The sequence below is a fragment of the Corvus moneduloides genome, chromosome 9, assembly GCF_009650955.1.
Source record: "Corvus moneduloides isolate bCorMon1 chromosome 9, bCorMon1.pri, whole genome shotgun sequence".
In the NCBI taxonomy this organism is placed as follows: domain Eukaryota; kingdom Metazoa; phylum Chordata; class Aves; order Passeriformes; family Corvidae; genus Corvus; species Corvus moneduloides.
In genome coordinates, this window is record NC_045484.1 from 12,514,917 (window position 1) to 12,586,639 (window position 71,723).

At 39.6% G+C, this 71,723-nt stretch overlaps 3 protein-coding genes and 1 long non-coding RNA gene across 5 annotated transcripts; 1 reads left to right on the top strand and 3 right to left on the bottom strand.

Moving 5' to 3' along the window:
- Positions 1-20,017: 20,017 nt before the first annotated feature.
- On the bottom strand, positions 20,018-24,952 carry LOC116447880 (pancreatic alpha-amylase). Its single transcript, XM_032117599.1, has 9 exons — positions 24,779-24,952; positions 24,020-24,166; positions 23,621-23,818; positions 21,523-21,753; positions 21,003-21,136; positions 20,795-20,917; positions 20,585-20,684; positions 20,258-20,379; positions 20,018-20,148 (listed from the first exon to the last, which is right to left on the bottom strand). Exons 1-9 carry the CDS (start codon positions 24,950-24,952, stop codon positions 20,019-20,021), a joined length of 1,359 nt encoding a protein of 452 aa, XP_031973490.1. The 3' UTR covers position 20,018.
- Positions 24,953-27,927: 2,975 nt separating this feature from the next.
- Positions 27,928-34,080, bottom strand: LOC116447882 (pancreatic alpha-amylase-like). Its single transcript, XM_032117600.1, has 10 exons — positions 33,865-34,080; positions 32,231-32,377; positions 31,752-31,949; positions 30,990-31,220; positions 30,023-30,156; positions 29,821-29,937; positions 29,603-29,708; positions 29,276-29,397; positions 29,041-29,166; positions 27,928-28,436 (listed from the first exon to the last, which is right to left on the bottom strand). Exons 1-10 carry the CDS (start codon positions 34,030-34,032, stop codon positions 28,247-28,249), a joined length of 1,539 nt encoding a protein of 512 aa, XP_031973491.1. The 5' UTR covers positions 34,033-34,080; the 3' UTR covers positions 27,928-28,246.
- A 3,452-nt stretch (positions 34,081-37,532) lies between these two features.
- On the bottom strand, positions 37,533-51,749 carry RNPC3 (RNA binding region (RNP1, RRM) containing 3). Of its 2 annotated transcripts, none has more exons than XM_032117597.1 (15): positions 51,452-51,749; positions 50,400-50,447; positions 49,168-49,286; positions 48,457-48,537; positions 47,596-47,707; positions 47,051-47,119; positions 46,278-46,426; positions 45,220-45,345; positions 44,320-44,456; positions 43,385-43,546; positions 43,116-43,210; positions 42,978-43,036; positions 42,277-42,409; positions 41,325-41,397; positions 37,533-37,759 (listed from the first exon to the last, which is right to left on the bottom strand). In XM_032117597.1, the coding sequence occupies exons 1-14, from the start codon at positions 51,737-51,739 to the stop codon at positions 41,338-41,340; spliced, it is 1,638 nt and encodes a 545-aa protein (XP_031973488.1). In that variant the 5' UTR covers positions 51,740-51,749; the 3' UTR covers positions 37,533-37,759; positions 41,325-41,337. The 2 variants fall into 2 exon arrangements, with proteins under 2 accessions (XP_031973488.1, XP_031973487.1); XM_032117596.1 differs by having other exon boundaries at positions 37,533-38,687.
- Positions 51,750-51,826: 77 nt separating this feature from the next.
- Positions 51,827-59,976, top strand: LOC116447883. The gene is made up of 2 exons (XR_004241720.1): positions 51,827-52,548; positions 53,393-59,976. It is a non-coding gene; the product is annotated as an uncharacterized LOC116447883 (long non-coding RNA).
- Positions 59,977-71,723: the final 11,747 nt, after the last annotated feature.

Sequence of the window (71,723 nt, forward strand, 5' to 3'; positions counted from 1 at the left end):
GTCCATATAAATTCAATACTCTGCAAGGCAAAATTCATTGTCAGTCTCTTCTTACATATTATAAATAAAATTCACAGATGTGTACTTTTACCTAAAACTTTTCAAATTTCAGCTTTATCCCGTGAAGAAATATGGTCCCTGGTGCATTTCATTTTTGTTTCTAATCAAGAAATTTAGGAGTGAAAGCATTAAATTTAATAAATCTGCAGTTTCTTACCATTTGGCTCTCAGTGCTCACTGTCTCTTTCAAGTGGGCTGTATTTAAAAAGAAAGCATTTCTCCATTGTGGATATTTTTGATCAGCCTTTTCAAGCTGGTTTAAAACATTCAACTCCTTAACATAGGAAATTCTTTTTTAGCTGTATTTATCTATTAATTTGGGTTCTTTCATTCTTCCTCTCTTTCTTTCTTTCTTTTGAAGACTACATGTTTTTCAGTTTGGAGTGCTTCATAGCTGAAAAATTAGAAATACTGGATTAAGTGTTGATTATTTCATTTAATAATATCCCCAATGGCTCTTTATTATTTGTTTGTTTTAAGATGGTTCTTTTTCTATGAAAATGTAGATAGAGATATATAAAGTAGAGTCAAACACTTAATGAAATATTGATTTTTATCTTGTCTTGAAAGGAACTCAACACATACTTCCACAATGTCTCTGCTGCAAATGTTCTGCCCAAGAATATATATAAACAGAGCACTTTTGAACATAACCTCAGAGTGACCATTGCAAAATTATTATATTCGTTTGGTGTACAACTGTTACCAACAGTTTTTTTCAAGCAGAATTTAGTATAGCTTTCTAGCAGAAATATGCACATTAAGGGACATGTGAATTCTATAGCATTTCTACAGCCTAAAAGTGCAACCTGAATGATGATAAATGTATGAGACATAATTAGAAGCAAATTAGAGATGGATTAGTACGGTCATTCTAGCCACGATCGATTTCAAGATACTGAAATCTTACAGTCCTAATGTACTTCAGCCCATCAAAATTTCAGGCAAATATTCGTGTGCCCTGGTGTTGCTTTGGAGTCAAGAATCAACTCTCAGTAATCAGTTATAATATTCAAATTTCTTTTAATGAGAAATCATCTGAAATAAATATTGTGACATTCATATGTATCTGTTATATGGTATTATTGACTAAAATATGTAAATGATTTTTAATAAGTATGATACATATGGTGGACATATTTGTGACTGTGCTGAATGACCATGGCTAAGTAGACAAATTATGCCTTTCATTGATTAGAATGTATGCCTTCGATTTTTGTTGTCTGGAATTATCTAAAAGTACAAAACTGCAATTAAGCCTTTTCCAGTGCCTGACCAACTGCTCAGGAAAGAAATGCTTCCCAGAGTCCAGACTAAGCTTTGCTAGATTCACATCTAATTCATAGGCTCGGTCAATGACTCACAACCTTTTCCTTTGACCCATTAAGACTCCGGTGAGAGGGAATGTTTCCCCCACCCTGCACGTTGCAGCTGTTGGTGTGCACAGCTCCCTTTGCTAGGCAGAAAGGCAAATTCTAGATTCTATGGCTGTGAGAGGCAGGAAGACAATGATTACTCAGTGTGGTCAGTGTCTTCCAGAGCCTCTTGCTTCCTGCAGTGTGTGTGTGCCTGTGTGCACAGAGGGACTGCTGGGGCTTTCCCATCTTTATGTGTAAGTGATGTTTCTATTCAGGTATTTGAAGTCTAATCACTGTTTGGAATTTTTTTTTAATGCTCTGTCAATCTGAGAGGAAGTGGTAATACACTTGGGCTATGTTATTGCTCTGCTTTGCTTTTTATGGCACCTTGTGAAATAAAATGCTTGATTAAATTTTATAAAGGCTAAAAATCTGAGGCTCTAAGGTTCCTGAAAGGTGGGCTGAAAAAAATCCTTTATGAGATTTTCTCCAAAGTCTACTGGTATTGGCAGTTGCATAGTAACAATGAGGACGTGCAGTGTGTGTTGGCTCTGTCCCAGGAAGACCTCTGGCTGAACCAGTGACTCAGAGACTTTCCATGGACTACTGGGGTGATGGAAATATGTGTTAAAGTGTACGTCAGACATCAGAGCCCTAAAGACCTACACAGCTGAAAACAAAATATTGTTGTCCCTAAATTCAAGCCACCATGAGCTTTTAATAATGGTTTGCAGCTTGCTAGATAAATCTAGATGTAAAAACCCAGATTTGGAGGATCAGTTTTGGCACCCAAACTGATATCCTAGGTTTGCCTGAATCCATAGGAACTAAGATGCAAGAACAATTCTAAATGGGAAAGCAAAAGCTTGCTTTTCAAATTGCCCTTTTAACCTATGAAATAGCACATAGAGTAAAAAACTCATTCACAGAAGTTATTTTTTTTTAGTAAAAAGCTGCAGAACCTTTAAAACAAGTGACTCTTCCATCCTTATCTAATGTGGGGGGTTTTAATATAAACTGACTTTAGTGATTTGCACTTTGGCCTTGCCTATTAAAATAAAAGTATGCTAAAGAAGAAACTAGAAGAAACAGTTATAAATAATGGAAAATTTCATTATTATAATGTAGTTTCAATTGCATTTTTTGTCAGGAAAGTCCTTATAGGGGAATGAAAGGACATTTATGCAGATATGCTACATAACTTGCTTCACCTGCTCATTTTGAGTTCTAACAGAAAGTTTTGAGGACCTGAGCAGAGAAAGTCTTCCTACACAAATAAAGCTATAATAGTGATCTAACACATTCCTTCAACCATCTGTGCTTTGCTGGCTTATAAAATTTCTATGAGAGCTTGTTTTGATGATGTAAGCAGCATTTTCTCGTGCTTTCTATGCATGAGAAAACAAACAAGTGCAGGGATATTGCACTGCCATTCCATAAATGAAATATTGTCAGTATCCAGTTTTTTGTAGGAAGCAGTGGTATAATGGCACTCCATATCCTCTCCACTACTTATAAAACAATAGGCCCAAGCCTTATGGAAAAAAAAAAAAATTAAAAATAACCTTCTCTATAGATTGCCTTTTTCCACACATGTTTTCTGTTAAACAAATACTATTAATGAACATTTTCTAAGGCTGATGTTCATCTAGCAAAAGCTAGAAAAAATTTAGAGAGCTCATCTCTCATAGGACAGGAAGAAATCAATACTGTGATTAACATGAATTTCTAGAACTAAAACTTTCTCCTGGAAGGAGACAGCATGTTCCTTTTAAAGAAAAGTAAGAGGACTCTAATATTAAATCTTTTTGATGGTTTAAACATGCTAAGTCTGTTTAAAGCTATTTGTCTTAGGGTAAATAGAAGTGATGAAATTTTGGTTCTATTAAACTGAGTAGTAAAATTATCGTAACAGATTCCTCTAGTTCCATAAAGTTTCCAGCTAAATCACTGAGATTGAGCTTAAAACTGTCTATGCTCTTGAGAAACTTTCTGATAAATGTAAGCTTCCATTCTTCTGATTTAGTAATTCAGCTGAATACTTACAAACACAAAAGTAGCCCCCAGAGAGCTCTGTCTGAATTGTTCTCTGGACTATGCACTTTGAAAATGTGCATTAAACTTTTGAAGTTGGCATATCTTTTAAGGCTGTTCAGTGTAAGCACTGGGTGTTCAAAGAGCTGGGAAATCTGTTCACTTATCTGGCTTTTACTCTTCTGGTCGGTATTTCAGTAACATGTTGAGAAGCTAAATCTACAATGCCATACTCCCTTCTAGAAAATTCAAATTTCCTTACTGGATCACTTTACATACAAAAATGTTGAAAATATCATATAACTGTCTTTGGGCTTTTTAATAGATATGACTGAAATATAATAATTTTTGGCATCCTCAAGTGTGCTGATGTTAAATTTTCAGCTGAACCCTTGTTTTACTATTTTTAAGTCTCTGTGGGTTTTGAAAATTCATTTCTCCTGTTGCTGGTTTCTTAGCTTTATGTGCTATCCAGAGTTCGGTGAAAAATTTATCATGTCTTCCTGCTCATTATCAATTACTCTTCCTCTTTCTAGCAGTTCTATATTAGCCTGATTCTGTGGGGGAAAAAACCCAAAACACTACTGATACGAGTTTTTAAATACTCTGGAGTAGGAGATAAGCTGGGGAGATATTCCAAATATTTCAATGACAACAAATTTAAACCAAGAATAATTTTAACAGGACATTGGAAGGAGACTGTTGAATTTGGAGCAGAATGGTGACTCCATGCTCAGATTGAATGCAGCCAGAAAAGTCCATTTGACTTGTACACAGTGTTAACTTTTATTTTGCTAGGAAAACTTTAAAAAATTCAGTCACCTTTGAAAAGCAAAAAATAGATTCAGCTACCAGGGGAAAGAATATAAAGCCTTGCAGAGCTTTTGCAGTCTCATAGAAAAGATGTAAAAAGCATGTACAAAGAAATCTAGAGATGTAGATGATATTCAGCCAGGTTTTGCTAAAGTGACTGGGGTAAACAAGACCACAGAAACATGTCCAGAAGCCATGTTTTAGCAGACAATATTTCAGCTGTACACCACTCACTGTGAGCAGCTCAGGTTGGTGATGATTGTCTCCACAAACTTTCAGTGTCATAACAGTGTTGGTTTTCACCTGTTAGAGCTGCTCTACATAGGAAGTTACTGCAAGGTAAACGTAAAGATGTGATATTGCAGGGGGCTTTCCTCTATGGATTGCTTCACACCATACCTGCAGACAAAACACACAAGGTAAGCAATCCCACTTCCAGTGCCAGCCCACAAGGAGCAGCTGCTGCTTGCTAAATGCCCTATTCCATACCCTAATCTGTGTCACCTTCTGTAACTCTAGACCTCTCCTCTGGCCATACCATTATTCTAATGTTCTGCTGGTGTCTTTTGTTGACAAGTGCCTTCTGCCACCTCTCAAACACAAAAAGAAAACTTCTGCTCCTTGCTTCTGTGGCAGCATTATTGTTCTTTAATAGCAAATAAAAATGGTAACAAAATGTTTGTTGCTGTAGAAAGGATTCTTTAACCTGAAAACATTGTGAAAGAACGATCTGGTTATATTTAAGATAGAATAAAGAAATGTAAAGGCTAGAAAGCTTGGTGCTTTGTGCTTTATTTTATTTAACTGAGCAGTTCCTCACATCTAAAGACGCTATCCCATAATATTCCCTTACATTCTTTTCTTGCACTTGCTATAGAACCTGACCATTTTCAAGGACAGAATATTGGACAGGATATGTGGGGTTTGTGCTCTGGCACAGCAGATCCAACGCTCAAATTCAAGGTGACTTACAGCACAGCTGTTGTCCTTTGTCCTGGAGCCTGTTCCCTGTGTCATCCACTGATAAGGTGTGGCAAAGTGACAAGTTACCTGGATGTATTTAATGTGAAATGAAATATGTTGCCTTTTTTTTGCTTCTGTTTATTAATTTTTTATTTTAATGGCATGTCATCTTAAAATATATACTTGAAAACGCTCCTGAACTAGGGAGTGTATTAGTCTACAGGTCACTTTATTATTTATTTATGCTTCCTTCCAGACTGTCATGCTATCAAAAATGCAGCAAAGAGATTCTGAGTTTTAGGAGAGCTAGGTAATGTCACAGTGCAGAGTGAATAAAATAATCAACAATATCAATTATGATTACTTTTTTGTATGTGTCTTATGCTGCTTTTGAAGATACACACACACATATATATATACATGTGTGCATAGTCTGGCCCACAACATGTTTCCATGTTTGCACAGGAAAATACCAAAATTTCTGCTAAATCCTTTCCTGTTCTGACCTTCCAGATCTCCACTGCTTCAGTGGACCCTTTTGCAGTGGACCAGCATCCCATACACTTGACACTAAAAGCTGTATGTTCTCAGCCTGCTGCACACATATCCTTCGCCCCTATTCCGCTCCATACAAGTTGAGAATTTGAGTTGGAAGGTAGCTACGAGAGCTCTCTGCCTAATCACCTGTAAAGGCAGAGCCCTCCCATGGGACACTCAAACATGTAACTTACAAACATCTAAATGCTGGAGATATAGGAGAAAATTCAATTTCTAATACTTGTGTGGAGAGCGGTTACTTTTTCTCAGGAAAACTTGAATTATGACAGAGAAGTTTCACTGAGATCAATGTGAAATTTTTGCTTCCATAAAGAGTGGATATTAATAGCTACTGATGATAATTATGCAGCAAAATCTAGGTTGAAAATCATGCCTGAGTTGTATGTCCACAATGCCTGGATGTCCAGGCAAGCAATGAGTGGAAAATGTGTGTTCATCTGGCAGTTGATATCATCTCCTTGAAAAGAATTCTATCTGCAAGAGCGAGACTATGCAATTCAAGATATGGGACAGGTAAGACCTACAGAATAAAGTACAGTGAGATATTTGCTGTTGCTTATTTTGAAATTAGTTGTGTGCAATGCAATAAGCATCGCATTGTCTAATAAAGTTTTGGTTCTAATCGTTTGGTTTAAAACATATTCTTAGGAGTTGCTATTTTCTGGAAATTCTGTGAAACTTTTCCATGAGAATTGAGCTCAGTTCCATACCCAATAGAAAGGGGCATACCTAGGGCTAAGAACTGCACTCTTAAATGAATGTCAATAGCAGCTGTGCGTGAGCATCCAAGGACAGACTTTTTTTCTCAGGGTATGTTCTACTTTGATGTTCCTAGAGTCTATAACCTTTTAAAGTTAATGGGAGTTACATGCTACAGTATACATCAAGGAAAAAAGATACACCCTGCAGTTAAGTATAATAACATTCCTCTTCATAGAGCACTACTGGGTACTGCGTTCACATTGCTGAAAAACATGCCTTGAATGAGGCTCTGTACTAGTGATTTATGGAGTTATTTGCATCTGTCACTGCAAACAGAAATAGATATGTTGGCTTGTCGTGGCAATGGGCTAAGACTAACAAGCTCTTACTACACCATGACAAATCTTTAGTGTGGCAAGTCAGCAGCTCTATGGCTGCAACTGCCAGCTCCCAGCAGTGCTGCCTGACACAGGGACTAAAGCAGCAAGGGCTGACCTGCTGTGAGTGATTTCCCTCATGATTCTGGAGGCATGCATGTGTCTAGGACTCCTCTGGCCACTAGTGGGGAGACAAGACTAGATTTTCTGGGTTTATATCATGTATGTTCCTGGAATAGAATTTCTTTATAGTTCTCTATCATTCATTTCAGCATTGTAAAAGTTTGCATGTGTGTGTGTGTGCCCATGAGTTCCTCTACCTCGGAGGAACCCTTTCACCTGGCTGTGACACTGCCCAGTTTTCGCTCCCATGCTGGAAGCTCCCCACCTGTCTTCAAGCTGCTGCTGCAGAAACACGGCGCTGAGATTGTTTTAAGAGACAATAGCAATAACTATTTAATAACATAACCAGGCAGTGCCTCAGAAAAGGGAATATGATGTTTACCCCTGAGTATACAGTAACATTCTATCTGCTTGCTCTGAATGACACCTTTTGCATGCAGCACTTTTTATATTGATGAAGCAATGCCACGGTAGCTTCCTGCATCTGCTCTCACTGCTGCCTGAAAGTGGCTGTAATTATTAATGTGATAGCTAATCAACAAGAATAGCTGCCAGACATTATTTAATGGCCTCAAATTTCCCTTCTCCAGAAACTGAGGACATGAAAGGAAAAATGAGTTTGCAATATGTTCATCGATTGCAATATGTTCATTCTTATCTCTACATATTTTGTGTTGAAATCAAGTAACGTTGTTCCACTGGAGTCTGAGCCACAATATGGAAAAAGAACCTGTTCTACAGTACTTCTTAAATGAAAAATTAAAACAAACCCTGCAGATATCACTAACTTGTGATTATCTTCCTTAAAAATATCCATCTTACGCTGTGGTTGTAAACAAGCGGTGTGAGTACTATCTGCTATGGATGTTCATAACACTATTGTTTCAGTTGAGTAAGCTTGATATTTTAAACAGTATTGCCATCTTGTGGTATGACAAATTTTATCATTTTGTCTCTTTTTGCAACTTTTTGACCTTAATTTATTGGCAAGAATTCCTGAAATGCTGTAGCACATGCAACAGAATAAGTATTGCCCCAGTTATAAAAGATTCACGGAAAGAAAAAAAGCCTAACTCTGAATGTCGTAATATATCTGAATGTTCATCAGTCCCTTAACGACATAATTTTATCTTCTTCCACTGAAAGGAAGGGATTTGGGTCATTGTGAGACACCTGATTGTACAGGCTGCCTTATTAATTATTGCCTGCTTTTGAAATTACTTTGATCTGGACTCATACCCTCCAGCAAGTGTCTGAACTCCTCATGTGTGCTGAGTAACACCTGGTGTTACATGGTCCCACTGAAAGAAAGAGGCTAGGACTTCTGCTGCAGATGAGGAGACAGGCAAGACTACTTCTCTCTTTTCTAAGAAAAATGTCAAGCTACTTATTTTCTGCTCAAGTAGCAAGTCTTAGAACTTCTTCTTGGGTGACCCCAAGAGAGTATTATTACCTGACACACACCCAGAGCCAGGGCTTTCCATATCTGGAGTAAGGCCCTGTAAGCAAGCAATGGTTTCCCTGGATCTTTGCTCTTTCACACTCATCTTGGAAATGTTCTACCTGCTATAAAATCAGTAGTTTTCAATATTATGGATTTGAGATCCTGTAGAAAATCTCACCTGTGTGAAACATGATACAATGTACATAAACTCATAAACCAGACCTTTTTCTTTCAGGACATTAAGGTTGAGCCTATGAAGAAGAATTTCCTGGTTTGGAGGTAAAGTCCAGGGACACCACATTGTTAGGGAAGGAATTTTATTGGCAAATAACTTTTCTTGATAAACCAAGGATTCCTGACAAACACTCTCCATATTAGAGCCTTTCAAAGCTGTCCATGTAGGTGAAGTACTCTGTTTTAACTTTCCTGACCACTAATTGAAAAAGTTGAGTTTGTGATAGTACTGTCTTCAGCCTGGAAAGTCCACAAGTGAGTCGCCTACTAAGGTGAATATGTTAAACACAAAAAACAGGATCTGTATTTACATATGAGTTTCAGGACTAAGTTATAATACTTACTGACATCCAGGTTTTTTTCCTTGAGCACTGAGGACTGCTGGAAGATCTGTGCTACATTGTTCCTGTTTTTACTCCTAAGATGAATAACCTATCCCCAAAATACCATTTTGACTGGTAAGAAACTTTTCTTCTATAAGAAACCAGAAAGCAAACATATGAAAATAAATTAAGATTTTAACAATCTTTATGTCTTCTGATGGATAAAAGTAAAATACATCATTCTTTCACTGTAGCGATACTAGAAAATGTAGTGTTTTGATGGTTCAAGTTTCAGAACACACTACACATGTGTACTGCACATCCTTTACACCTAGAACCTGACTGAGATAAAAGATGAGGATTAAATTTATTTATGCATGAATGTAGTGAACAGCTGACAAAATATTTCTAGTTATTTTAATTCTCCCTTTCAACAAAGTTGATCATCTGCTCTGTCATTAGCAAAGATCTTGTTCTGAGAGCTAAATCAAAAGATACCCTGTCTTGTGTACCTTGTTCTCGCTTAACAGAAACAACATTTTAATGGTATCCATCTGTAGGTGTGATGGTGACCTGCAGCAGGTACACACTCATGGAGTCAAAACTAGCAGCTGGAGCTGTAGAAAGTAGAATGACAGTTAAAATATTTAGGCTCTATCAATGACTAAAAGGCATCAAATTAGGTGTACCAGTTAAAACAGTCATTCTGTGTAATTGTAATACAGAATTTTCAGGTACCTATAAAACCCAATGACCCAGAAATTAAAATATACACACAATTCTTGAGGTGATACTAAAGTCTACAATGAAACCATGGAACTTTTATCTTTATAATTCTGTGTACACAATAATGTAGAAAGGTTCTATCACTGCATAAATATAAAATGTAATACAATAATACACAAATTGACAATGTAGTGTTTAATATGAGAAACTGAGGGTTTTATGTTCTGATTTTAACACAATTGCTCAAACTGCAGAATAGTACATTCCATTTTATGAGGGAAAGTAAGAGGCAGATGTTAGAACCTTTACACTACTTCAGTGCTCAATAACAGAAAAGTGTTAGAGAACAGGATATTATTAGATCATTTGACTTAATGGGTTTCTGTATTGCTTTCACAGCCATCACTGGCCTTGCAGAATTGTATTGCCTTAATTTTAACAATAAGAATGTAGAAGCTTTGAGGATTGTAAAGACTTCAACAAAGTGTTAACTTCCCCAAGGAAGGAAATGTTCCAGGACCAGTGATGTTCACGGCCTGGCTCCCCTGGCTTGGGCTGCCTGAGGAGAGCTGCTCCAGCAAGAAACGCCGTGTGTGTGTTCCTGCAGCCTTAGCCAGCTGACCTGGGCTTCCAAACCACTGCCAACACTTCCAGTGTTTTGCTACAGTTGCCAAGACTCGAAGTTTTCTCTAATTGAGGCTTCTGGTAACAGTACATTGTGGATGCTTAGCACTTAGCAAAAGGCACCATTTATGCTTTGTGCTTATTTGCAGTTCAGTAGAAATCTTTCATCCAGCGTTGGAGTGAACTGGTTTCTGTGTGCTGCGTGTGTACTGTCAGCAAAAATTACATGACTTCATCATTTCCTATCAATACCAATTAGTGGTTATTTTCCAGAACAGTCCAATTTAGATGAAGCTAAGCTATTAACATTATTAGTATTTACATTACCCTGATGATCATGATCCAGCTTCTTTAATTAGGGACATCAGTATGTCTGGGCAAGAGTGCACTTCTGTAGACAGTCTTTTTAATTTTTTTTTGTTGTTGTTAGAGACTCATTACTGACACATCACTTTGTGTTCCCAGAAACATGCAGCAATTGGGCCTTATCTTTGAATTACACATGATCTTTTTGAAATATTTTTTAATTGGAAAATCATAGGATGGCATTCAAGGAGAAGAGATGATTTGAAATTTTTAAAAAAATCTAGTAATGCTTCCCTTGACTACACAGCTTCACAGCAACTGGGACTTCCCAGGCTCAGCCTGTCCCCCTCAGCCTCCTGTCACTGCGGTTCAACTGCTGGGCTGGGCAAACTGGGGGAAAAGAGCCTCTGGTATTTCGTATAGACTCGATGCATTTTTTCCTCCACAGAGAGTGGCCTGTTTCAATATGTCAGATGTTCAAATAGATGACATTAGCATACTATCTCTGCACAAAGCACTTTCCTCTGCACTAAAGTTGTCCAGGTAATGGTAAAAAGTAATTCTGAAGGTTGATATTAAGTATAATTGAATGCATTCAGGGCACAACTGCAAATCTCTTGAAAATGTCATAAACTGTGCAAAGCTACTTCCTTGGTGACAGTTTGTTGAGCATAAAAATGGAATCTGAAGAGCCTAAGCTATTTATTTCAATTCAGTGAGATACTCAGCAAAGCTTACAATTCTGCTACATTCCATCGAAATGCAGTGTCTCTTAAACACACACGATGTTATCTATATTACAAATATAGATCCAACACTGCCTTTTTATATATCTCTGTGTGTATATGCAACATAAACACACCAGTATCTAGAGTAAGAATATATTTGCTTTGCACAATTTAAATACTTTCAAAATTAGAGAGCAACAGAATTTTAGTTTTATACGTTCTTTATCTTTGGCTTAATGCATATTGTTTCTAAAGTAAATAGCAGCACAGTTTAAAATAGCAAAATTTTGTCCATGACTTCAATGGCAGCATGGACAGTTTCTCTAGAATCTTTAGATATTCGTTTCAGAAAATTTGTACATTCACACATATTAACAGTTTGGAAAGTCCTCAGTTTTGCTGATATAAGCATTTGTGGAGTTGTGTAGTATGGCTCCAAGCTAAAAACAGGTAAAGGATGTCATGAATGCAGAGAATATCTTAAAAAGTATTACAAAGCTGTGAAGAAAATAGTTTTCTAATGACATGACACAAGGAGTTGTGTTTTCTTGATGGTTTGTTTTTTTGAGAGCAGAATGCCTTTTATTTTTCAAGAATGATAGAAAAATGCATGGAGCCATGGACTGAAGAGGTGTTGCCAAGGTGCTCTACAGCACTACCTTCCTGAAAGTCCAAATTAATTTTAATTAGTAGCAGCACAAATGTATTTTGAACAGCTGAGCAAGTAATTATTTCATTCTGTATGTGACTGCCTTGTAATGAGACATCAAACAGACCTGCCAACTCTCCTGCTTTCTTTATGAGACTCTTCCACGTGAAAAGAGAGAAAAATTGTCTGTTCTCTTTTCCTTCTTCCAAATCTGAAGTCACCACCCACCATAGTAAATATTTCAAGAGGCCATGTAGAAACAGAATGTATTCCTGAAAAATAGTGAAGGGAGAAGGACAGACACCAGGTTTGCTTTAAAAAAAAACCCATGAAGACAAGTTTGAAAAAGAACTGCCATTTCTGAGGAATAGAAGGAGTAGGAAGCATTTAGACTGCAGATACTTTACTGTGTAAAGGGTGTGGGGATTCAGTAAAAAGTTCTCCACTATTCCCTCATTTGTTAGGATAAGGGTGAATTAAAATTCCATCTTACTGCAAAATCATACAAGCATCTTTAAAGATGTTCTAATCTCAGTTAGAACTCAATAAAAAATAAGACTCAATATTTCACACATTCTAAAAGAAATATGCATAAACAAAACAAGTTTACTGTATCTGATCAGTCTCAGTGCTAATTTTTTTCCCACAGTGATTTCTACTTGATCTCAATGAAAATGTTGGGTGCACAAGAAATGTGAGATTGCACCACTGATTATTCCAGAAATAAAAACTTATTTGCTAATTCAGATTCCTAAAAAGTTATTTGCAGAAATTGAGCATAAAGTGATCCATAAACATATCATTTAATTTCCAGCCAAGTGCCTAAGGCATATCCTGTAAGCATAAGGAATGAAAAAAAACCCCAACACATAGATGTAGATGTGTGCATATGTGTGTGTATGGATATACACACATAATATGTATATAGAAACATAATTACATGCTACTGGATTTTAACACTAGACCACTTGTTTCTTATTATATTCAGGACAGATAGATACATTGAAACAAGGTTATTTATACCTGCAATTATTATGGGTTAACTAACATATTTATGAGTGTGTAAGTATCAGATCATCTGAGGCCAAAATTCTACTGAAAAATCCTGTTACTAGATTTTTGTGTCTACCTAGATAAAAAACAAGAAGGGAAAAATGAAAGTGGGTTTCAGTTTGTGGCAGTTGATTTAATTCTTGTTAATCTACACTACACTGACATTCAGCACACACTTAGTTTCTTGGCTATTGATAGGAAATACTGTTGGGGAAAGAAAATGTGATTTTTTAAGGTGATTAAAGAGTGATGAACTATAATATGAGAATGTAAATTTTATCTTACTCATAAAAAGAAATCTACCCACAAAGTCCATTAGGCAGTAGAGTAGCACTTCAAAAGAAGTCACAGATGAATCAACAAAGTCATGTTCAAAGTAGACCAGATAAAACATTTAAGAGGTGTGTTGAGAGGATCATCTTGTAATTATAGTGCAACTGAAATGACCCCAATGGTCTTATCCAACCTTCTGATCTCTAAGTGAGGGATACACAGAACATGGCATTTGAGTGTGAAGATCAAATGAACAGAAAGCCACCTGTGTCTCTAGAAGATGAGTGTTTTTCCAAAGTTAGCAGACATGTAAGAGGGCAATTATATTTCATCCATAACAAATAAGAAGATAGTGAATCAGGGCTGAATTATGGGATGCTTCCTTCTTTTACAAAAAAACCCACAGCCCTCCACAGTGAAGTTACATTCTTTCTCTAGTTTCTCAGCTTTGTACATATGCTGTAGACTTGTTAAGACAAACCTTGTCCAGTCTCATCTGAGGTGAAAAAATAACTTGGCTGGTAGTACAATGAGGTTTTGATACCCACATGGTGCCACAAGGAATATCAGCAGAGATAATACGTGGCTTTCCTCCTGAAGAGTTATAGAAAGCGTTTTCCCACAATGTAAAAAAATCAGGAAAATGGGTTTTTATTGCAGCTATTTTGGCTGCTGTTTTGGCAGTTTTTATATGTGTAAGTGGTTTTTTTGCAGAACTGCCACATTCACTTTCCTTGGCAAGCAGTGGGGTATTTATGTGGAGACCACACCTTAATTTATGATATTAAGGCTGGCAATGAATGTGGTAGCTATTATATGTAAAAGATGGCTACCTTTAAACATCTGTAGGAGAGATACTGAAATGGATTCCAAAGAACAGTAAAAAACTAGATCCAAATCCATTGCTCAAATTTTTCTGGCACATTTCCTTCTCTCTAGTATCATCTGAGCTCTCTTAAAAAGAGGTTTTAACATCCCATTCTTCTTATATAGCTTACAAGCCTGACACCAAAATATGGCAATTTATTTGTCAGCACAAGGTCTTTACTTTTATCATAAAGTAAATAGACAATTTTCTACAGGTTACAGCATCATAAAGTTCTATCATCCACAGCTGCTCTAAGATATAATTTCTTTTCCTAGTTAAAGCATGAATGTCCTATCTACAAGACATAAACAGTGCTTGTTGAACCACCAGTTTTAGTCCTGTTTTTGTTGTTTCAATCTTCAATTTCTACTCATGAATTTGGTCCACTAGACAAGTTATCCAGGACTTCGCCTATTCTCTGTTTGTGTTCTATCTTGTTCTAGCTATCATTTGTGTTTGCCAATATTGTTATTCATTCTAGCTTGCCACCTGCCTAATTGTTCTGCCCTGCTGTCTGTCCAACAGTGCTCCAACTGCTTTGTCCTGTTCCTGTCACCACTGCATGTATCAGCTGCCCTTTCCTAACTGCACTGTCTAGAAAAAGGAAGATTCAAGGACTATTTGAGGCAGAAATGTGCACAGAACCCAGATTGAGAAATCTCACGTTATTAGCCTTTGTTGCACTAGTTACTGTTCTACTCCATCATCTGTCTTAACAAGGTTCAGAGGAACTTGTCTGAGATGCAATGATGCCAGTTCATGGAAATCCACATTCACTCCATTCACTCAGTTCAGTCATCCCAGGGTTGATCTCAACAAGGTTCTGATATGTTGTTGATCCCAATATGATCTTGCTGCAGATTTAATGGTATATTGTACTGCCATTTTCTACCAGACCACGTGAATTACATATAGTTAAATACAATCCAAAGAGTGACTACAAAAGCCAAAGATAAGGAGTGTAAACAACAAGTGACGAGAGATTTAGATGTCTGTAGAGGTGTGGATATGTGTTTGTGAAGCTACCCTCATCTCCAAGAAACTTCCATTTAGAGAAATGCTATTCTTGGAATTGTATTGCTTTGTGAGAAGCATTAGTATGTCTGCAGACCAAGGCTGCTGCTATTGCATCTATTGTGCTTTTAACAGTGGGATGCCACCCCATGACTTCTTAACAAATGCTTGTTAACCTCAGTTTTCTTGCTAACCAGGGGTATAATACAGGCTTTTTCCATTCACTTCAGTTTTAGTACCAGACAAGAAGACATGGGGAAAAAACAAGAAAACACCCGAGGGGGAAAAAAAATTACCCTTTTCACCCTGGTGGCAATCTGTCCAACTAAGTGTTCCTTTTCTCTTCTTTTTACTGTTGCTAAACATTACAACTGGTGAGATTCAACTTGATTGGTATCTAAATGACCAAAATTCAGTCCATAGCTATTCTGTAACTGATTTTTTTTTTTTTTACTCTGTGCGCTCAGGCAGGAATTATTTGAGCTTAGTCCTGACAATTTCCAAGGCACAAATATGCTTACCAAACCATAAAGACAGAAGAGTTTGGAAAATAATGGTGTAACAAATGCCACATTTCAAATGCAGACCAATTCCAATACTTGAAATCTACCATGAGGTCCTGTAAGATAATGAATCAACATTTTAGTTACTACTTCCCACACACATTTTGAGGGAACAGCTCAGGAATAATACCAATGTAAATTAGGCCAAAATTTGAATGTTAGTTATTATAAACATAATGAGTCCCATGTAGTCAACTTGCCCAAATCCTAAAGGTTTTCTTCAAGGGTCTCCTGACTGTGTTCATGCTCAGAAGTTTGCAGAAATTAGCATACACAATTATTATCATTTGTCACCTACGAACACACAGAAAGTGCTAAGATTCCAAAGGCTTTCTTCCCCACTGAAATGAAAAATAAAATATGATGGCATATTTAGTGACATCACACTTTTTTCTTTTTGTGAGGAAAAAAAACCCAAACAAAAAAAACACCCCAGTCACATAAATCTTGAAATAATAGGAAAGTATATTGCAGTTAATTAAGCTGGATACCTCTCAGTCTTGTTGTCTGGATAATGCAATCTAATTATTAGTTTAGGGCCAAGGAAGACAATGGAATTTCATTCTCTGACAAATGTTTGGTATTTCCATTTTCAACTCAAATGTGCCACGGCACAGCTCACACTTTACTGCACTCCTACATGGAGTAAGGCAATTTCTTAATCCTACACTAAATGCTTTGGCTATTTATCCCCACCCTGAGTTCTTTAGTGTGCCAGCCGGGTGAAAATCCAAGCACTCCCTCTCACTTTGACTCTAGTGACTGGAGATAATTCACCGCTATCATCTCAAACAGTGTCATCAGCATTCATTCTTACAACCATGCCGATTTAACATTAAGGCAAAATTAAAATCGCCACAGCATGAAAACACTTGCAAAGGAAATAGCTGTATATTGTTCAGAATACCTTGTGCAATGAGACTAATACACTAAGACTTTAAAAACACAGATTGCAGATAAACACATGATCAGCAATTTAAAAGTTAGTGTTGTGTATTGAGTTTTTCATTTGTTTCCCCTTAAAAGAAAATAACTTGAATAAAAATTTTACAGTCTCTATAAAATAGACAATAGACTGTTAGTTTCCCTTTACAGCACTCCTTCTCTTAGAAAAGTAACAGTGATTCAGGGAAATAATAAGCTGACACAAAGGCATGCAGAGCTGAACAAAAGTTTCCATATTTGCTGTTGCACTGAGCTGAGAAAATAAATTGCCATGAATAATTCAGTAAACGACTTTCTGGTCCACTCATACACAGTACACTAGGAGTTCATGGTTTTTCTAATCTCACTGTTTATTTCCCCTTACCTGACAAATATAAAATTTTAGCTCTGGATTAAACCCATTACACATATAAATCATTAGAGTTTCTTTTTTCTGATTGGACAAATGTAAAAGTGTTTACTGCCTGAATGTGTCTATATATATAAACTTAAATATGAGCAGTGAGTAGTTGTACCTACTAGCAGCTATTCACTTTGCTTTATTGTGCATCATTTCCTTTATATTCTGATCACTATTATGCTGAAAACGCCATTTGAAGACAGAACTAAGACCAAAAAAAAAAAAAAAAAAAGGAAAAAAAAAAGATAAAAATAAAAAGAGGGAAAAAAGGAAAAAAAATTAAAATTTGTAAATTTATCATGCATTTATAGAATCAGAGGTTAGTTACACAGCTAAGCTCACTGTTTGGCCAATGAAAGTGAGCACTACTTGTAACAGAAAATGAAATATTGCATTGTGCCACAAAATTCTAAAATTTTACACTTCAGCAGATCTGTTGTACCATCCTGTTGTGCCCCAGCAAATATCTTACTTTAAATTTGATAAATTTCATAACATAATTTCAATTTTTCATTGATTGCTGGTATAAAAAATTTAAGGCCTTAGTGTCATCACTTTACACACAAAAGAGTAGCAATGGAAATTATAAAAAAAAAGATAAACATTTCCTAGTACTAACCTTTTTTTGAAAACTTAGAGATCAGCAGTAATGTTGATTGTAACTCTGGGTTTAGTGAGTTATCTGAAGGACCTGGTGTTGCTCTGGATGACACTGTTGTTTTCTTCAGTGTCTTTGTGCTCAAATTATAAGGCAATGTGCCAAAATCCTGAAGGAAAAGGAACAAAAAACAAGGTCTGAATGCACGTTAGGTCCTTTCAAAGCAGTGAACGTTTGGCCCACAGAGTTTTATTTACACCTAAAGCGAGTGTTTCAAGATTTCTTTTTCTCTATGTTCTATTTAATGCCACTGTGAAATGCAGAGCTATGTGAATCTACATTAAGCAAAGCACTCACTGCACTCCAACATCCTTGGAAAATGGATCCACATATGTTCACAGGCACAGACAATCTTCTCCATATTCAGCACCGCCTGTTGATTTATGGACACCTCAGATCAGTGTGTGTTGTTTCAATTATTTGCCACAAAAGCTGTGGGGCTTGGGGGTGGATTTGCAATCTGAAGTGTGAACTGATTATTCCACTTGGGATTGGGCAATGTCTGAATAACAGCTAGTATGGAATCCCAGTTTCTGAGGGTTAGAGCTGAATTCAGGGCTTAAGACAGTGCCTATCAACTTCAGAGGGGCCTGAGGACTCCCTGACCTTCCCCTGTGGGCAAATAACAGGTTTGCAAAGGCTATGAACGCCCTGCCTCATGACCCTCCGGATCTTTGGCACCTCTCCACTGAGTGGATCCAGAGGCTGAGTGGATGGATCCAGGAGGTGCTGGCCACAGCCAGCAAGGGAGACAGATGGGAGGTCCTGTGCTGGGCCAGGGAGACTCTTCCCACACCATGACTGCCCTGACAGACACTCGGAGCTCTTGGGCACACTGAGAGCCAATATCTGCCCCCCAACACCACAAAAGGGAAATAGCCCTTAAAAGTACACCTTGACCTCAAACTGGAGCAACCTCCTTCCATTTTTCTCTCCAGACCAGGATGCAGTCAAGACTTTTGGCCTAGCAGAGACTCTGACTTAAAGCAAGGCCCACACAATCGCTTTTACCTCAGCATTTTCTCATAGCTGACAAGAGATTTCGGAAAGCTGCCAAACCTGTGCTCTGTTTTTATCTTTGCGATACTACAAATAAGGGAGCCTACCACAGCAGGGGCAGGATTCTGCCATGCCTCAGCCAGTGGCACAAGGTGTAAGCAATGCCTGGATACACAGTGTGTTCTCAGGCACCTGCAGCACCCGCACAGGGAGCGTTCGCTTGCCTCAAACCACCGGGGCAAGCGATGAAAGAGATGCAGTTTTGGTTTGTCCAGGCACAAGCTGGCTGTGAACCAGGTAACCTGCTGGTTTCACTGATGCCACAGGCTGGAATAACTGATTGGCACAGCCCAGCTTCCTTCAGTGACCCAGAGCTCAGGCTTGGTTTGTCATAAGAAAGGGATAAACTCTGTATGTAGGCACTGCTCGTTGCTGACAGCCCACAAGGTGGCCACTCTGGGATACAAGTGTGTGTGCACGGATCAGCCCTGGAAATACTGCGTTTTATCTTAGCCAGGTGCTGGCTTGGATTCTTTTTCTTTTTTTTTATTTTCTCCAGTGTTTTTGTTGCATGGGAAGTGGAATGCTGCATTGTCTTAAAACCTATCACTACATTGCCACTAGTTATGAAGGGATAAAGTTACATCTAATTCATTAAGGGAAAAACATTACTCTTCAATGTGAATGTCATTTATTATTCTCTAGATAGAGAATGCTCAAAAACCAGGGAATAACATATGGGGGAACAGTAATACACAGACCAAACAGAGGAGGACATTTCTCCCAAATTATAATTTGGCATCAACATGAATTGCAATAAATGGATCTTCAGCATCGGTATTAATCTGGAAATTAGCCATTCCATCACGAGAAACAAAAACCTGCTTTCCAGTACATTTGTTGTCCTCCTTTTGTCCAGAAATAACATCACAGTAGGTACCAGCAGGCAGTCCAGTTTGCACATAGACATTCATATTCCTATGAGAAATAAACACCATGTATGCATTGTTTTCAAAACAGGTATTTCAAATTGTGTGTAATATTTTTGAACCTGATGTTACTCCCCTATTTGAAGGGCATTGTAAAGCATGAGCTTTCTGATCCTACCCCTCCTACACTCCCATTTCAGCTCTCTGGATCCAGCATGCACTCAAATAACTCATGTTGGATTGCACATGAGGGATGCTATTGTTTTCTCTGGGAACACTCTTTCTGCCACTGACTTACCAGTCATCATTATTGAAGATGATGAAACCTTTATTACCGCGGCCAAAAGCTACTTGATTGCTGCCATTGTCCCACCAGTTGGAGAAAGGCTCACCATCCACCACATTACGGAAGATAACCATGTTCCTGGAAACACAAGGAATGCCTGGCACTGCACCTGCAACAGCTCTAAAGCCACATGGAGCAGGAAGCAAAAGCAACTGCTTTCACTTCTTGTTTCTCCCCAGTGCCCTACTTTATCTGACGCCAGCGATGTTCACAAACCCAGTCGTTGCCACAGGTTGTGTCCGCGTTGATTGTAACGGGCTTTATGGAGCCATCCGAGTTACTTGGGGGTCCAACCCAGTCATTGATGTCCTGTCATTAAGAAGATATAACTTCTGACTGAAAATGCAGAGAGACCATCTGGAGAGCAAAGCTAGAGGGAGCATCAAAGTTTCACCAGCTAGATCCAACGTGGGACAGGGAAATCCCTTAACAAACTGAGATGCACTGGACTATTTCTCTGGCCCTGGTCTGACCCTTCATCTCCATGGATGGATCTGCAGCATTACAAGCTCACCTTTCCATTTTCAAAATATCTTGGCCAGCGAAAACTTGACATCACACGTGTGAACCCATACGGATGAGCAAGCATGAAACCAACTGCCATTTTATAGAGCCTGTTTGTTGGACAAACAAGGAATGAGACGTGGAAGGAGGAACCTGCCAGACAACAGACAGACAAACCAGCAAAAGCAGGAAGTATCACCCAGACAAGGCAATCCCTTACCTGGCATCCCAGAAGGTCAGAACAGAAGCTCCGCCGGCCCCGTGCCCTCTCTGGTTGTCGTGATTATCCACAAAGACCAGGGCTTTGTCGGAAGGCACAAAGCCCCAGCCTTCTCCCCAGTTCCTAGACAAAAACACAGACTTGAAGCTACCCTGTCAATGGTTGTAGCCAGTGAATCCTGCATAAGTTGCAGCATCTTCATCCTTACTTTAAGTAGGCCATCTTTTCTCCGTCCCACTTGCGGATCACTGTCCCCAGTTTGGCACTGTATTTGAATTCTGTCACTCGGCCATTTCCAAAGTACTCGCTGCCTTTGATGGGCTCTCCACCCAAGTCAATTACCTGGTACAAGAAAGAAAACCTGCATCCCTTCTTGTCTCACAAAGACCATAAATGCCAGGTACCGTACTCAACACGAGTTCTTGCTTTACATGGAGAAAAAAGTATTTAAGTATTTGTGCTGTGCAGATCAACACAAAGTCAGTACAAGACATGAGGGATACATGTAAAAACATTACTGAAAAAAGGAAAGGTAAATTTGACTGACGATCTGTTTTGGAGGCATTTTTAAAAATTAAAACTACCTATGTCTGCAGGGCTGCTCTAAGTAAATTGTGAGCTCCTTCTGGGATAAATTGGATGAAAATGTATTGTTGTTCCTCTGAAGAAGGAGGCAAAAGAGATACAAAAGACAAAGACAAACATAAAGGAGAAAACGTGGAGATTACCTCCTGGTAAATGAAAGGTTTAGTTCCTTCAGGAAACCATTGAGTATTTAGATCTTTCAGCTTGTCCAGAAATGCTCTTATGTCCCCAGGCCACATGTGCTTGGCAGCATCGATCCGGAATCCTGCGACGCCAATGTCAATGAGATGGTTCATGTACTCAGCAACCTTGGAGCGCACATAGTCCTTCTCCAGGGCCAGATCCAGAAGGCTGACCAAGCGGCAGTCCCGGACCTGTGCATAGAAAAGATAAAAATATCTGTGTATTACACCAAAGGAGGGGTGGAGGTGGGGTGGTGGTTAATGAGGTTGTATTGGATTGGGAAGAAGGAAGGGAGTGATATCCGGAGTGAAGGCGTTTGTCTTCACAAGTCACCACTGCACATGATAAAGCTCTACTGTCCTGGAGACAGCTGAACACTTGCCTTCCAAGAGGAAGTGGTGAATAAATTCCTTGTTTTACTTTGTTCGTGTGTGTGGCTTTCTCTTTACCCATTAAACTGTCTTTATCTCAACCCACGAGTTTTCTACTTTTCCCGTTCTCTGCCCCATCCCACTGTAAGCAGGAGGCTGAGTGGTATTTAGCTGCTGGCTGAGTTAAACCACAAGTCCTCTTTGGTGCCCAACATGGGACTCAAAGGGTTCAAATTAACAACAGCTACAATTAATGTGCTAGATGGAATTCATAACTGTTACTGCTGTTTGGCTAATAACTGGCAGGCTCCTGTGATTGCCATGGGGCTCACTCGCCTCCCTGTGCATTAGAGTCTAGGACTCATTAGTGGCTGCTTTTTGCTTTGCTGCAGCCTGTGCTGCTGGTCCCCTCCCTCTGGGACGTTCTGATCCCGGCACTGGCGATGGCCTGGGCTGGCACCTGGCCGGGGCAGCGCTGCTCTTCCTGCGCTGCTGCAACTCCAGTGTGGACTCGAGCCAGAGGGACTCTGACCTGTGGGTGATGAGTCCACGGTGGAACAGGTACATCTGGAAGTGCTTGTGGCCACGGGAAAGTCCACACCACAGCAGGTGCATCTCAAGGTGTCTGTGGCTGTGCCACAGCAGGTGCACCCCTGACGGCGCCGGGCCCAAGGACAGGGCCGTGCTGCAGCACGCACACCCTGATGCACCCGCGGCTGTTCACGAGGCCCTGCTGGAGCGCCTCAAAGCCATGGCCATGGATAAACCCACAGCAGAGCAGGAACACCCTGCAGGGACTGCAGCCAGGGGCGAGGCTGTGTGGGGCAGGTTTGCTTTCTGCGGGGATGGTGGCCGTGGGTGAGGCCGTGCTGGAGCGGATCTGTTTCTGAGGGGAATGAGGCCCATGGACAGGGCCGTGCTGGAACAGCTGCCCCTCAGAGCCACTGTGGCTGTGGATAAATCCAGCAGCAGGTGTGCCCTGAAGAGCCTGTGGCTCACAGAAATGGCTGCTCTTGGGGAAGGTACAACCCTGAGGGACTGCAGTCTCCAGGTAAGTCCAAGCCAGAGCGGGGGTACAGAGAGGAGTTCATTGTAGTGTTAAACATGGTGGTCTAGTCCAAAGGAACTGGGAGTGGAGACTGCAATGGAAATACCTTTAACCTGTTGTAATCCAGGGTTTGAGATGTGTGTTATAGGGATTACCATAGCAGGAGCCACCTGAACCAATGAAGGACAACCTCACATGAAACAGTGCAAGTGCAGAAACATCATGATGTGTTGTTGCACAGTGGCTGAAGGAAGAGCTTGAGAAAGAACTGCTACATATTCTAACTACAAAAACCAGTAATTTGTGCAACCAGGACATCACCTTGCACTGCTGTCAATTTTCCAAGGTGGCTCCTTACCATGATCAGCTGAGTTTATAAGCGATAAAAATGGGCTCACAGGCTGAGCTGAGTACTCTGGGCTCAGTTCAGGAGCAAACATCTGCACATAGGTTCTTGATTCCTCAGTACTTAGAATATTTTGCACCACTTGTACCTACGGTCACTACCTCATTCACTTGTCAAGTGACTACGCACAGGTTTTGTGAGGCACTACACCATTTGAATGATCTTACTGTAGGGTTTATAGAACATGTTAAAAAAAAAAGGAAAATTTTGAAAATTTTGCCAGAGGAAGTTACCTGATATATATCACCATAATTTTCAATATCTCCACTTCCACTGTGACATTTGCCATCATTGAAATCCCAGCCAGAGTATGGTACAGCTGGAAAATCTCTGTTTCCGGCATTAAAATGGCTTCCACAGGTAGAATGTGTGCCTGAGCCACCTGCAGCCCCACACATATGGTTGACGACAGCATCCACATAGATACGAACCTGGAACAGCAATATGTGCATTTCAGTATGTTTTCTAGTGAGCGTGAAGTGATAGCCAGGGCTTTACCACATCACTATTAAGTTGAATTTTTTCCCTTTCAGTTTCTTCTCAGTTTACACCTCCTTTGAGGATAGCAGCACCTTCCCTCAGCTGATACAGCACTTCTTGCTGTATCAGACACAGATTTTCAAGGCACTTACCCCAACATTGTTGCATCTGGTCACCATATCTTTGAATTCCTGTTCATTTCCTGATCGAGTGCAGAGTTTGTAGCTAATGGGCTGGTATCTTTCCCACCAGGGTCTGTTTGGGTTAGTAATGACAATATTTTCATTTGGAGGTGAAACCTGCAGATGAAATTATGTACTTTGATAATAAATCAAATGGTTTTATTTCAACATTTTAAGGGCAAAATCTGCACTCAAGACCTCTGCCCTCAGAGGAGGCAGGTTAGTGCCCAACCCAGTCTCTCTCCCTCAGCAGAAGCTCAGGGCTGTGAGATGTCTGTCTTGTACACTGGCAAGAAAGACATTTTGGTTTGTTCCCATGGGTTGCCCAGATGCAGCATGGGCCTGCTTTCAAGGACAGGTACACAGAAACACTGAAGCCACAGGAATTATTTTTACCTGTAATAATGACAGCCTTAGGAATGCCAAACCTCAATGCTCACATACATCCTTTAGAACAAGGTAAAGAGCTTTACTTTCTACTTAGCTTTCAGAGGAAGCCTTTCAGAGGAAACCATGCTACTTTCTAACTGATCTGCTAGAGATACACCATCATTCATTGATCCTGCAGGGTTAGGATTGCTTCTAAAAGCAGTCACTGCTTCCAACACTCCCTCCTCAGCAGCAAACTTACTTGGAGCTGACTGTCTCCAACTCAGGCATTTTATTTAATAATCATATATTACAGTGCCATTCTCCTACTACTCAAACAACTGTGAGGAAACAACTCACCTGAACTCCTCCAAATCCATTAGGAGCTAAGTAGCGTTCACACTCCAGACCAATATCCTGCCAGCGCCATTCAAAGAGATGCACGATAGATGTTCTCTTGGGCAGAGTGTTGGGGTTGTACTGCCCCCAGCAAAGCCCTGCAGCTGCAAGGAGGAGGAGGAGGATGATTTGCATGGTGCCTTCAGTGTAAGGCTGTGGTCTCTCTACTGGCTATTTATGTGCCTGCAAGACTACAAAGTTCCTATAGCAGGTGTCAAAATTCACATCAGTGCTAACAGTTATTATTTAGCTAGCTCAGTATCATTCCTTTGGTTTGTTTTTTCTCATGGATTACCCAACAGCTGCAAATAAAATACCTTTTCTCAATGATTATACACCATGATAAACCAAGTGGTCTGTGAGCATTTCACCCAAATCCAGAGTTGCTCTCTTTCCAATCATGCAAACAAAGAGACTTTATCAAAAGTATTCCAAAACATAATACATAGACCCTCAAAGGTGTCTCTGGAAGGTAAAAGGAGTGGGAGGTGATTGAAAGATGACTGGAAATCTAACAGCATTAGGAGAATGAATGAGTTTGCCAGCATTCAGAGGCATCTTGCTCTCAAGGTACCTGACCAACCATGCTTAATCAGTAACAGATTTATCACACAAGACATTGTAGGTCTTCACCAGGTGAATCCCAATGGTGACTAGCAACTGACACCTTTTCACACCTGATGTTTCTCCGGTGTCATTGCCCAGTCCCTGCTAGGAACTATTACTGGTTTTCTTAACACAGTCGTGCAGAGCAGCTGTGGCTCTACCTGATGGAAAGTGATCAGAGCTGCATTTGCCTCTCCAGCAGAAACTTTGCATAAGGTTTCATCTCATTTAAAATGACCAATGTTTCATCTGACTCGAGGAACAAAACCCAAAATCAAATGCAAACGATAGTGCAGATGAGTTTTAGCTGCCTGACATACAACTAAATTTGAAAGCTAGAGCTGTTGTCCTTTCTTACTTTTTGTTGCAGTGGGGATACTGCAACACGCATATATCAAACCAGGAGTCCCGTGGAAAGGAAATATATATGGACAGACAGATTCTTGATAGCTGTTTCAGAGAGATGTTTATTTCTCCAGCCGCATGGCCGGGGCTCTGCCCAGGAACTGCTCCAGTCACGGGACCAAGGGTCCTTCTGCCCGCGCAGGGGACACAAACCAACCCATGGGAACGAGGCTGAGCAGGGGCAGGGAAGCCCCGTGTCTGTGCCCTCAGGGCCCCTCTCCCAGGGCTACACGGCGGGGGAGGAGAACCCAACAACTTTTCCTACAGTTTTCTCCTTCAAAAATGTCTTTTGACTTTTCTTAATGAAATGATTCCAGGTCTTCACTTGGAACTGACTTGTAAGATCAAGGTCTCAGCAACAATCCTCCATGAATAAACTTGACTCATACCAACAATAAAACAATACTCCAAGAGAATACAAAGACCAGAAAATCACTTCCATTTGATGAATACCTGTGAAGTAAAAAAAAAAAATCCAAAAAATGTCACAGCTACTCCAGGAGAAAAGAAACATCAGTACACTTCGTACCTGAACTGTGTGTTCTTTCAGAAACTAGCCATGCCAGTACATCACATGCACCCATCTCTTTCCCAGATTTAGTCTTCAAGGACAAAACACACAAGCAGGTCCCATTTTTCCACCTGTTCGTTTTCATATCACAGACCTTATTAAAGGCCTCTTTTCCCACTACTGCAATGAAGATTACTGCGAACAACCTTGCCTAGTCATTAACAGCAAGGAACCAGTGAGTGATTGCACCTTGTGATTACCAATTCAGTGAAAAGAGACCCCCTCACTCTTCAATATAACTGAGAGCAACCAAATGTGCCTGCGGTTAATTCTTACATCACCATTCCTTGTGGAGTGCCACTGAGGTGATGGAATGTCACTGCATGACTTTCAGCTTCCAATGGCATGTATCTTCCAGTGAAAAATACACTGGTGTCAGCCAAGAATAGGATGGACTTATCCTCAATAGCCCAATGCAATGGATGGCAAAGCCACTGGCAAAGGGGCCTGGGAGCTCTCCCATGACAAGCTATGCAGGCTGTGACTGTTCAAGCAGGTTGCAAAAAAATGCTGACTTAAATTCAGCACAAAGGGCTGGTAGGTGGCCTTTATTTCAGATAAACAACTGTGGCACATGAGTGCATCACCAGAGGGTGTCAAAAGAGTGTGAATGCCTCCTTGGTTTAGCCAGAACAGCATGGGGAGGAGAGTACACATTGCTCAGCACGAAAGATTATACAAAATTAACCAAAGTTTTCTGAAGCTAGCAATGGGCTTCAGCTGGTTTCAACACACATATTCCTTTCCTACAACTGGGAGTGCCCACCATCCTAATGGTGAGTGCATTATAGGCATCAGCAATAGAGATCAAGCCAGTACTGGGGTAACAATGGGAGATGTGTAGGTTTGATTTGTACAGGCAGAAGCTGACTGTGAACCAGGTAACACACAGGCTTGAACGATGCCACGGGCTGGAATAACTGACTGGCATGGACCAGCTTTCTCTGACCCAGGCCCCATGTTTGGTTCATCACAAAAATGGGATAAACTTGATTTGAATGCCATTTTTTATTCACCACATAGAAAGAAGCTACAGACTGACAGAAGACACGCATTTTTAACTGAGTTATAACTTGATATCAACTGGAATTCTGCCATGTTTCAGCACAAAGGAGTCTTTTCTTGGTTTTTGGACATCCTGTTAATTCCCAGTCCTGCTTGCCCCCTAAAGAGAACTACATTACCACTTACACACAGAGCAACACATTTTTAAATTAAATGATGCCAATCTTCTCCTTTCATTTTTTATTAGTACCTGTCGCGGGTTCGGTTTGTAACCGGGCAGAAACACCAATTTAGTGTAGTGGTTTGGTCCAAAATACTCATTACTGTTTATCTGCTGTGAGATAAGAATTAGGAGAAATGCAAAGCAGGCACCAAACTTGAAAGAATATAAAGAAGTTTATTAACAAACCTAAAAGAGGGAAAAAAAAATTATACCACCTTCAGAACTCTCCTCCTCCCCCCACCTTCCTCCCTTCTCCCACTGACAATGTAAAAAGACAACCCTTAAGATGTTCAGTCTGTTTACCACTTCCATAATAACCTTGTTCAGTCCATTTAGAAAGAGAAGTCTCTTCTTGCTCATGCTATGAAAACATTATCTAACCTATGACAGTACCTTAACTGAATAAAGTTACAAATGCACACAGGTGTATAGCACCACTCCCAGATCTGCACTGGCACCACCAGCTCCCATCTCTGTACAGCAGCTGCTCACTACTTCATTAGTATTAAAGCTAACACACTTTACTCTGTCTTGGTTCATGCAGTCCTGAGAGCCAGGACATTCTGCACATCTGTTTGCTGTTAGCAAAGATACATGGGAGAAAGAACAACACATCTGGTTACAATTTAGCATCAACATGAATGGCAATGAATGGGTCTTCGTCTTCATTCCCAATCAGGAAATTAGCCATGCCATCAGCAGCAACATGAACTTCAACTGCTGTACAGAAGTCACCTTCCTTTTGCCCAGAAATGACATCGCAGTAAGTGCCAGCAGGCAGACCAGTCTGCAGAGATACATTCAAGGACCTTTGGAAAAGAATGAAGTGCAGTAAGGATCATGAGGACTCTAAAACACTCTGCAAATCATATTGGAGATTCTCTCAAACATTAAGTTGTTCTGGAGTTATCCTCTAGCTCTCCTCTGGACACAGCAGAATCTATCCAATCACTACATCCTTCAAACTGCTCATCACCGCAACCTACTTCTAATTCTTACAGACCTGACATACTCCCGTTCTCTTATCATCTCATTCTTGTGTAAAATATAGCAATACAGTTTTTAAAACTGTCACATTTGGAACATTTTCCCAAGTTTACAATTTCCCTCACTTCTAAAAGTTCAGGTTTTGCTGGCTGACCAGGCTCCGTGACACAGCCAACTTAAGAACTTCAGAATTTCAGGGAAATAGCAAGACCACGGTACAAGGCCTAACTGCCAAGAGTGAAGAGTCTCTATGGTAGAATGGAAAATGCGAAGTTTAAATTGTCAACAACTGAGGCATCCATTACAAATATCTATTCAATCTAGCAACACCTTAAAAGTTTTCACTACTAACTAGATTATTTCAATACATAGATAATAATTTATTTATAATCATAATAAATTGTAATTTATTTCCCACTGACTTACCAGTCATCATTATTGAAGATGATGAAACCTTTATTACCGCGGCCAAAAGCTACTTGATTGCTGCCATTGTCCCACCAGTTGGAGAAAGGCTCACCATCCACCACATTACGGAAGATAACCATGTTCCTGGAAACACAAGGAATGCCTGGCACTGCACCTGCAACAGCTCTAAAGCCACATGGAGCAGGAAGCAAAAGCAACTGCTTTCACTTCTTGTTTCTCCCCAGTGCCCTACTTTATCTGACGCCAGCGATGTTCACAAACCCAGTTGTTGCCACAGGTTGTGTCCGCGTTGATTGTAACGGGCTTTATGGAGCCATCCGAGTTACTTGGGGGTCCAACCCAGTCATTGATGTCCTGTCATTAAGAAGATATAACTTCTGACTGAAAATGCAGAGAGACCATCTGGAGAGCAAAGCTAGAGGGAGCATCAAAGTTTCACCAGCTAGATCCAACGTGGGACAGGGAAATCCCTTAACAAACTGAGATGCACTGGACTATTTCTCTGGCCCTGGTCTGACCCTTCATCTCCATGGATGGATCTGCAGCATTACAAGCTCACCTTTCCATTTTCAAAATATCTTGGCCAGCGAAAACTTGACATCACACGTGTGAACCCATACGGATGAGCAAGCATGAAACCAACTGCCATTTTATAGAGCCTGTTTGTTGGACAAACAAGGAATGAGACGTGGAAGGAGGAACCTGCCAGACAACAGACAGACAAAACCAGCAAAAGCAGGAAGTATCACCCAGACAAGGCAATCCCTTACCTGGCATCCCCAGAAGGTCAGAACAGAAGCTCCGCCGGCCCCGTGCCCTCTCTGGTTGTCGTGATTATCCACAAAGACCAGGGCTTTGTCGGAAGGCACAAAGCCCCAGCCTTCTCCCCAGTTCCTAGACAAAAACACAGACTTGAAGCTACCCTGTCAATGGTTGTAGCCAGTGAATCCTGCATAAGTTGCAGCATCTTCATCCTTACTTTAAGTAGGCCATCTTTTCTCCGTCCCACTTGCGGATCACTGTCCCCAGTTTGGCACTGTATTTGAATTCTGTCACTCGGCCATTTCCAAAGTACTCGCGGCCTTTGATGGGCTCTCCACCCAAGTCAATTACCTGGTACAAGAAAGGTAGAGCATTTCTTTCTACACAAAAATCAAACAAATAAAAGACATTGCTTTACACATTGGTTAATCAAGGGGACAGTACTTGATCTAATCACGTTATTTGGCTTTCTTGCAAAATTGTATGTAGGCTATCTTTTCTTTTTAGCTCAGCCCAGCTGTGAACCACTTTTCCTTCTCCATCCTGTATCTCCTTACCCCAGTTGATCACTCACCCACCATTAAGGCTTGGGCTGTACAAACTTTACACTTTGTATGGTCATCAACGCCTCTGCTTCCAGCAGTTGGGCTGCCCCATTTCACTATGGAGCTAAAGAATGTTTCCATTTTCCTAGACTTTTCAGGCAAGATACTAATTTAATAAAATGTGTGCAAGTTTAGCTTCTGCTGACTGACATCAACAATTACCTGCTAGTTCCAATTTGTTATTTAAATGTAGAACAAATTTGGAACATCAAGTAACAGTTGTTATGCCACTGGAAAATAAATTTTCAGACCACAATCAACATTTATGTATTCTATTACAAGTTATTATCCAGAACTTAAAATTCAGGAAATGAAATCTCTTTTTTAAACCAATAGAATTTTTACACTAATGCCAATGTAGTCAATTTCATCTCAATATAATTTCCAGGTCCAAAACAAGTGGGACATTTTGAACATCAGTTACCATTTATGGGCAGATTAGATATTTGTAGATTATGGTTATTAAATCTTCTATAGATCTGCTTGGGCTCAGCCCATTGCCTTCCATGTGTGACTGAGCCTATAATGGGCCTGAAAGAAATATGTTTGTGAAGTAAAATTTAAAAAAATAAAGATTACCTCCTGGTAAATGAAAGGTTTAGTTCCTTCAGGAAACCATTGAGTATTTAGATCTTTCAGCTTGTCTAAAATCGCCTTGACATCCCCAGGCCACATGTGCTTGGCAGCATCGATCCGGAATCCTGCGACGCCGATGTCAATGAGATGGTTCATGTACTCCGCAACCCTGGAGCGCACATAGTCCTTCTCCAGGGCCAGGTCCAGCAGGCTGACCAGGCGGCAGTCCCGGACCTGGGCAAAAATTCTGAAATGAAACATTTTTCACCTAATAGACTTAATATAGTGTTATACATACATTTTGAATGTTCTTGCCTGCATTCAAATGCTAAATAAAACCTTCAGCAGCCTTTGTTCCCCATACATATTTTTGCTTTGGAGAGTCATTTACATAGCAGCTGCATTAACAAATTGCATTTACCCCTCTTTTCTGAAACTGAGACCAAAGAAAAATTCCAAATTACAGTTAAAGGCAAATAACTTCTACCTTTTTTTAATCACACTAAATAGATTTGTTGAGCTGTAAATTGTCTTTATTAAGTACCTAAGAACACTTATCTAAATCTGATATTAAGCCGTTGTCTGAAGTACAGCTATCCCTTTAAGAAGTGGTGTTCCTGACAGCAACACTAACCTCTGTTATTAATTTGGGTGGGTTTTTATCAAGTTTTTTTTTTCCTTTTAAAAAATGTCTCACAGTAAATGGGAGCAAAGAAATCACAGCACAGGAACAGATGTACATGAAAGCTATAGTTATAGGTTTACCTGAGATATATCATGATAATTCTCAATGTTTCCACTTCTAGATTTACATTTATGATCATTAAAGTCCCAGCCAGAATAGGGCACAGCTGGGAAATCTTCAGTCTTTGCATTGAAATAGCTTCCACAAGTAGCATGGTCACCAGCCCCAGCATTAGCTCCGCACATATGGTTGATCACTGCATCCACATAAATGTGCACCTAGAGAACAGTATCCACATAACAATTTGAAAAAGCTACTTCCCACAGCACCATTAATTGATGTTCTCTGTCCCATACCTCCTGCCCTATCCCCCTATTTCTGTTTGCTTGCTTCACCCAGCACTTTATTCAGGTTTTTTTTATTAGCATACAGCAACGGTGATCAAACAGGCAGCCCAACAGACAAGCAGATAACACTGCATCCATTTTTAAAAATGGTAGAATCACTGTCTGTCTATATCCTTGTATTGTAAACACCAGAAGGTTTTAAAAGTCCTTACTCCAACATTGTTGCACCTGGTCACCATGTCTCTAAATTCAGTTTCATTTCCAGATCTTGTGCACAGCTTGTAGCTGACAGGTTGGTATCTTTCCCACCATGGTTGCTGGGGGTCAGTAACGATAACATTTTCATTTGGAGGTGAAATCTGTGAATAAAACAATGGTACTTGGTAACAGAATACTGATAATGGTTAATTTGTTTGCCCAGTATTTTTAGAGATAGAACACAACCCACTTAGATCCTCAGTATCCTCGGCTTACACTGTAGTAGGCTGGAAATAAAAGACTTGGGCTTGGCCTTCAGCAGGTAGAAATATACTAAAAATTAGGTCCATGGACAGAGTGTCCTAATTATCTTTATGAGCAACTGCAGGCCTCAAAGACGCATCTGAAATTGAACAACTAGGTCAGCAGAGGAAGGAAGTGACTGCATAACAACTGACGTAACATCCTGCCTTTAAAACTGATCCAACTTCCCATTTTTGTAATGTTTTGGATAAATGCATTCTTGACCTAATTCTTCTAAGTTTCAAGGTGAATCACACCTCTTCCTTTTACAAACTTTTCAGGATACTTTTTAGGCAACAAGCTTTTGCTGCTACCTCCAAGCCTCTGGGCATAACAACCTGATCCCACCACTTCTCAGAAAGATCCCTACATCCTCTTAGATGCCACACCTTCCTATCAACTCAGTAAGCCATCATCTGAAAAAAACTTCCTGAGACCCTGCCACTGAATGGATTAAAAAGATATAGATGCATATACCACAGTCTGAGAAATCAGTTTAAAATCAGTCTCATCTGTGTGCCTGGAAAGAAGGTAGCAAAGAAAGTATGTATTATTTGAAAATTATGCAGAAGTTCTCACTCAGGCCAGCTTGCAATCTCTTGGGCTACAAGAGACAGGCAGACTTCACACCAATTACTCCTAAGCAATCTGACAGGCAAACTGAAATAGTTTAATAGGTGGCTGTTCTCCTGCCATGCCACCCCACCCAAGTGCCAGTACTGGTTCCACAGGAACATGTGTCTGCTGTTCAGACAGACCTGGCTCACACAGGGACACCTTCACTAGAACCTGTGTTCAGTTCACTTCCACCTGCTCACACCAGGTTCCTGCAAACAAGGGTCTCCTCAAACAAGTGGCTTACTGTGACACCATGCTTTACAGAAAGAAACTTGCCAGTTTGGGTGAACACAATTAGCAGCCTTTTGTACTTAATTATTTAAAACCTTCAGCATTTTTTGTTCTTTGGATGCCCTTTGTTCAGTCATAGTTTCATTTTACATTTATCTAGCTCTTCAGAGTTTCCCTTGATTTAAATAATATCAAGCAGATAAACATAGGTTACTCTTCACAGCAGTAAAAAAAAAGATTTAGCAAGTGACGTGCAATTCTAATTCATCTAAATGTAATAGCACAGAGTGCAAAACATGCACTTTGGAGCAATGAAATAAATTCCTGCTTACTTGATGATAGCTGAAAAACATACTTGTCAGCATTTACTACTTCCATTACCAATTTCTATTTTTCTTTCTCAACGTCTGTCCTTTGGCAAACTGAACAATTTCTGTGAAAAACAAATTATCATCTACGCAGCAATTTTACTACCTTCTGATAGGACCAGACGTACCTGAACTCCTCCAAATCCATTAGGAGCTAAGTAGCGTTCACACTCCAGAGCAATATCCTGCCAGCGCCATTCAAAGAGATGCACGATAGATGTTCTCTTGGGCAGAGTGTTGGGGTTGTACTGCCCCCAGCAAAGCCCTACAATTAACAGCAGAAAATAGATACCCATCCAGTGCTCTGTGATCAGTTGCGCTCTTCTTACTAACTGTCAATGTTCCTGCAAGAGGGTAAAGTACACATTAGAAAATACACATTTAAAGGTAAACACCCATCTCTGGCATCATATTTATTTACTTGTCATTTTGTATGAGAACTGGATTTTAGCTAAACTATATAAAACTCCCATACGAACAGTAACTTTGTTTTCATGCAGTTAAAATTCAGATGTTGTCTAATGCAGGCTGCCTCCAGAGTGCAACAGTTGTGTTTTTATTAGTATAAAGCAAAAAACTACCCCAAAAGGCAAAGGAATACTTACATAGACTGAAATGGACATTTTGCTTTTTATTTTAATGTATAATATTTTACATTCCTATTTATCCTTGAGAGGCATCTTTTTTTTCAAACTGGTGTTGCTACAACTTGAACATATTTGGACAAGATCTTGCAGAGGCAACATATTTCTTACTGTGATTTCTTATGAAACGTCAGATATTGTGGAGGTCTAACATACACGAGTCTGGCATTCATGATATGCATGACATCTCTCATTCAAACAACAGCCTGAAACTTGGAAGATCTCTCAGATACAGAAATGATTACAGTGACTCAAACCCAGAAATGCTAAATGTCTGATGCACACCTGTACAATTTGTGTGGAGATATTTTCCTTCTAAGAACATAAGCAATGGCATGCAGACATTAAAAGTGCTGTGAAGCTCCATAACCAAGAAATCTCCTTCTCAGTGCCCAAGTACAGAGTTCTGCAAAAGGAGCTTTCCAGAGGATTGAAACCAGCTGCATTCCCTTCTGATGAGCTAGGCTAAGAGCTGTATTTCCCAACGCATATCCTATTTGTATTTACTTGTGGACAAACACAGATGACAATCCTTGTATTAAAATTGCCTCTCTTTTTCCTTACCCAGAGAGGTATAACCACGTATAACAAACCAGAAACTAAACAACTACCAAGGTTTACCTTACTCTATTGAGAGACTTATTTTGCCCTCTTCACATTTAGAAGTTGATTTAGAGAGTCTGACGTAAAAATAAGTCCTCCAAGAAGAACTTCTGCAAACAATAAGCTAAAGTAATGCTTCCCTTAAATAACAGAATACAGAATCTTGTTACTTTCCTCTAAGTATCTATTCTTTATAAAAAGCTATCTTACAGAAACAACAGAGAGCAAAGAGAGACTCCTGTCATAGGGGAAACCAAACACTTCAGTGAAGGTTTAAGTATGAACACAAGGGCCTTCAGGTTTGCAACATGAAGGAAACCAGTGCTTTTCCTAATTTCATACACACTCGGGAATGCACTGCCAAAAACTCCAACCTGCTATGATACAGCTACCCAGACATAAGTTTATATAAAATCCAACATGACTTCTACAAAACAGCCCTCATTTTTGCTTCAAGGAAAGGATGATCCATATCTCTCAGGCAGTGGAACTGCACTCTTTGGAGCAAATTTAGGCACAAAATATACCAGTTTGTAAAGTGTAGAACCTGCCACCCATTGCTATCAGCTATCACTGTTCTTCACAAGCAGGCAGTTACTTAGAAGTAAGCATATGGTATACTTAGCTTGCTTTTCTGCTTGTGAACAAAATAACTTTAATACAATTATTTACTTGTAGATCTTCAGTAAAGTATACAGATAAATTTCACCCACAAGCAGTTGCTCTGCGTGCTTCCATTTTCATGAGGGAATGCTTTTTTGCCCTGATAGGAAGAACATACATTAAGAGAAAATGACCTAAAAAAAAAAAAAAAAAAAAAAAAAAAATCGATCTTCTCTGATGAGCAAAGCCATCTATCAGATTGGCAAGTTTCACTTCCAGCAGTAAATACACAAAGCACTAAATTACACAAAGCAGTAAGAATAATACCTTGACCTAACTAGAGCTCCAAGGCCTAGTGCTTAAAGAGAAGACTCAATGTAGATTTTCGTTTCCCTGAAATGGGTTTATGCCTGTTCTGCCTTCAATACAAGCAATAATAAGAGAATAGGGATGTTGAAATCCTCGCTGCATTCTGAAGGCTCGAGCTTCAGAATGCTTTGGAAATTTGGAAAAATTGTAAGAGGCCACGTGGAAGAAAGCAACATTGATTGCAATGAAGAGAACTTGGGAGCAAAGTCTCTCTGCAGTGCCCTACTGATGTCTTGGCCAACACGGGACTCGGGTCACCTTGTCTTCTGCTGGGTTACAGCCTGAGCTGTGAAGCCCAGCCGCCATCTCCAACACACCTGCAACAGTTTATAAATTTGCGGGACGTCTGACGCAGCTGCTGAAGCTGCAGCTACTAAAGGCTGTCACAGGGAAGCATAGCAGTGGCCCTGTCCCTTGTAGCGGCTCCCACAGAACCCCGCTCAGCAGCCCCACGGTTCGTGCAGGCGAAGCCAGCCCGCTTGGGCCGCTCCTGCCGAGCCCCCGGCAGGGCCCGCGGAGCGCGGTACGTACGTGCTGGGGCCGCCCCGCCGCGCACCGCCCTTTCCGCCGGGGCCGCGCCGCCGCGCGGGGCACAGCGAGCCGGCCCCGCCCCGCCGCAGGGACAGCGCGGGACGCGGCCACCGCCGCTGCGCTCCAAGTTTCACATTACACACGATTACCTTGATTCAATAGAAGATTTCGTTCTGGAATACATTTGTTCTCGAGATTTGAGAATGGAAAGTTCTCTGAACATACACTTCCCGCACTTTTTAAAAAAGTATTCTTGTCCTTGAGCACAGCACCACCTTGCTGTCATCCTACTTCGGCGCTTTGAAAATTCACTTGTGGGCCTTTCGTTCTGTACGCGTAGCTCGACACGGGTGTTAGGACATATCACTGTAGAACCATAGAAGCATTTAAGTTGAAAAAGCCCTCTAGGATCGAATGAACAATTACACAGTCCCCATGGGAATACAGCAAATAAGCTAAGAATAATTCCAGTAAAAGCATTTTAAAGTAACCTGCTAAGCCAGTTCATATTGGGAAAAAAACCAGCAAAGATACACTTACTTTGGTTCAGCCGTCAATATTAGTGATTTAGACTGTTGGCAGCTGGAATGACAAAACAAATCTTTTACAGCAGCCAGCTCCCACACCATCAACTATGATTTAGTGATTTATGGAATAACTTTTACTTTAAGTCCACTGGACTGGAATCTCTTGTTAATTAACTGTCATTGTAATGTTTCCCACATGGTTTTCCACTAACCAGCCCAATATGTAGCAAATCCTACTATGTGACCACTGTTACTATCACCCTTCAACAGGGCAAGAACCACATCTATACTATACAGTTTTAACTGCTACTCGGGTTTTAATGACTTCAGTCTCACTAGTAACAGTTTCCAAGTTGCAGATAAATAATACAAGTTAATTACCGAGGAAAAACAGTGCCCAGTTTCACAGTACAAATTCAGGCCAGTGCACCAGTCCTCCTGCTTGGTCTCCAAGACAAGAAGGTCCATCCCACTCAAAACCCCAAAAATAAAAGTCAAAATGAAGAGAAGACAGCAAAATGAAGAGGAAGGGAATAATTTATTAGACTTCACAAGCAATCTAAACATACATTTATGATGCAAGTCTTGTGATACTTAGAGATATATGTAATCTTCAAGACGAGAAAATTTATTCTCTGCCTTACATACTTTAGAAATGCTACTACGCACAGTTCAAGAGTCCTGATGATTACACTGCTTCTTCCCCAGCTTGTGAATACTTGAAAGAGATGGAACACAAAAGGGACCTGGAACATCACAAAGGCATGTTAAAAGTAAGAACTACTAGAAAACAGCAGTGTTATACTGGCTTTTGACAACTAAATTGAAAGATGCTTAGTATTTTAAAAGGTGCTTAATGTCTGTAGAAATACATCTTAAAAGGTGCAGGCTGTATTAATTTTATATTATAGAAAGTTAAACAGTAATGTAGTATGAAACCCACAAGAAACATGTAAGTCACTAGCAACAACACTACCTCAGTGCAGAGAGCAATCTAACAAAACCCAACCAACCAACAAAAAGGTAGCAGTGATTAATAGTTGATTATTAGTCCAGCTCCAAATACTTAATTGCAAGATATTGTTAATTTCCTTCTTTACTCAAAAAAGATGAAGTAAGGAATGTATAAACTAGATCAACTTCAGATTGTTTCTCATAAACCAGGACAACAGTAATCATCAAATGATCTAAAATACTGGTCAACCCTTAATATTAAGACTGCTCTGCAACATATTTTAGCCAACATGTTATTATATTAATATGTATTTAAAGAAAAACAAGGTAACTTGGTCAGTGTGAGCTCAGCACAGCTTCACACAGATCAGCTGGTATGAGCTAGAACTGTTCCACTAAGGAATGGGACCACAAATTAGTACAGTATATGACCTCTGAGGAAGAAGGCGAAGGCCACCTTTTGAGACTAGGAATCTTCATTGTGTCTATTCACACAACACAGACAACTCATTGGTTTCTTTTTACCCCCTGAAAAAGTTTGCTTTTTAAAATTACTAGATTAGCTCAAGGTAAAACACGTTAACTCCTCCCCACACCTACTCTACATGAAAACTTAAGATGCAGTTGAGTGCTACAGGAAACATTGCACAAAAAAGGATACAACAAGAAAGGATACACTCTGCATGACAGTATTACTGCAGTATTTACGCAGGAATGTTTCTAAAGAAGAACAGCAGAATGTGGTTTAATTTTACTTGATTCTCAGTATTGCACATACATAAGTTTATGCTACCTAGCAAAACCAAATATGCCTCCTCGATAAAAAACAGTTCTAACCCTTATGAGATTAAAGAAGGCTAATGAGTCCATCAACTTCATATTCAAAAGTAAATGTGTTTTTTGATAACTTGAACTATTAGGACACCAGCAGATTTTTCCCTCTCCTTCAAGCCATTTTTCAGATTCATTTTATTTCCATCAGGTCCAAAACCCAATCATGTTTCCTTTTAATGCCAGCTTTTAAACCACTTCTTCCCTATGAGGAAGCCAGAGACCTCTCAACATCAGTTTCTTCCACATAACTTTTCTCCCCAAAAAGTTGTATTTTAGCTACAGGAAAAAGTCACTCTAAGTGAACTTGTTTGCCAGTCCATCAAGAAAAAGACATTTCAGCCAGCAAGGAGTTAAACAGTATTTTTATAAACCATATGTATTATTTTCTCAAAAAAAAAAAAAAAAGGATAAAATCTTTGTAGAGAAATAAAAACAAAAAAAAAAAAAGAAATTAAAAAAAAAAACAATCAATCAACCCTAGACTCAAGTTTTTATAATGCAATTTTGTATCATAAATCAGCATCCATCAGAATATTCCAGCAGGAACAGAAAAACAGTCATGTCGCAATAGAGTTCAGCTTAACCATTAGTTGGGAAATGAAACAAGTATTTTTAATTAAACCTCATCGATCCCTAGAAATCTGTGTAACTCCATGGCACACTGTATGATTGCAACATATAAACAGTCACGGTAAGGGAGAAGTTCTGCCCATGGACAGAACACCAGTGACACTTGTAAGATGGTAACTCATGTAAGACTTCCAGGTGCCCATAGAAATATGGCTTTGCTCACTCTGGAAAAAGCTTCTGAGTTGACCATCAACATAGTAACAAATAAGCACCTTGTTATTTTCTTTATGTAATTCAAGTATTTGGCATTTTTAATGCATTCAGAATAAATGTACAAAATTAATTGAAAAGACATGGAATTCCTAGAAAGAATAAAAGTGATCAGGCTTCATCTATCAGGCTCTCCACTAGCTAAAATGCTTCAATTTTTTTTAAATTAATAAAACCTTAGTAATCTTATTAGACACTAGATAACATAAATAGAAGGTCTTTTCTAACAAGAAAAGAGTGAGAAACAAGACTGAAATATTCTCATAATACTTGATCCTAATAGAATACTTATTTCTCTCTTTTCAATGACCAGTATGGAAGAATGCCTATAAAAAAGTGATCTTTAATTTGACAAAATACAGATTTTGCAAACCACAATCATTAACACAAAATAGTAACTAAGACCAAATAGCATCTCAGCTATGAGGGAAACAAGTTTAAATGCAATCTGATTTAAGAAATCCTTAGACAATGGACAGAATGAAGAACCTGCAGTTAAACTAGCTGTTAAAAACAGAAATACTACCATCACAATAACCACACTGTGGGCTTTACAGCCAATTAGTAAAAATCAAAAACATCTGTTCACATCCTTTATTTCAAATTCACATTTTCTTCAGAGTAGCAAGGATCAAGCTCCAGATTAAAAACACACCATGGATTAAGCAGAAGGATTCATAAGCACTCAGCCTAAGATTTCAGTTAATTTTGTTTTAAGCAGAGGCATAACCAGTGATCTCCAACTGTAACCAGAAATTAAGTTCAGTGCCATATAAATTTGAGCTAGTTCATGTATCAGAGGGTGCAGATTGAGAAATAATGCTTTTTATTCTTGTACCAGTTACTTCATATGGTCATTTGAGAGTACACTATGCAAATGTTTTCAGGCCATGAAACCACTCAGTTCAATTAGAGCTGGTTTTGCTTCAGTTACTCTCATATAAATGAAATACTCAGAGAAGGTACCAGTGAGGTAAAGCTACACGGTAAGAAATAACGTTAAATAACAATTAACTTTCTGCTAGAAGCTACTTTCCTCTCATGTTTAAATAATGCCAAAAATCAGGACCTATACATTCCACAACAAAGGAAGCCTTGATCAACGCAACATCAAGCAGCACTTTCTAACAAAATACCCTTCACTACTTCAGGCAAGTTTAAAGGATGCTGCAACAGCACTAAGAACTCATTTTCCAAAGTTAGCAAAGATCCTTTACAGCTAGCAGAAGTTTATTGCTGGAACCAGTTCTTCAGGATCACTTTACAATGTCAGGAATGGAAGGGAAGGAGTTCAGAGGCAACACTTTTCAATACCAAAACCCTGGAAGTTTACTAAAAGGTAAGTGGTCCAATTCTACAGAATTACTCTCTTTAGCTTCCCAGAATAAGGATTAGAGAACCTGACAAATACCCTACAATACCAGGATTACAAAAATATGAGTCTCTGAGTTTTTTAACACAGAAAAAACCAAAGTTTTAAACTTAAACTGACTATACACTTTGCACTCTGTTTTTCTGATATAAGCACACATTTAAGAAAAGAAATTTGTATGGAACATTTCCTCTCCATCATCAGTACTCCTAAAGAAGCCATTAAAGAGACAGTAAATAAAAACAAACAAACACTAACAAAAAAACCCCAGCCCAATTCTTTATTTTTACTTTCAGGCAGAGAGTCCGTACCTTGTGCAGCGTTTTACTTTTTTCTCTTCCCTTCGTTGGCATCCTGTTTTGGTCTAGCTGAACGAGCAAATTGCTGAGATTCTGTTGAGGACTACAAGTGTCTGGTAAGTAGAAGTTAACCAAGAAAGAAAAAAAAGATTACTTCTGCAAAGACATCTAGAAAGTGACCTTTACCTCAATCAATTCTACTACAGTATGAAGTATTGTTGTAACAATAGTGTCTATCAGTCAAGATCAGGACCTCACTGATACACACTACAGAAGTTATTAGAGAGCCTGTCCAGGAGCTTGCAATAATAAGTAAATAAGGAGGACTAACTGGGAATGGGTTAGATGCAAATGGAGTAACTACAGTAGGATAAATGCTTGATATTTACAAATGTCCAACCCAGCACGTTAATTCATAACTTTGATGTCTCAGTATTTGGGAGGAAAAACAGTAAAAGCAGCAGATGCTGGGCTTAATGTGAGTGTAAATAAACTGTGAAATATTTAAGTGAAAAATAAGAAAGGACTCTCACACAAAAAAACAGTGCTATGCAATCAAAAAGTGACAGTTCCAGCTGAAAAACCAGTCTAGAGACCATTTACTCTAATAGGAGCATTTCTTATGTTCTTGATTCTGTAAACACAGACCTAGCCAAGTCTAAAACCTTGTATTTAGTTTAAATATAGTGATCATACAAGCTAAATTATCTTTTGTATTGTCTTTGCAGGATCAAAGAGGTAAGACCAGAGAAATTTGTTTTAAAATAAAGCACTTTTACTGTCCTGTTTTAGGAGAGGTACCGTTATGTTATTTTCAGCTACCATAAAATTAACAATACTACACTGTGTTATGCTGACTGGTTCTCTTAAGGCATTTTCTACTTTGCAGAGCACTATGACAGCAAAACTAGAGATTGGCAGCAAGTACAAAGAATATAAGGTAAATGCTTGAAGAAAAGGATACAACCACCATGGGTTTTTCAAATAAGACATAGCCATTTGCTTCTTTTAGTGCTTTAGCAGCTGCTTTTTCATTGGGAAGTCCAATGAAAGCTTGTCCCTTCATACGGCCTTCTTTCATCAAACGGATATCAAACCTAGGGGCACAATGGAGAAGTGGCAATTACTCATTTTTAACAAACCTTGCAGATTTCACAGTACAAATGTATTCTCATGCTTCAAGTTGGAGAAAAAGCAGAAACAGAAGCAAAGCCTACAAGGAGGAATGACGTCCTTGGAGACCATTTTGCCTGGGGAAACCATTTACTAAAAGGTAATAGACTGCAGAAGGGCAAATTGATGTGCAGTACTACCAAATAGGACATATGCAAAATGATCAGATACACACAATCACCTACACAGTTCATTCTGTGTCACACAGCCAAGAAAAGCAAACCTGAGAATGAAAATATGATAAAAATATAATAAAAATATATAATAATATAAATATATAATAATAAAAATAATAGGATCTTCAGTCACTGTTCATAAAATAATTCTATTTCTTTACTTGTTATAAATGAAGATTTTCAGGTCTAACACTATTTTTTTAATGCAGAAACACAAAAAATGTAAATATGACTATTTTTAAAATCACAGTTTTCAGCAGTGCCATAGAAATTAATTTAAAAGGCTTAATTTCAACCAAGTACCAAATGAACTCACATATTGCGTTCCACCTCCGACTGGAAGTCAACATATCTTCCAAAAATGAACTTGAGATCCTGAAATTAAAGTGTAGGGTGAAGAGAAATGCTAAGAAAAAGCCCTTTTGATAGATATTTAATTTCCTTGTTTACCTACCTTTTCTTGAACTTGTTTAGCTAGATTCTTCACATATATCCTGCAATTTGGATCACCTGGCTCATAGTTTTTGAAAACAGAAAATTTTTCCATTTCTTGAAGACAAAAAAAATAAACCATACTTTAGGTCATTTACTTTGCATATTTGCTCACATATACCTAAGTAAAAAATAATTTAATATACGATCAATTAAGAAAAGAAACATTTAAGCTGTTTGTTGCAACAAATCAAAAAGCTATTACTAGATAATCTATTCTCATAGTTATACCTTCTCTAGAAAGTCTGTTTTTTTCTAGATCCTTTCTAGAAATAAATTCTGATGGTATTTCATCATCCTCCTCTTCAGTTTCCATTTTATCATTTGAGCTTGGAGCTGGGAAAATCCTTCCAAAGCCTGTATTATTGATTTCTTCTGTGCTTGCATAAAGGTCTGAAATTTCAACAAATTACGTAAATGGTTGGTACATTTATTCACAACAAGATCAAGAGCCAGCAAGAACACCATACTCTTTCCAGCAACATTTTAATAGAGCAGACTTTGTAAGGCAATTTGAATACATCTCTAAAAGAGAGTCTTAATCCTTAGTTTGACAAAACCACCTGCTCTGTAGAGTCCTCTACAACCCCATGTAGCCATGGCACACATTAGTTAGCATAAAACTTGCCTTGCTGTTTAAGCCTGTATCCATTGCACTATTTTCCTTTAAAGAAACTGGATGTTACTGTAAAGTACCAAGAATCACATATTGACCATAACCCTCTAAAAAGCCATCACACCTCATTGTTATCATTGCCTAGCATTTTTATGGCAGATAATCAGTGCACCACAGAGAAAGGGCTGGCAATCACTTGGATGCTGCTCTCTAAGAGGTGGAAAAGGAAAACCTGAAATTAGCCTGATAGATTCATTTACACTATAAAATACTGAGAATGCATTTGTAACATTTCCATCCTAACATACAGAAGACAGTGCAATTCACCATAAAACTATAGAGCACATAGGAGAGAGACCTTTAAAATCCTCTGGATCCTTTCCAAAGCTTGTAACATGGGAAAAACAGCAAATGCAAACATGATGCAACTTGGTGTTGAAAGCTCCAATATAATAGAAAAGAATTTCCTGGCATAAATTTCAGCACCCTTCTACACACTGAAGCCACGTGATTTTAACATTAAATACATTTGAAGTACAAACTCTCTTACCATTTTTTTCTTCTTTTTCTGAGTTTATCTGAAGAACAGCTGGGATCTCAGTACTAATATGAAACTCTATTTTTTTATGACCTACATGCTGTGGCTGCTCAAAGACATCTGAAGGTGACAGTACAGGGTGCAAGTTACTGTTTAAAACAACAATACATTAATTAAAGATTCAGACACTAATGAATGCATGGTCAAATACAAGATTTCTTCCAGTTAAATTTTATGCTGTTGTTTACCACAAACACATGTTCTCCATTTCATACATTTCACCCAATAGAGTTCCAGGTGATTAGAACACTGCAAATACAGTAGGTATGTCTGGCATGGGAGCAAAACCAAGAATCACATACCACAGTACAAAACACACAGGCATTTATTAAAAACTTCATCAGTAACTTAAGCATGAAAAATAACTGGCCTTGCTGCTGCTCTCACCTAGTGTATTATATAATATTTATTATATATATTTAACTACTATATATTAAAAAATACATAGCAAATCACTTGGAGGAAGCAGGCAGCTGTTAGTAAAAACACATTCACAATCATTCATCACAACATAGAAATACTGCACTGCTGTCTACTGGGGCATACAACTGCAGTTTCAAAACCCAAACTTATTTTAAACTAAGTCAGTTTCTATTCTTCCAGTATCATACTTTTAACTTTTTGTTTTAAGAAGCAGCCCAAACACTAAATCTAAATTTCTTCTGTCAGAGTTGTGATGTCAAACTAGCTATCTTTTTATGGAAAGGAATTTCTATTAGTTTGACAGGAAGAGAAACAGAGCTTGAATCAGGCACACTTTAAGGTTGTTGAGCAGACTTCAGTTCAAATTAGAGGAAAATTTTGACTTTTAGAGCAATAAAACCAATAGGATAAGTGCAAAAAACCACAAACCTGTGGGAAGTGCACACAGGAACATTCAACATGTCTTTAATTCTTTGCTTTTTTCTAACGCCACGTTTCTTTGTGTTTATTGGTCTTTTAGGCTGAAGGGTTGCTAATTCCATCAACTTGGTCATTCTATTTTACACAAAAACAAAACAAAGTTGTTTACGGTTTATTTGAAAATACTCGTTTTGAAAACCCTCCCCTTTCCTTAAAGCCCTTGACATAGAACTCTTCAGAATATAATTACAGAACTAGCTACCTTAAAACTGACACTGTAACACACAGCAAATCAATACACACAGAGCACTTAAGGACTGACCAAAATCGTAACAGGTTAGTGATGCCCTTCCTTCCCCAAGCATGCTCCTTACTGGGACACTGAAGCTGTGAGAGAAGCTGTGATGCCCCAAGCTGAACCTGATTTTTATAACACTCAACAGGGGTAGCTTTTTCCAAATGATGTATTTTTCCAAATAAGGCATAGGGACTTCCTGATTTACCTCTCAGTTTAGACAGCAAAGAAAAAAGCTGCGTTTTAATTTAGTGTTAGTTTAAAAACTGAAAAACAAAAATACAGCTATGATGTAATTCAGTTGCGAAATGGAAAGAGAATCCTCAGCACAAATATCATCACCCCCAGCAATACCCGCTGAGGCACAAAGAACATTTTGGAAGTTGGTGTGCACATATGATTCAGGCTGAGTAGTCAATTTAGTAAAGATGGGGAGCAAAGAAGACTTCAGAAAATGAACTCATTTCTGCTTCCTTACATCTGCACTCTTCAAGCTGAGCTTTTGTTTAGTTGGGTTTTTTTTGGACATGTGAACAAATGACAATTTGCACACCAATAGGCCACTTTCCTTTTCTTACTGCATTTAAACCAGCATTGTCCTTCTGTACTCTGGCGTTTCTCTAAGCATCTGGAAAGATTTCTACATGCTCTCTCTACTAGATATTACAGCTATATTCTGCAAACATTTACATTTGCTGAACTAGAAGATAGAAAAGTAAAACTACCACTTTAAGCAAGCCCAAAAGCTTGCAAACAACTGTAAAATGCATACCTCTCCTTTTCCTCATCATTATCACTTTCATATTCTGATTCATCCCCACTAGACAGTTGCTCTTCTTCCTCTTCAGGCAAAGGAGGCTCTTCAGGAGGCAGAGGTGGGATTGGGGGGGGTGGCACAGGCACTGGTAAATACTCTTCATACTAATTATGGGAGAAAGTTTAAAAAATTAAACTTTTTAAAGAAAAAAAAATGTATCTTGTTTACTTAATAAAAACAGTCAAAGCAATAAATGATAATTTGACAAGAAGTATTTTCTCAAAGCATGCTTATAGGGATCTAGATGCCTTTTTGGTAAACTACATTACTAAAGAAAAACTTTCCACAAGCAAAAGAAAGTTAGCTGCTTTCTGACGCATAACAGTGAATGTTTTCCTTCTTTGAAGTTGAGGTGATAAAAAACATACAGCAACCATGATCCTGGATTTTCACTTTGCACTCAGTTTCAAAGACTTTCCCAAGAAGAATAAGGTCAAAACAAATGGGTGGAGGTTTAAGCTCCAAAGCCATCTCAGTTTCAATAGTGAACCAACATTTTGAAACGTTCCAGTGCTGCTCCCATAGATGTGTATTTCTTTGTTCTAAGTCCAGTCAAAAGAATTTCTTCAGAAGACGAACATGCACATCATACCCAGTGAAATGCAGCAGGATTTGCAATCCTCTAGAGACTCCTCCAGCTTTTAGAACTTAGATCTCCTACCATGCTGCTAACATTTTAAATTGTGAATCAATTCTACAGTACTGAAAACATATATTTAAAAAGTTACCACGGGAGGGCGAGCAGTAATTGGTCCAAAAGGTGGAGGAAGATTCATTTTATTCATTAGATGAAGTACCTGAAATTATTCAAAATAAGTAAGGTTTCCTTTAAATAAGTAAGTGATATCAGTTCCTTGCAAAGTAAAAATAGCGAATCACTCTCAGGAGGTGTAAATCAGCAGTTTTAATGCTCATGAACAATGTGAAACCTCTACTTGAGATCCAACACTAATGGTCAATATAAGCAACACCCTAACAAGGCTAATAAAATAAGTACAGCATCTCCTCAGAATGAAATTCCAGGTGCTCAAATCACATCTAATGAGGAAGAGCACATCCAGACAAGTCTTCAGTGTCAATTAAGTAAGCTACCTCTGGTTAATAAAATCTCATTACCTCAACATAGCAAAAAACTAAGACTGGTTAACACTATCACAAAAAAAAACCAATTTAATATTTACTATGACAACAGAATTACTTTTGTGGATAATTAAAAGAGGGGAAAAATAGATGGTTTTAATTTTATACTATTTTTTTTCTGTTTTTTACTTACCTGGACATAAAATTTGGGCACACTTGCCAAGGCATTTGCTATATTTGCTAGAATTGCACTTGAAGGTGGTGGATACAAATATTTGAGGCAAGAATTGATGGGAAAGGTGAGGCTGAGGAAAAAAGATTAAAAACAAGACACCTTAACATTACTGCCACTTAATTACTGGTAACAATTAATGATTACTAGAGGCTTAACTATTAATTACATCTGAAGTAACACTGAAATATTATTATTTCCCCTAGAATAGTTTTGGGCCACTTTAACATCAAGGAGTAGTCCCCAATGCATGACAGATTTACTGCGCTTGGGCATAAAGAAATTATCAACCCATGCAGAAGCCTAAAGCAAACAGAAACAATCAACATGTCCAAAACCAAAAGCACAGCATAGCAGGCTGTACAAATATCATAAACTCAATGCTCAAAATGTTCCAAAAATTTACTTCTTCCTGTATGCAAAAATGAAAATGGGGGGGAGGGAAAAGGAAGAAACGTCCGCAAAGACAAGTGAATGGAATTCTGCTGTTAACACCGGGACAACCTCAGCCCTCTGATGCCCGAGAAAGCAATGCCCAGTGCTAGAAGGCTTTTCTGCAATCCACAACTTCATAGCTCAAAGCTATGTGCTAGAAGGCTTGTCTGCAATCCACAACTTCATAGCTCAGAGCACCAGTCACTACCCAACTGTGAGGATTCTAAACTTGAGGAACTGAAACTTCATCTTTATGACACCTCCCACAGCTTTGCCTGTGGAACATACGAGGAAACTAAACTGTTGTTCCACAGTACATAACACATTTCAAAATAATCAGTAACAGAATAAAATAATTAAGACAAATAAAAAAAACCCCACACTAACCCATGGTTTGGTGCAATTCCATTCTCTATTTTAACACAGTTCGGTTCTATCTTCTCTTCTTCTTTCACTGGCTCTTCTGAACTGAAAATTAATTTAGTCTTAATTAAAACAGAGCAAAATTTAAGTATGCCTTATGTAATATATAAAATATGCATCCTCAATAAATATAAAAAATAAGTTAGCACAGGTATTTTTAACATCTTTTACCAATTGTACTACTACAGCTGTTATCAATTCTTCATAGTTAACACATGTGGATAATTACAATAGTGACAGTCTTCTCAAATAAATACTCATGTAGATTTAAGTAAGTCTTCCTATATTCAAACACTCCTGACTTAAATCCACTCACAGTAAAAGAACTGAAATTACTGGTCATGCACTCTGTTCAGAGACCAGAAACTCAAAGGTATTAAATTATTGATTTGTTCCTATTTAGAAAGTGGAATAAATAACTTGAAACCTCTACTACAATACTTTTAGTTACACACTATTACATAGCTTTTATCAGTTATTTACACATTCCACAGGTAATGACACAGTTCTACGAGGAGGAATGCAGTCACTTGCCTATAGATCTGAACCTGTTTGTTAAGACTCCCCAGTGGTTACAATTTATCCTTTGAGTTAGAAGTACCACCAAAGTACCACGAATCCAGAACCTCCTTTCCTTGACCACAAACATTAACAAGGAAATTATTCTTCACATACCTTTTGCACTTGTCAGAGACAGAAGGCTGGCTAAGTACCTGTGCACTCTCCTGCTCCTTTGCAAACTCAACTACCAACGTGTGACCTAAAAGTTTCAGCTGATGCAGTCTTGATAAAGCCTTCAAGTAATTACAGAGAAGGAAAGAAAGAAAGGGAAGAGGACAAACATGAGATTTATTTCAAAGCATAACTGTTTTTCCTTTGATTGGTAAACTGGCCATAGGATGCAGTCCCAGCTGCTTTAAGCTAAGTCTGTGCTACTGTGGACACGAGAGTTCTGCATGGTTTGTGTCTTCACAGCCCCACTTTTCGCAGCATTTCCTGCTGGCAGGAAGGAAAGGGACAAGGCTGCACAGCCAGAACCACTACAGAGTTCTGTCACCTGAACACAGCAGCAGCCTTAACAATCAAGACTTTTCACACAGCCTAGTAAAGCCCTGGGATTTCAAGTAACCAGTCTTTTGTTCCTGAAGTACGAACATGGTAAACTCTCTCAGCAACAGCTGTGAATTTTAAAATCAAGATTCCTAGGAAGATCCAGCTTTCTTCAAGTCCAGAACCCAATAGGCTGCAAACAACTGACATAAGCAACTAATTCACCCCTGTTGACCTCACACAGTCGTTAACTTTTTGAGTAGTCCTATAAAGTGTGGTCTAAAAAAAAAATAGAAGCAATGCAAAAAAAAACCAACCCAAGGTATAAGGGGGAAGATCTGGACCCAGGCTTTTTAACCAGACTAGTATATAAACAGCACTATTAGTATTACCTTTTTGGCATCCATATCCCCTATAAATATGGTAGTTTTCTTATCAAAGTTGGGCATTCATGGCAGACGTGAATTGTCAGTATCACTAGGGCTGACTTTTATGGCAAATACACAATTATGCAGGAGACAGGAAACTATACTTGGTTTATAGTTTGTATATAAATGCACACACATCCTAAACAGGGCTCTGATCAGTCTTGGCTTCTGTAAGCCAGGCTCTATGTGACAGGTTGGATCAGATGACTTCCACAAACCCCTTTCAACCCACCTTTCTTGGGACTCTACAAAAAGTGTTCAAAAATTTCATCAAGTCCTGCAAGCAAATCCTGAAACAGAACTCTAGTACTACATTGTACTGCTTTGTTTTTTCTTAGCACTAAGTACCAGATGATGTGTAGAACATATCAGAGCACTGGCAATTCAGAAAAGCACTTTGCTAAAACATTCAGTAAACTCAATACAAACCTTTGCAGCTGCATTTTCACTGGGAAAGGTAGCAAAAGCAGTATGTTTCTAGAAAACAAACAAAAAAAAGTTATATTTGAATCAAAAGGGTATGAGATTGCATGTGAAACACTGAGCCACAAGCACTTTATTAGTTCAAGTTTACATATTTGAAAGCTTCCAGAGGGTAGTCCTCTAACTCCCATTTGGGGCAAACATGAAGGACTAGAAAACATTTTTCTTATGAATTTAGGAAAAGTACCTCCTGCAGTCAAACTTAAGACAGGAACTCAGCAGTCTGAGGACTACAGGAGAAGCGTTTCTTTTCTAGTGAGCAAAAACCATCCTAAACTGCAAGGAAGTATATAAGGATAAAAAGGTCTAATCCTCTTCCAAACCAGAAAATTTATTTGAGCACTTCACAAAATATTTTCATCAAAGTAACTCCTAAAAGTAATACTATTCCTGCTACAAAAGTTGCAACTATTGTGCTCTGAGCGTTCGAACGGTTTCTAACTTCTTCCCCTAGTTTTCAGGTTTTAAAAGAACATTAGCTTCCCAAATTAAATCAAATCCTCACAGAATACACCCCTCAAAATTAAAATTGTTTTAGCAAACTTCATTACTTCATCTTACCACTACATGATTCCGTACCCAAAATCACTGTAACAAAGTCAGTATATTTGATATCCTATAAAGAAAGCATGACCCTGATAAAATATGCAGGCATCATCTATCTGTAGTTCTGCAGAATATAAGACTCTTTATGAACAGTACTTGTCACCAAACAAATACATCCATATTTCCGTAATTTGGAGGAAGAAAAAAGCAAAACAGAGTTTCGAGAGACACGCCTGTGAAACTGCATCCCTAGACGTGACAAGCGGCCCTTCGGCACTGCTTTACCACAGCCTCACTGCTGGCAGCAAGAGGCAAAGCGGCGGGCGGGGACAGGACCCCGGAGCCAGCCGCTGTCCCGACCGCCCCGCGGGGCTCCCCGGGAGCGGGACCCCCGCGCCGGCCCAGTACCCAGGCTCAGCCCCGCCTGCGGCCCGCCCCGGCCCGGCGCTCACCAGCCGCCCGTGGTCCGACAGGACGCGCACAGACACGGCCCCGAAGTGCTGCAGCAGATCCTCCTTCTCCGCCGCCGTCAGCTCGGCGGGCAGGTGCCGCACCAGCAGCGTGCGCCCGCGCCGCCGCGAGACACCGGGGTGCGGCGGGACGGCGCCCAGCCCCGGGCCCAGCCCCAGCCCCGGGCCCAGCCCCAGCCCCAGCCCCGGCCCCGGCCCCGGCCCCGGCCCCGGGCCGCCCGCGGTCCCCGTCCCGCCCGCCCGCAGCTCCTCAGAGCCCGGCGCCGCCATCGCCGGGCCGGGCAGGGGAACCGCCGCGCGCCGCCAGCACCAGGGCGCAAATCGCGCGAGAACCGAGGCGAGAGCCGCTGCCTCAGGTCTCGCGAGACTGGCGCTCGGCGGAGACGGCGGGAAGCGCGCTGCGGCGGGAGCGGCTCCTCTGCACGGAGTCCGCCTTGGGAAGCGCGCAATGATGCTCCCAAGGGAGAGGGGACCCTCCCCTTCCCCTTTAACGCTTAGGAGCTTGTCTTCAGACCAAGTCCTAATAAGTGTTGCTTTCAAAAGTGCCCTCTCCTCAGCCTTTAGCTGAAGAGACTTCTCCCTCCCTCACGTGAATAGCAAGGCGCTGTGTCGTGGCTGGCACAGGCATTAACCTGCCGCCTCGGGGCAGCAGCTGTGCCTGGCCAGGGGAAACAGCCGTAATTACAACCTGTAACGGGATGATGCAGCGTCAGCAGTGAGGATGGACAGACTCCTGCCACCTACCACTGCAGCCACACAGGCGGCTCCAAAGCCTGCCTTGTTCTGAAGGACATAGGCTGTGATCTCAAAAGAGGGTGAAATCCCCAACCTCGGCTGATGAAATCTCAGCGCTTACCACACCTAATTAGCTGTTTGCTGGCTGGCAAAAGCCACGCCTGCCTGTGTCACTATTGCCACTGGCTGTGGGTTCCACAGAGCCACAGCGCCTGATGCTGCAGTGCAGAGCCTGCAGGACTTGCCCTGGCTCTGAGTCGCTGGAGCACACAGGGACACCCAGGATCTGGCACTGGGCTGGGGTGCGCTGGAGCCAACCACAGAGAAAACATGCTTGGTACCTGGTGAGTAGGGTTGGGTGTTTCTCACAGCTCTCCACAGAAAAATCAAGGCCTTCAGTCCATAAAGTTTTCAAGGCCCCTTCAATTTTCCTGAAGGGTCATGAGAGACCTGGCACTGTGTGCACAGTGCACCTCAAGGGTCTTAGGCCATGCATATTTGGTGACTGAACACTGACAGTCTGGCCACTGTGGGCGGTCATAGTGGTCTCATTAGGTCGATCAGATGACAATCCAAATTCATCCAAATGAGTTTCAGAAGGAGCTGGGTAAAAAAGGATCTTCTAAAGGGATCTATGAGAAAACCAGAAATGTAGGAGCAATTTCTTACAGGGTCTGTTACTGCATTTTTGTTGCTGCCATAAGTATAAGCTAGGAAATACCTATGAACGGGGAAGGTGGAATAATTGACACAATGTGCAAATAGAGCAGTGTATTTTCTCTCTTGATAACACCAGCAGTACTGGGTTTTTTTCTCAGGCTGTTGAAACTTTAAAAGTAACACTGGCCAGCCTAGCCAGTTCTGTGTGTGGCTTGTGGTTTGTATACAGTCCAGAAGATTTTCTGGGATATGCTGGTCAACATGCAATTGTAGCAGATGGGAAGATAACAATTGTAAAAGCAAGCCTGTGGTGGCTGTGCTGCTGCATCCTGTTTAAATTGGCCTGACTTGCACTTCACTCCTGGGTCATGGCTTCAGAGAACTTTTTATGCAGCAGATCTGTGAAACTTGTAGGTAAAGCAAACCTTTCTGTTTCCCTCTTAGTGCTCTAGTACATTCCAGTTATTAATCTGTACATCATTCACCAGATGGTGAAATAATGATATAACTTATATGTTTTCTCCTCAGAACTAAGAAACACTGTTCCCAGTTCTGGTCAGAGAAGGCTGAAGAAAATATGTACTCTTTAATTACACTGAACAATTGACAAGAACTGCTTCATGTGAAGTAACTAGTATCTCATGGCTCTTCATCCCATCTGTTCCTCCTACCACAGAATCTCCCTCAAAAAAAGAGAAAAACTCTTTTGAAGTCTCTTCACCCTGTTAAACCATACTGCTGAAGCTGAACATCTCTAGAGCAGAGGTTTAACATAGTAACCAAGCAAGTCAAGCTGATAAAAAATGTGCATGTGTTTTTTCTAAGACACCAAATGTAAAAAAAGTTCACTTTCTCTCGCCATCATGTCTACATACAAAATATATGAACAATATGTTATCTTTTCTACTTTCCAAGATGTTAAATTTGTAGAGTCTTGAACAGTAGAGTTCCTCAACACCTATGCGTCATGTTTTTGTGTCGAAATCCTCGTCTTATAAGTTCTTTTCTTATACAGAGATTGAATGCAAGCGGTTTAGCGCGACGCTGTCTGTGACAAGCCTGGAGGTTGGCAGGCGTCACTGCAGACAGCCCCTGGTGGGCGGCTTTCAGCAGGGAAGGACGTGCCCCTCAGCCCTAAGGAGCGAGCCCCAGGTTAGATGGCAAGCATGTCGGCAGAGGTGAAAGAGAGAGGGGGGTTCTCCATATGGATTCCACAGGTCTGAGTTTCTTCCAGCACAGTGCAGAGTCCAGGGACAAAGAACAAGAAACACAAGCGGGTCCAGGGATTTTATACTCAAAGGAATAGGCGTGGGGATAAAGGCGACAACCAATAGGGAAGAGTGAGGAGGGAGGAGTCCACAGGGAATTAACCAATGAGGAGTGCTCATAGGAGGGGTAACAGGGAACAACCAATGGGGCATCGAATAACACAGAACTTTCCAGAACCAATACATCATCAGCTAAGGAGATAAATATTCATGCACTTATACATAAAACCAGGAGGGGAGAACAGTAGCCAATCAACTTGTAACAAGCAAATCAAGGAAACAAAGGATTATGGGGACTTGCCCTCACTGCGGAGTTTATCTTAAACGTCAGTGCCCGACCACCAGGCTTTGGATTCTGTTGTTCCCTCTGGGGTCACAGTGGCTGCAGTCACCCTCACTGCAACAGTTTAGTACTACCAGTATGAGTCAGAACTACAGACTCATTCGGGTCAGAAAGGAGGGAGATCCTTTTGCAGCAATCTCTAGTGCCGTCTCCTACTCAAAGCATGGTCAATACTGAAATCCAACCACATCATTCAGGACTTTCTCCAGCCTGGTGTCAAAAGGCCCTAAGGGTGAACATTCCATAACTTGCACAGACAAGCTTTTCCACACCTTGATTAACCTCCTAGTGATTTTTTTCCCCCCTTTTTGAAAGTGACTATATTTGTGTAAGTGTGTGTAACTTCATGAAGGCAAAAATTCAAATTCCAGTTAAAATTTATTGAGTTGGTAAGAACAACAGTCCGATCTGTAACTATACAAACAGTGACTTGCAGAACTGCAGGTTGTACAGCCAGGGCTGTTTGAGTGGTTCTCCAAGTGGAGTCTGCTTTTACTTTTCCTTAATAGAATCAAAATGCAGGTTCCAAATGCTGTGTAGCACTCCAGTTTCTGCAAAGCTTCTAAACTACTCTTGTATGTTTGCATGCAGGTGTGGCTCCATATATATCATTGATTCCAGGGTCTCTGCTGTCATACTAGGCCTGTATTTCTGCATTAGTGATAAATATTTCATTCTTCACAGAATGACTACTTGTTACTACAGCTTAGATCAAATCTGGTTTTCAGCACAGAGGTAAAAAGTAAATGAAATTTGGCATAGCCAGCTCATAAGAAAAATTGATGCTATATCTAAACAAGTTAAGACAGAGTTCCAGACAAGCCTAGATGAGTTCAAGCAAAACAAATCTGACATCGCTCAGTCCGGAGGCTTTGAAAGCCTGTGGCTCTTTATTAATAATGGCAATACTGTACTTACTGGCCTGCAGGCCAACATCCAATATTACCAGGTCATTGTTGCAATAACAACTCTGTAGATCAAAAATATTTGAGTCATAGGCAATATTAGATGTTATTCAAACTCAGTTCCCAAAGGATATTTGTCCTGCCTAATTGCTTGTGAGTTACACAAGCCTAGCAAGGTGTTTGTTTGTTAAGAGTTTTGGAAGCCTCAGGCCAAAATGTTTTGATTACTAAGGTAGAAAAGAAAACCACCAAAGCAGTTTTAAGACACAAATAGCAACACTACTGGGTAAAATTTGATTTTCATGGTGGCAGTTCAGTAACTGTCTTCATATTCATATCAATAGTGTGGTGTAACAAAGTAGCATTAGAACCAAGGCAGCAAAAGACACCGGTAAGGCTGGCAGGATACTGTCTGTTACTGCTGGAATGGTGTCCATGTTACAGAGACTCCAGGCGTGGGCGAGCTGTATTTTGTCAGGTCCTATTGCACAGACTTTGTGTGGCAAGGTTTTGGTAACAAGGGGGTTATAGGGGTGGCTTCTGTGAGAAGCTGCTGGAAGTTTCCCCTTCTAGAAGAGGCAGTGCCAGCTGGCCCCAAGATGGACTCCACCAGTTTTGCCCAAAACAGTTGCTCCCCATCCGTATCTCAGCCCATGAGCCTTTTGTTACATTTCCTGTTTCCCGTCCAGCTGAGGAGGGCAGGGAGAGAGGAGCTTTGGTGGGCACCTGGCACCCAGACAAGGCCAACCCACCACAACTACCTAAGCATACATACAACCTCAGAGATCGCAAAATGATTTTTTGCTAGAAGAGAAAGTTGATATTTAAAGAAGGCTTTAAATCAGCTGAGTGCTTTCCTGAGCATAAGCAGCCATTTTCCTTATGCTTTTAATTTCTCTGTCTGAATAAAATACAAAGCCAATGTATAATCCACTAAGAGTTCTCTTTTTCATATTTGACCACTAGATGATGCTGTGACTCTTAACTGCAAATGATACTGTACTGTTAACATTTTGGTTTATTTTCTAGAAGTCTGCAGCATTTTTATATATGAAAACTTGGTGTTTTCTTTTTCTTACATGCATTGGAGCTGTAAGCACATATAGGTTGGTTAGTTTCTATACAAATCCATATAGATCAGACATCTTAGCAATAGCTCTTTCTGACAACATGGGGAATTTCACGTGATTTTTGAAGCTGTTCTTATATGTTCTCCCTAGATGCAGATGTGGACTGCTTTGAGTAAAGACTTTTGCAAAAAAGAGAAGGTATACTGAGAAGATATTTGAGATACCTGATTCAGGTTTATATTTATATTTCTTTCTGTTTATGTGTCCTACATAGTCAGTTAGAATGGTGGGTTTAGTTTCAGTTTTGGAATTTATTTTTCTATGCTGTAAGAGCATCTGGAATTAAGGAGGACATTTCTATTTAGAAATTATTGCTAAAAAATTAGGTGATCTTACTTATTTCCATAGGCATTATTTCTGGTTCGTGTTTCCATAAGTCATTTCCCACTTTTATATTAGAAGTGCAGTGGTTTGATCCACACTGTTGGGTGTCTTAGCCAAGAGCTCTGTAAGACTTTCACGCATGACACCTTTTACTGATGATCTTCTCAAAGTGGTTTCAAGACCACAGCATTCTTTCATGTGAGCTAATTGTTTCTCACCATTTGCCGTTTCTATGAAGTCCTACAAACACTTTCTAGTTTCTGCAGCAGTTCTTCCATCTTCCTATCAGAAATGTTCATACTATGAGGCTAAATTGATTGCAGCAGACAAAGGAAACATACTCAACTTGCTACCTTCTGTACAGAAATGCTAGAGGTACAGCTCCATTCAGGTGATCCCCATATGTCAAAACCAGAGAAGGAATGAAAACAGGTTATACAATTCAGAACAGCTTGAAAGCTAGGTCAGGGCCAGTCAGTTCCAGCAGAAGAGAACTTTGGAACTAGCTTAACATCAGCCTTTCCCACTTTCAGACATTCATGTAGCACACTTCTGCCAGTCAGAGATCTGGATCTTATTTTCAATATGTAAGCAAGGAAATTACACTCTCTGAGAGGTAAGAAGTACATAAAGCCTGTTTTTCCCTCACTGAAATGGCATCTGCCACTCACACTGGGGTCTGATCAGGAAATGCCTACATGGCACTGCAATTCCAACTTCACTGGGACATTGTTCTATCCACAGCAGGCTCTGAGGTGAGGGATAATTCACATTCATTTTAAAAGTAAGCTTCATTTTTGCAAACTCATTAACAATTATACTGAAACTGAGCTCCTGCCACATAACTGTGCTGACTCTCATTTTAAATGTTTTCACTAATTTACTTTGAGGCAGGCTTGTATAAAATCACCAGGTTGCAATAGTTTTGCTGAATACATAGGATAATACTCATTTTAGTTCCAGGTGTAAGCTTCTTGTCACCTTCAAAAACACCTAATACTGCCTTCCAATAAAAGACAATGTATACTTATATAGGCAACAAGTACCTGAAGTTTAAAATGCCCTTAAAAGTTGTTGAAAATGCTGTGCCACTGGGATGCCAGTGCTAGGGACCCCAAATATCTGGCACATGCCTACACAGCTGCAGTGTCCCTGCAGTAACATATTCTAATGGGGCAGCACAACAGAAGATCTTCTGGCTTTCTTCAGATGTAACCAGAGGCCAGCCTTGGCTTCTAAGAGACTCACAGCAAAGCCACTTGTTTTTCTTCTTCTACCCCATGACCAGGCAATTTGGACCCTTGTCTCACCAACAGTCCCACTGATATCCAGGTACTGCGTATTTATTCCGTATTGGTAAGATCAGCAGTAAGAATATCTACCTGGACTTATTCTGCTCTTAAAACTATGTGTACACAACTGTAAGGACTAAGGTTGATACAAGAGGCTTCATCACCATAATTTCCATTTATATAAAGCTATATATTTCCCAAACTCTGAGGAGTTGTATGTTGTAACAGACTCCTGTTTTATTTGAGTGGCTTTTTTTTCTTCTTTCTCTGTGTTTCAACTCTATCTTTTAATGCTAGTCTCCTTCTACATCTACATCTACATCTACTTCTCCTCTGGCAGAATTTCATAGGTGGGAAGAAGCTTCTCTGCTGCAAAAAGAATTTTCTTTGATAACTTTAAACAAGTCTTCTGGAGATTTATTGACTTGAATTACAGCAGCTCACTTATCACTAAGGCTTTGTGTAAATCACAGAAAAGGATAACCAATTTCATATGGGAATGAAGTGGACTTCACCCACTAAATAGAAGAGCTCAAACAATCATTAATATCTGATGTGTACATCTACACTTAATATATTGTGCCAAGGCCAGCCTAGAGATTGGAGTCAGGTCTTATTTAAAAGGAGAAGGATAAGAGAATGAGAGGACACTATTTTAAGCCAAACAGCAAAACATAAGGGTATATACTAGTGGCTAAATTCTTTCCAGTGCAGAGTGTCTATAAAATTTACTTTGCAGCTCTGCTTCATTTAAGACACAACTATAAATGGCTTTATTTTCCCCTAGGACCTGCTTGTTGTACCCTAATTAGAGTTTTTATCTAGCGTGTTATTATTCTGGTTCTGCTGAATAAGAGCATGTCTGCTTTGAAAGGCTTTCAAGTGCACGCTCTCATAAGTCCACTTATTTTTTCCCTAGCTTTTATAAAACAAATTATTTTTATATTTATATTATGATATTTAAGTATTAGTTAACCCCTCAAGACAAACATTCTTTTTCTAGCTAAAAAAAATGTGGGGCTAACAAAGTTGTTTGTACATTTAGAGCGGTTATTTTTGTAGTGCAGTTGTAATAAAATCTACACGGTGAAGCATGGCATTGTCTTCATCTGTGTGCTTCCAGAATGATCAGAAAGAGGTGTGTAAGTGAAATATCATCATCTTAGTAAAACTTTTTTTCCTATAAATACTTGTCAGACCAGGCTACCTTAGGCAAGGCCGCTCCGTGGAGTTTCACAGAATCCCAGTAGCTGCAGTGAGTGTTACATACAAACTGCTCCCTTTGCCAAAAGCTTCCACAGGCCTGGGGCTGAGCACTCTGCCTCAAGCAGAGCCCTTCAGGAGCAAGCTGGAAGCTTCCCATTAATTACTGGCTGGATTGAAGTCTAAGCATTCAGTATATAGTTCAGATCAGAAAGCCACCAGGAAAGCTGCAATTTAAATTTACTGTACATCAAAGGAGAATGCGCAGATGGCATACTCTGTCTAGGGGATCACTGGAATTTCCTACTCTTACTTCCTTAATTTAGGAGGAAGAAATACTGCCTTTTTAATTACTAAAGTAGCCTTTGCATCTGCTATAGGGATATAGCAGTGAAATGAAATGGTGAAACAAATGGAAACAAGGCACTGTTGAACACAGCCTTGGGAACATGGCAGTCAGAAGGCCATAAAAAGCTTTTAACAATCAGAATGGCAAAGGGAAGATTTGGAAATGTAAAAACACTGACTGCTGTGGTTTGATTCCTGTCATAGAAGAATTTGTACTGAACCAGTACCTGACACTCTCAATTGCTTCACCTAGTGGGAAAAAAAAAACCAAACAAACCCCAGTCTCAGGTTCAGCAAAACACTTGCACCAGAAAGATGCAAAAATGAATAAATTATTTCCTTCATGAGAGAGCTGCTGCTTGCCACTCTAAGAGGAATAAGAGGAAGCTGCTTTGTTGCTACTTCCAAGAGCTGTGCTGAGGCACAGCCCCCCGTCCCTGTGTGGCCATAGTCAAGTGCTGTTGGGGGATTTGGTTTGCAGTGTTTCTTTTCCTGTTGGTGTAATGGTTTTTTTCCTTTTGCCTCATTTTTTGGTGTTGGTTTTTGTGAGTTGTTTTTATTATTTTGATTGATTGGTTGGTTTTGTGGGTTTTATTTTTCTTTTTTCCACACCTAGCCCTTTTGTTGGTAAATTGGTTCATCAGTGTGGAAAATACACCACAAAGCCTGCATGGGTTTCATGAAATCTCCTAGTAATGTTTCTGGTTTGTACACCCTGATGGAAGGAACCAAGTAGCAAATCCTTATTTACACTTTGCATAAGCTTTAGTTAGTAGAGGAAACTTCTCGTCTGCTCTGAAAGAAGCACATCTGTCAAACACTGCATTTACTGCAGAACATTCTTCTAACTTACTACTCGTTCCAGATCTTTAGCCCAGAAATAAACCAAACCAAACCAAACCAAACCAAACCAAACCATGCTGGCATTTTCCTTTCTGTTAATTCAGCAACAATTTTGGTAAGAGAAATTTTACGTAAATATTTTAAAGAGGAAGAGCTCGGGATTTGTACACCTAAGTTTCGGTTTAAGGGAGGGCTTGGCATTTTAATCCACACCCAACCCCTCACTCTTCCTCATTCCTCTAAGTGCAGTGACCTTTCTTGGATTTCACTAAGAGTATATAATAAATTATTACTTCTCTTATAACTCCTGAGATTTTTCTCTCCTTTTCACTTTCTGTAAAATTCTTCTGATGTATTTTGTGAGGAAGCTGCCTGAAGAAGTGCTTGATTTAGGGACAGATCAAGTCATAAATCTTCATTCATCAAGGATGGGCAAGAAGTAGTTCTACTGAAGACAACTGTCATGGATTTCCTAGAGGAAGGAGACGGGGGAATTTGAGAGAGGAGTGAGATCCACAACTAGGAGATCTAGTGAGAACCTGAGAAGAAGGGTTTGAAGGGAAGGGCAAAATCAACTGGAAGCCTGAAGAGATAAAGGAATAGAAAATCTAGAACAGAAAAATACAAATAAAATCTAATAAATATTAATTACCACTGCATAATGAGAAGATAAACTGAAGATTAAGAACAAGCAGAGTAAGCCTCAGTGGCAGCATCTTTGGCCATCAGGAAAGGCACGGTGGGAGCTGAGCAAAACAGAGCAGCCAGGGCACAGCCCCACAGCACCTGAGCAAGGTGAGCAGGAAACCTCCAGAGACAGCCACCACATCCAGCTAAGAGCCCACATCACAGGACAAGTTCACTGATGATACAGCTCTGAGATGGAGGGACAGATTCAGCCCACACACACCAGGATCAGTTCCAGGAGTTGCCAAGCAGGTCCATAGCACTGCAATAGTCCCAGGTGAAGTCTGAAGTCAAGGCCCGAATCAAGGAGCACAGTAGCCAAGTGCAGGTATGACCAGCACTAAACTAGACCAGTACTCCTCCCAGGCCACTGAAGGCCAAAGGCCCAGCTTAAAAACAGCTCCTGGGCCCATGGACAAGGGGTGTGAATGGAGGCTTCAGCTGAGGCTGGTCAGGGCCCTTAAAGCCTATTGGTGCCTTGAGGGCTCTGACACCAAGAAGACATGAGCACAGTGACCTTGGCATCCTGTAATGCCTTTAGAATGTACCATCCACATTCAGGATATGAAAATCCATATTAGAACTAATTTTTACATTTGGTACTAATAAGTACCACACCAGCCAATTTAAAATGAATTTGGTGTGCAGCAAGAATGCTTCAAAGCATCCTAAAAAAATGGAGCATATATTAAATGACACTGACATAAAGATGGCACTAGTAACTGAAACCGCATACAAGTGCAAGTTTTAGTCATCTGTTTTCTTTTGTGGCCTCTTTGTGAACATTACAAGCATACATGCTCTGCTGTGTTCCCTGTGCCAGCCGAGTGCTCCTACTGTCCCACCACATGGGGTTTCTGCTTGCTGGTCTGGCTGCAAGCTAACCCCACCAAGAGCAGGATTCTTTCACTTCCTTTAACATGTGCCTGAGATGCTGCTGTTTCCCTGCCCCAGAAGAGATGTATAACAGAGACCACTTTTTAATAGCTTTTTTTCCTGCATTGGCTTTAGGGATCATGAAGTCAGTCTTTGCCAATAATGCCTCAGATAGGTATCTATGAACATTAATATTTATTGTCATGTTGAATGCAGGGTTTGCAGAGTGCCTAAAGCAGGTGTCTACATGTTAAAATGCAGACAGGGCTGTTCTGAGATAAAAATTATTCCATGCTAATGTCATTTGTCTCTTGGTAGTTGTTTCTGTTTTCCACCAAAGTTGAGCAGATAAATCATATGTTCTACTCATGTTGCAAGCCTTTGCTTCCACTCATGAAGTGATTCTTTGGCCATTAAATGTTAGAAATAACAGGGCATTGTGTTTCAGAACTCCAAATGGCTTGAATGGCTTTTAGAGATATAGCTGGGTAGCCATGGGCAGGCACTTAGGGTATGTGAAAGATTATGTATTTTGTGTCCAATTTGTTTTACATTGAGTAGGCCTCAGGAATAGCAAACCAAAAGTTTCATTAATATTTTTACCAGAAAGTTCATTATTCTAAGTCTATTAAACCTTTTTTATTTTTTTTTTAAACTTTGGGTAAGCCCTAGGATTGCCAAACTAAGAATTTCTCTGATATTTTTACCAAAAGCTTTCTATTCTAAGTATGTAAACTTTTTCTCTTCTTTTTCCTTCAACACTAATAAAGGTCATATTGCTGCATGCTGAATCAACTATAAGTATTTCCTGTGAGTTGAATTTTATTTCCGAAGCTGCTGACCTGACTTCTGTGTATGACTGGATCAGAGAACCATCTGGGAGACATCTGTTAAGCTGTAATATCTCCCAGACAGGGAACATATCCCACAGTTCAACTGTAAAAAGCTGAGGTAACTTTCCACTTCTATGCAAGTGTTCTTTAATAAATAGCAAGCAGTAAATGATAAAACACTGAGCAAGTTGCTTGGATTCTGTCCATAACTGTGGATAAGACCCACTTATTAATTTGGTGACCTTGTATTTGAATACAATAAATAATAGCTCAACATTTTTTGCATATCTGTCTGACTTTCTATAGTACTATCCCCTTATCATCGATAAAAATAAAAACACCGTTTGTGTTGCAAACTGAGTTGTTTCACTGCTTTTAGCTATCCCTACACGCTTCAAGAGATTAGTAGTTCAGAAAGCAACCCTACAGATTTTAACATATTTATTCTAATGTGCTTACTGGTTCTCTAGCTGTATTTTTACAAGTTATAGTAGTCTTAGTTTTATATATATGTGTATATAAATATGTGTATCAGAGCAATGCATACACAAAATAAACAAAAAAAAAACCCCAAATGCCCTCAGTAAAGACAGTCTCCATAAATGCTGAGTTTCAGAAAAGTAGCCAGTGGAAAAAAAGTCTCTGATAATTATATTTTTATAACACAACTCTCTATAGAAAAATTCATTCCATTCTAAATCCATTTATTTGACTTGTATTATTCTAGCATTATAGAAGTGCTCTAGTTGGAAAACCAGAAAAAGTGCTCCACACTGCAGATAGTGTAAGGCCCAGAATAAGTTATAACTTTCAAATCCCAACTCCAGGTTTCAAGTTAAGAAAATGTACTTTTTTTCCTTGAGGAGTTTATAGTTTATATTGTTTGTTACCATGGTTTAAAACATAGTTTTTCTGCATTTAAATCCCTCACCTTGAAGATGAGAAATTCCCAGTGAATATCGCTGAACTGGAGTAATTCTCTGGTGAATTATACTGCAAAATGAATCTATCATTGGCACTTAACACCATGGTTCTAAGGAACACCAGGAATGGTCTTGCTAATTATGGATGTTACCATTGAAGACATAATTTTATTATGTTTGCTTGGGCTATTAAAGATATGGAAATGAGTCACAGGATTTTTTGTAGTAATTCTACTTATATATGATTAAATAAAAATAAATCCAAAATTAATATCTCTCAAATAGTTTGATATATAAAAGTACTTCTTTTATTACTTATAACATACATACTGCAAATTCATTCAATGATGACAGAAATAAAAGTAATTCACAGAAGCCTAATAATAGTGAAGCAAAAATGGTGTTGTTCCCTATTATTTTACAGCTGGTATTACAGTAAATCAGAGTAAGGTAGGAGAAAGCTTTATACCTTGTGTTGGTGCTAGAAACCAGGGGAACAGACAGAATTTGGTTTCTACCTTACTGATAATCTCTTCTGCCTCCTGGTTATTATTTAGCTGGAAAGTGTGAGTACAAGAGTGAGAACATGATCAACCTTCAGCCCCAGTGCTGCAATGTCCTGCCCATTTACTAGGCTGACCAAGCTGCAGATCTCCCAGGATTTTCTTAATTATCTTGGACAGCGGTGCTTTCCATGATCATTAGATTGTGCTAAGCCGCTCTTCTGTGCGGTGTCTAGTACAGTCTGTACTTGTATAATTTATTTTAAAAACACTCAGAAAACAGCCTCTGCTCCTGTTGTTCAGCAAAATCATGCCACAGCTGACAAGACTCCAGAAGTTTGCCGTAAGTCTTCATCTTGCTTTAATATAGGACTGAATTGCCACTGAACTTTACTGCTTTTGAATCAAAAATCCAGTTAAACAACATTTTCTAGTCCATGCAGGAAAAAAGCTGGCTTTCCCTTCCTTTATGCTGCAGGCATCCAGAATTGACAGGATATTGGGTTTGTGGGCTTGCCTAGAGTAATGTCATATCTAAGAACAGAGGAAGGCATCAGGAAGCAGTTATCTGAGTGAAACCATACATAAAAGATACCATTTTCTAAACTGTAGCATCAGCTAAAAAGTCTGCTAAGAAAGTTGCATCTTGCTGATGACTCTGTTCTGCTGACCAGGTACATAGCAACAAAGATCAAAAATGTCTCAGCAATCTGGAAAGAGCTGCTGCAAATAAAGCTCATCCATCAAATGCAGTACAGTTTAAGGCAGTTTGCACTGAGACAAGTATCTGCACAAGGTACAAGATAGTAGGAAATCAGTGCCTTAGAGGTGCAAGACAAGTACACTTCTAACAGGTTCAGTGAGTTTGTGACAGCCACACTGAGTGTGAGCCAATGCCATGGACAGGCAGTGACGTCTGGTGCTATCACTATTTATCTTATTTACATATAAACAGGAAAATACCTCTGACCTGTAAGGTCTATTCATACCTAGTCCTTGCATCTTTACTCTCTTGTCAGACCTTCTCCAGCTTGCTCACCTTGCCAAATTGTGTTACCAGGTGTGAAATGAGGTCATGGTCCCACCATTGGAACAGCACAGGGACAGAGCCCCATTTATGGGCTGGGAGACCGAAGCTGCTCAGCTTCATCCACTGTCTGTTGAAGTTTAAAAAGTTCCTTCCAATAATTTTAGTGAATTTTTGAAAACTTGCATGTAATTGCAATATGCTGAAACAATACTTCCTTTTACACTGTTTTTGTAGAACCTGTCACAGACAGTTACAGTCTGTGGGAATTGCTTTGAGACAAGTGAGCAGTATCATGTAAAGGAAGCTTCAACTTGAGGCTCCCAATATTGAATATTCACTAGAATTCCAGTATAATCCACAGATCAAGATAGTATGAATACTATACTAGTATGAATACTACTGAATAAAACTTTGGGGAAGTCCAACAAAAAAAAGTTTATTATGAACATTTTTTTTTTAATTTTACCTTATCTTTAATAAGCCTACCAATGTGCAGTGTGGTTTCTTATCTCTTTAAAATTAGTTACATAATAATATTGTAAGCCCAGTGGGAATGTGTATATATATATATGTATATAATGTATATATGTATGTATATATGTGTATGTATAATAGTTTGAAAACAAACCAGTGGGGGGCACCAAGTCAGAATAACAATAGGGAAATTAAAAAAAAAATAAAGGCAGAAAACACTGGGTTAAACTGACAGAGTCAGGATACAACCTGACACCCTGTTAGTCAGGGTGGCGGTGGCAGTCTGATAAGATGGTGGCTGCAGTCCTCCTGAAGTGGTGGAAGTGGTTCTGTTGAAGCAGTGATCCTGTAGAAAGGGTCTGCTCTTCCTCAGAAGGTCCAGTGGTGGCTGTGTAGCTCTTGTCCTCTGGGAATCCAGTGGAAAGGGTGTCTGTGGTGTTCAGAATCTCAGATTATATCCAGGATGGGATGCTTGGTTCCTCCTTCTGGGTGGAGCATCTCACAATGGGGTAATGAGGCCAGGCATTGATGGGCCATTAACAGAAGATAGTCCGGAGGGAGGAGGCAGGGAAACACTGCCCCACGTGGGTTCATCAGCTCATGAGGATGGTAATAGAATACACTGCAACCCAGGACAGTGTGCATGAACTTGCTTTTGTTCAGAATTGAGTGTTTAATCTGTGAAGTGGTAAAGTTACTGCTTTAATGTTTATCCTGATGGCTTTACACCTTTTGAGCCAGCAGCTGATGGTAGATGAAGTGAATTATTTTCTGAGAAACTTGGTTTAACTGCTAAGAAACCTGCTCTGTTCAACAGTGTTTTAATAGTTTAAATGAATTTTGTTGACCCTTTTTGTTACACCCATTTTGTTAAATGCACTCTACCATTGAAAATGACTTGTTTGCATAAAAGAAACAGAATATATTCTAATTTTACTACATACTATTGCAAAAACTTTTTTGCCATTGGGAAAACTAGCAAAGAGTAACTGCTGGAACACCAAAGCATTTCTGATTAATGACACTCCCAGTGTCGCGCAGCCTGTGCCAAACATAGGCAAGCAGGACGATGTCCCATAACAGCATCATTGGCTTGTCCTTGCCTTAAAAAATACTCTGTACCACTGGGGTCTCAGACCCTGCTTACACCAATTGCTGACACTGCTGGTACATGGCACGAAGTATTAAAAGTCCAAAGGGGAGGAATGCACAGGAAGTGGGAAGAGAATGCCACAGCAGGGTGGTCCAGTTGTGAGATTTCCCAGCGATTTTCTCAGCTAACAGTAGGTCTCCATTCTGCTCAGTGTAGAATCCTGCATTACTTGTTTGACCTCAGTTATTCCTTAAAGTTTGTTACCCATCAGTATCTGTGATACAATCTTTACTGAGGACATACACGAGTCATGCATACAGATGACTCATGTTCGTCCAGATTCACAGAGCTCAGAGCTCTGCAGTTAAAAACTGAGTGGTAAAGTTTTGAGAGAGAAAAGCCATCTGACATTATAAAGATGCATTTAAAACATCAGCATTTCTGCAATCATCTGAGTGGGTGACATAAAAATGCTTCTCTCTGTCCATTTTGTTTTGTCAAAGAAATAACTGTTACTTCCCATTATGAAGTCTTTCACTCCATTATAGAGGAGCATACAGAAATGTATGTTGTAATTTATATATTCCAACTCCCTCTTATTAAGGGTCATATCACATATGTATGACAGCAGGAGAACAATCAGTCCTGTTAGGGAAAAGTGTAATAATCTTCACATTTTATAATATTTCAGTAGAGAAGGTCTTTGAGAACAACAGAAAATAATTTTCCTGTCAAAATGACAAAAGAGAAATTATATTTCTTTACCTAGAGTATTTGGACTGACAAACTGTCAGAATTAGTTTTTCTGCTCCTCAGAATAAGAAAATAATATTTGTGTTTTCTGATCTTGAATGACCTCCTTATCTGTAATTTTTGGTCATATCAAATCAGGACATAAACGACTGCATTCATTATGATGAACCAAACTTTTTTATTTTTCATCTTAACATGTTCTAGGAAATTTATTATAGTCTTAATTTACATGTTCTAGGAAATTTATTACAGTCCTAATTTTCCTATAATTGGCATGGTTTGAATATCTGATGATATTCAAGTGTGTAGATAGATTTACATTGATAAAATATTCTTCTTGTTGGTAAATTCTCTATCCCTTTCTTCCACCAAGGAAATATGCTTAGGATTAGGTATATTTCCACTGAAATGCATTGTCTTTATTTTTTTATATCTGCATAACTTCAAGCATTACACGGAAAAGAGGACCAAGGACTTTGGTTATGTAAATAACAAAGACCTAATTTGCATCCCAAACCCATGTCTTTTTATAGTTTACTCGGCAAAATTACCTCAGGAGGCAGGAAAATGTAAGATTGTATTGTTGAGACTTTCTTCAAATGTTTGTCTATTTAAGGTGTTATGAAAACCTAACATATAATTTGGAAACTGTGAATACAATTTCCAACTAGCAATTTGGCATGTTAACTGTGGCATCTATTGGCAAAGCAAAATGTGCAAGAAGGGGCAAATAAAAGCAAAATGCAGAAGGTAAGTTGATGAGTATGTGAAGAGATCACAAGCCAATTATGGGCCAACACCAAGCTTTTATTTTAAATAGAAAACAAGATTATGATGATCATAAAGGCTTCATAATTATTGTATGGGGGAAAAAATAGTCATTGAGAGTATTGGGATTTGAATTCTAAGCCCTGGAATTTCATCCATGGTTTATATCAAGAGGCAAGTAAGCGTGGAGGAGCACAGCAGGATGCCCTGTGTGCCAGGGTTTGCCCAAAGTGTGTCTAACTGAGCTGGACCACCAAGACCTGCCAAGGAGAACAAGCCAGCCAAAAGCATGACACAGCAAGGAGGCTCGTTCCTACTGGTTAGTTATAGACAATTTAATAAAGCCTGCAGAGGATGTGCAGAATGGAAAACATCTGTGTCCACTGATATATTTAGACTGCTCTGATGTTTAAAATAAGTATCTCAGACTGTGAAAACACCAGGGAATTATGTGAAGAAAGGTTCTCGCTAAGGAATAGCTTGCGTTGTTAGAGGCAGACTTTCAGATCATTATCACCTACACTTATGTATCTTACACTGGGAGCTGAAGATTCTTGGTAGGCAACAAAAATAAAAAGCCACTTTTACAGGACAGATCAATCTGTAATTTTGTAGGGAAACTAATATCTGAATTGGCATCTGAGTAAGGTGATTAAAACAAGCTGGAGTGAATATGACTGATGTTGGGCACATTGGCCACAGACAGAAATACGCTACATATAAATACAGGGAGCAATGAGCTTCCCCAGAATTTCTAAATAGATTAATTTAGGATGTGTACACACATTGCAATACATAAAGTGCATCAGTCAAGTGTGTATAAGGAATATGCAATTCTTACCAAAGCAGATCTTGAGAGAAAGGCTTGGCAAGGTACATAACATATTTTGAGTTAGGCTCCCCCACTTTTTCAACCTGATTTATCAATTCCAGCAGGTACCAGAGAGAAGCAAGAGGCTCCTGACAAAGCTGAGCTTATAAAGAGCAGGCAACTAGAGCCTCCCTGACACAAGATAATCTTTATGTTGTTTGTGTAACAAAAAGAATGAAAATAAGCCCTGTGTGTTGATATTTTACTGAATATGTACATTCAGTCAATAAAAAGTTGCAATAGCAGCAGTCCCTAACTATAAACTATTGCAGTAGAGAAAGACATTACGTTTGTCACATACCATGCCCTCTTTCTGATTGTTTTTTGACTGTGGATTATATTAGACCACTGGCCAGGCAGAGCACATGAGGATTGAGACACTGAGATGTCCAGATGCTTTCAGCAAGTGGTGCTGATTCACTGAAACTCTTACCCCCTCATAGTACCTTGCAAAAGCCACTAAAATCCATGCAAATCACCACATGAGAAAATGTCCCTCCCAACAACACAGTGAAAGCCCCGCTCGTTCTCCTAAGTACCCAACATCGAAGATAATCCATTTATGTCAGCTGAAAAAGTCCTGCAGCTGTCACCAAGAGCTGGATCAGACTCGGTGCCCAGCTAAGGAACTTGATGCAGAGATTAGTAAGGGATATTCTTTAGCCTGTATCATATTTGTAGTTGTTAACATAATCTTATTTTCTGACCCCAAACTACTTACATGGAATTTCAGCAGTGCCAGAGCAAAGCTATGCCCCAGCTTTCCTGCTTTGCCCAGCTGGCAGCACACTTCAGGGATGGGCAGAGCTCCAGTCACAGTGCGGGTACAGCAGCTCTAAAGGATTGCCACACATTATACTCATTTAATGCATACCCATGTTACTGCCTGGATCAGAAGTGGGAGCAAGGAAATTCTTGTTTCTGTAGTTCTCTTCATGCTCAATTTGGGTTGAACAACAGCAAGAGCCATAGCACTGCTCCATTCCTGACAGGAATTAATCTGGGCAGGGAGGACATCAGTGCCTCATTAAAACAATGGCATTTTTAAAAATTCTCTTCACAAAATTATCCATTTATTATGAAGCAGCTCACACTCCACAACACGTATCACTTTGGAAGTGTGAATACAATATAGCCTCGATGTTTTAGATATTGTCTGAGTTGACATCTTCATCAGACAACTAAGACATATTCATAGAAGTAAATGTGTGATTTTGTAGTAGATGAGTTCTGTAAGTTTTCACTGCTTACTTACCACTAATAGTCTAATCTGTACAACCATTGTATTACTGTATTCTCTGTATTTTCGCTTCAGAATGATCTTTGAGCTTCTTAAAAACACTTATTTCTCTTTGTTTTCTCCCCATCTTTGGGGCATTTCCTCTGCCTGAGGAGATGCCTGATTTGTCTGTTTAGGTGGCTGAAGAAGTGCACAGTTGGACCTGTTTCCATGGTTTGGAACATGTCCAAAGGGCAAACCTACAGCCTTCTCTCTGCTCAGAACATCATTCTGCCTTTGGGACTGCAGCTTTAGTAATAATGTTATGAAATCAAAGAAAATAATTTTATCTCTTGTTTGAGAAGCAGATTAATAAAATTGTTTGCATTTTCCATAATTACCAAGATCCATTTATGCCTCATTTCCATTAATATATTTATTAAACAAAAATAAGTAATAATTTGAAGCACTCATAAGAGTTCCATTGCATTTTAAAACAGGCCCCAGGCAATTCCTCAATGCTTCCTTGACCCTCCTTACATACTTTTCCAATGGCCAAAGAGTGCAAGAGATGTCTAATAAGAGGAGACTAGTTGTTCCATCTTGTTCACCACTTTGTACCCTGCTAATGACAGGTTTTGAAGGCAAAGTAGCTAGCAATAGATTGCATAATGCTGTAATAAACACTCCTGTTTCTGTGCAAGGGAAGAAATATATTCCTCAAAGCCGCATGATTGACAGGTCTTATTATAAGTTTTGTCCTAGCTACCGCGAGTGTTATTCCTGTGGAGTGTGATTTTTAATCTGCTTTTGCATCTGTCAGAATAGTAGCCCGTGCCAGGCAGTCTCATAGGTTAATCATATGTTGGGCTCAAGGATTTATTAGCCTTTCCAGTATTTAAAAATCAAAGGCCAGATTCCCCTTCTAGGCTGTTAACTACAGGGATTGTAAGGAGATACATAGCAAAGGGAACTTTATTTCTTCAGAGATAGAAACAGCTGTAGTAATCCATCATTAGTCCAACTGAGGTTAAGGGAGCCCCACTACCTCATGCACTCAGGATTGCACTCAAACTCACCTAGAGATTTCATTTACTGATTTTTCCAGTCTACCACGATGGACTGTATTGATGACTGGAGGGTTAATCCTACTTTTCTTGAGCTGACTCCTGA

What these genes read in the sequence shown, in the direction of transcription:
- LOC116447880 (XM_032117599.1), bottom strand. Translation starts at nt 24,952, where the DNA reads ATGCAAATCATCCTCCTCCTCCTCCTTGCAGCTGCAGGGCTTTGCTGG. An exon ending in GAAAAGATGGCCTACTTAAA is followed by an intron (nt 20,918 to 21,002) that starts GTAAGGATGAAG and finishes GTTTTTGTCTAG; the next exon opens with GAACTGGGGAGAAGGCTGGG. An exon ending in GATATTTTGAAAATGGAAAG is followed by an intron (nt 20,380 to 20,584) that starts GTGAGCTTGTAA and finishes TCTTAATGACAG; the next exon opens with GACATCAATGACTGGGTTGG.
- LOC116447882 (XM_032117600.1), bottom strand. Translation starts at nt 34,032, where the DNA reads ATGGGTATCTATTTTCTGCTGTTAATTGTAGGGCTTTGCTGGGGGCAG. An exon ending in ATGGATTTGGAGGAGTTCAG is followed by an intron (nt 32,378 to 33,864) that starts GTACGTCTGGTC and finishes TTTTATTCACAG; the next exon opens with ATTTCACCTCCAAATGAAAA. An exon ending in GATATTTTGAAAATGGAAAG is followed by an intron (nt 29,398 to 29,602) that starts GTGAGCTTGTAA and finishes TCTTAATGACAG; the next exon opens with GACATCAATGACTGGGTTGG.
- RNPC3 (XM_032117597.1), bottom strand. Translation starts at nt 51,739, where the DNA reads ATGGCGGCGCCGGGCTCTGAGGAGCTGCGGGCGGGCGGGACGGGGACC. An exon ending in TGTCGGACCACGGGCGGCTG is followed by an intron (nt 50,448 to 51,451) that starts GTGAGCGCCGGG and finishes TTTGTTTTCTAG; the next exon opens with AAACATACTGCTTTTGCTAC. An exon ending in TTGAAAAACCCATGGTGGTT is followed by an intron (nt 41,398 to 42,276) that starts GTATCCTTTTCT and finishes ACAGAATCTCAG; the next exon opens with CAATTTGCTCGTTCAGCTAG.